The 71,037-nt window shown below is 39.7% G+C and overlaps 5 protein-coding genes across 17 annotated transcripts; 2 read left to right on the plus strand and 3 right to left on the minus strand.

Moving 5' to 3' along the window:
- Nucleotides 1-275: 275 nt before the first annotated feature.
- nfyal (nuclear transcription factor Y, alpha, like) lies at nt 276-13,463 on the minus strand. 10 transcript variants are annotated; one of them, XM_061736288.1, is made up of 10 exons: nt 13,336-13,463; nt 10,730-10,828; nt 8,592-8,675; nt 7,508-7,654; nt 6,784-6,915; nt 5,995-6,097; nt 5,746-5,897; nt 4,746-4,919; nt 1,338-1,448; nt 276-1,190 (listed from the first exon to the last, which is right to left on the minus strand). In XM_061736288.1, exons 2-10 carry the CDS (start codon nt 10,808-10,810, stop codon nt 1,125-1,127), a joined length of 1,050 nt encoding a protein of 349 aa, XP_061592272.1. In that variant the 5' UTR covers nt 10,811-10,828; nt 13,336-13,463; the 3' UTR covers nt 276-1,124. The 10 variants fall into 10 exon arrangements, with proteins under 10 accessions (XP_061592272.1, XP_061592267.1, XP_061592273.1 ...); XM_061736283.1 differs by having other exon boundaries at nt 5,728-5,897; XM_061736289.1 differs by having other exon boundaries at nt 276-1,153; nt 8,589-8,675.
- Nucleotides 13,464-16,793: 3,330 nt separating this feature from the next.
- ngrn (neugrin, neurite outgrowth associated) lies at nt 16,794-19,458 on the plus strand. Its single transcript, XM_061736294.1, has 3 exons — nt 16,794-17,166; nt 17,259-17,369; nt 18,504-19,458. The coding sequence occupies exons 1-3, from the start codon at nt 16,988-16,990 to the stop codon at nt 19,078-19,080; spliced, it is 867 nt and encodes a 288-aa protein (XP_061592278.1). The 5' UTR covers nt 16,794-16,987; the 3' UTR covers nt 19,081-19,458.
- A 145-nt stretch (nt 19,459-19,603) lies between these two features.
- sort1b (sortilin 1b) lies at nt 19,604-33,135 on the minus strand. The gene is made up of 20 exons (XM_061736293.1): nt 32,536-33,135; nt 30,229-30,288; nt 29,981-30,054; nt 29,771-29,873; nt 29,488-29,649; nt 28,173-28,246; nt 27,201-27,250; nt 26,847-26,974; nt 26,447-26,591; nt 25,720-25,875; nt 25,314-25,420; nt 25,124-25,226; nt 24,864-25,035; nt 24,261-24,451; nt 23,965-24,154; nt 23,501-23,617; nt 22,767-22,875; nt 22,551-22,666; nt 22,267-22,396; nt 19,604-21,801 (listed from the first exon to the last, which is right to left on the minus strand). Exons 1-20 carry the CDS (start codon nt 32,779-32,781, stop codon nt 21,787-21,789), a joined length of 2,448 nt encoding a protein of 815 aa, XP_061592277.1. The 5' UTR covers nt 32,782-33,135; the 3' UTR covers nt 19,604-21,786.
- A 3,537-nt stretch (nt 33,136-36,672) lies between these two features.
- Nucleotides 36,673-41,949, plus strand: sypl2b (synaptophysin-like 2b). Its single transcript, XM_061736295.1, has 6 exons — nt 36,673-36,831; nt 36,951-37,028; nt 37,604-37,722; nt 37,808-38,012; nt 40,217-40,408; nt 40,498-41,949. Exons 1-6 carry the CDS (start codon nt 36,814-36,816, stop codon nt 40,618-40,620), a joined length of 735 nt encoding a protein of 244 aa, XP_061592279.1. The 5' UTR covers nt 36,673-36,813; the 3' UTR covers nt 40,621-41,949.
- An 8,963-nt stretch (nt 41,950-50,912) lies between these two features.
- amigo1 (adhesion molecule with Ig-like domain 1) lies at nt 50,913-57,612 on the minus strand. 4 transcript variants are annotated; one of them, XM_061736297.1, is made up of 2 exons: nt 57,103-57,612; nt 50,913-56,298 (listed from the first exon to the last, which is right to left on the minus strand). In XM_061736297.1, exon 2 carries the CDS (start codon nt 56,189-56,191, stop codon nt 54,665-54,667), a length of 1,527 nt encoding a protein of 508 aa, XP_061592281.1. In that variant the 5' UTR covers nt 56,192-56,298; nt 57,103-57,612; the 3' UTR covers nt 50,913-54,664. The 4 variants fall into 4 exon arrangements, with proteins under 4 accessions (XP_061592281.1, XP_061592284.1, XP_061592283.1 ...); XM_061736300.1 differs by lacking the exon at nt 57,103-57,612 and adding an exon at nt 56,776-56,880; XM_061736299.1 differs by lacking the exon at nt 57,103-57,612 and adding an exon at nt 56,770-56,855.
- Nucleotides 57,613-71,037: the final 13,425 nt, after the last annotated feature.

Raw genomic sequence — 71,037 nt, forward strand, 5'->3', positions numbered from 1 at the left:
ACAACTGCACATATAGATGAAAAAATTGAGTGCTCATCTCCCTACAGGGCATGGTCAAATCAAGATCTTTAAATAAAAAATAGAAATGACATCTCATGGAAGCTAGGAAACTTTCCTCATTGTGCAGAATTTCTACCACCTTAATCACATATGCCACAAATATTTCTATTTGTGACTAACTTGTTTGTTAAATATCTGACAGCGAAGACTCACAGTAGACCTGTGATTCAAATAAACCTCAAGTAAACAGCCACAAATTCACAAGCAATGTTGAGTCACTTAATAAAATTTTAATTAACAGGCGGTTTCATGAACACCATGTCCAACCTTTGTTCATTATAAAAAACAAAATATAACATCGCAGGACTGTATCTGATGGGTGAAAAAGAATAGATTTATCTACAATGAAAAAAAAACCCAGATAGATAGACTTAAGAGATGAAAAATTACAGACATGGATAGATGGTATAATGTGATGTAACATTTAACAACTCTTATCTTGCAAAAACACTAAGTCTAACTACAAAGTGTATAAAATGCATCCACAGAACTGGTATGTTTTTTTCACACACAGTGAAGGAGGAAACCTTCTGTACAATATCTTTAAATTACTAACACATCTCAGGTTTTGCTCAGTAAATGGAGGTTGAACCTCAGATGAGTGCAGCTACACAGAAAATGTGTTGAAATAATTACAATATAACGAGCATCACATAAATGACACAGAACAGCAATCTAGCGTAAACAAAAAAGAAAACTGGTACCATTTACAAAAGGAGTTAAAACAAAAACTTTCAAATGAGTCAAAAACAAAATAAAACAAAAAATGGCTGGTCTATTAAGTGCTCAACCAGACAAGCTGAGCATGACAACATCATCATTTGACCGATGAAGACCAGACAAGTCCGCTGGCTCAGCAGCCTCATCGCCAGCTTCCTGGAAGACCAGTGAAGTTGTTGGGACACAACAGAAAACCTTCAGTGAAAGCACTGTTTGGTGTATCCGGGCAATAAAGACTACAGATGACATGAGAAGGCGTCTCAGATGTTAAGTGGGATGAAGAATCTCTGAGGTGTTGATGTCAGCGACGGTGCTACGAGACTCGGATCATCTGAGCCACTGTCTCATCTGATGCTGCCTGGGCCAGGTCCTGCTGTTTCAACAGCATCAGAGGCAAAAAAGATCAGTGACTGCAATAAGACATCATTATGGGTTTAAATTTGCAAGAAACAACCTATTTAAGTGAAAAAGATTTAAATATATATTTCAAAACACTTGAATCTGCTTACAAGCCAGACGCATCATATGTAGATTCTTTGTTCCACATGTTTTCTTACCTGCGACAAGGACAACCCTGCTTCCTCTTTGTCTTTAGGGGAGAAGAAACGGCCTCCATCTCCTCGCTTGCGCTGCATAGCGTGGCGGTGGCGAGACTCGTGTAGGTATTTCTGCCAGAGAAAAAAGTAGATGCATAAGTACACTACAAATGTAACATTAATTATAAATTCAGCCACCTTTATATTGCTCTTGGTTTGAGGTTTGCTTTAAATGCCAAAAGGATTTTTTTCTTGCTTCATTTTTTTAAACAATATAATTCTCCACCAAAACTTCATAATTACATTTTGAAAAAGGTTTGTGGTTTGGGACATACCAAACTTGTCACAGAAGAGGATATTAGTCTTGTAAATCATTGAAATCATTACATAAAAAAGAGAGACTGTCCATGAGGTGTTTCAGGCGGGTAGGGAGAACAAACTACTGCAGGAATCTTTCAAGTCTCGCATCATGAATCTTGACCTTTGTGACATCACATATCTACATGGACATAATTATAAACTACAGTGAATGAGAAGGACAAATAAATAGTATAAAGAATATATATTCTTTTATCAAGGTCACACCAAGATCATTTTTACCATTATAATAAATTACAGTTGGTAACTTTACACCATAGCCTACACATGCAGCTTCCAGCTCCAAACCTCCACATTAAAACGCTGCCCTCTGCCACACCAGGCAACATCCAGAGAAGCATAATAAATTGTGGATAAATAGAAGTTCTAAGAGAATCTAGAAGTTCTTTCATAATATTTTGCTCGATGTCTCACTACGGGATGCACGCCCCGCTGCAGACCTCAGAAGCATTAATCTCATTACACCAATCCTCCGTGCAGACTGCCTCCCAGACTTCGCTGTTTAAAATACCGAAACAGTCGAAACCCCGACTCGCCCCGGCCCGGATGGCCCAAAGAATCCTCGGTCCCGCACTGCAAAAACTCAAAGTCTTACCAGGAATATTTGTCTTATTTCTAGTTAAAATGTCTAATTTTTAGTCAAAAAAAATCTCATTACACTTAAAACAAGAGTCATTACCAGAAAAATAACTTGTTATTTGACCATTTTCACCTGTTTCAAGTAAATTTTCACTTGAAATGAGTAGAAAAATCTGCCAGCAGATTTTTCTACTTATTTTAAGTGAAAATCTACTTAAAACAGCTGAAAATTGTTGTTTTTTCCAGTGATGAGTCTTGTTTTAAGTGTAATGAGATTTTTTTGACTAAAAATGAGACATTTTAATTAGAAATAAGACAAATATTCTTGTTAAGATTTTGAGTTTTTGCAGTGCGGTTGCAGCTCCGCCAGCACAGCCTGCGCAGGCTGCCTACAACCAGGCCAGGAAAAAGAAGAAAGCGGCCTGACCAGCCCTCTCTTCACCGGTGTTGCAGCTGGTTCCCCGTTCACCAGCTCCACCTGCCTCCAGGGGCCCACCACGCCCCCATCTCCCGGTTGCCACGGACCATGCCAGGGCTAGCCAGGAGAGACATTTGACGGCAGAAGGTTCAGCAGTTGCCCCTCCCTCATGTCCACAAATGCACATAATGCCACATGTTTCCGCAGAAAATAAGAAAATAAAGTGTGTCCCGCTGCCACGTCCAGGCCGAGTGCCGAGAGCGCAGCTAATACAAAAGGCCAAAAATATCAAAATAAACAGCACGGTGGCAACAGCCGCTGCCCCCCCGGCGGGAAATCACGGCTTTCCCTCGGGAGGGGGCTGTGTGGGCTCCGCCGCTGCGCTGTCCCCCCGGGCAGTGCTCAGCGCCACCCGGGGACCAGCTTACTGTTCCACCAAGGGAGGGCGCCACCACCTCTCATGGTGGAGGGACCGCAGTGTCTCCACTCTGTCCCCCAGATGGGAGAGATGGGCTCGCAGCCTCACCCTGGGTGTTGAGGACGATTTCGAGGGGCTACAGACTGCAGTCCGCAGCTGTTCCCCCGCGATTCGCTGGTATAATACAGTCCCAGGCTCAGGGAGAGTCAGTTCGTGTTTTGCAGGAGGAAATTCTCTCGCTGTTAAACAAAGGAGCAATCTGTGTCGTATCTCCCGCACGATGTCAGACCGGCTTTTATTCCAGGTATTTTCTGGTCCCCGACCGAGGGAGCGGTATTCGCACTATCCAGGATCTTCAGGCTCTGAACAAATATCTCAGGAAATACAAGTTCAGGATGCTGACACACGCATTCCTGCTGAGCCTTCTGCTACAAAGCGATAGGTTCACTTCAGTCCATCTGAAATACGTATTTCCACATCCCGATTTATGCTCCCCACAGGGATCTGTTACGAGTACCGCATGCTCTTCGGTCTGTCTTTAAGCCCGAGGGTGTTTGTCCGGCGGAGGCGGCGATAGCCCCGCTGAGACAGCAGGGCATCCGCCTGGCCACATATCTAGACGATTGCCTGTTGCTGGCACAATCGGAGCAGGAGGCAACACCTACTCGATCTAGGTTTCGTGATAAACGCCGAAAAGAGCATGCTGTCCCCGGCACAGGGCATAATCTTTCTGGGATTATCCCTGGATGACTCGATGACTTTCAGCGGGTGAAAGCGGGTGTCTCGCGTTTTTTCATCCAGGCAAATCTGTTCAATTCAGATTGTGTCTTGGGTTACTAGGGCTGACGGCGTCTACCATTCTAGCAGTCCATCTCGGCCGCCTCCACATGAGGGCATTTCAGTACTGGGTGGCCTCATGCCGGCTGGATCCTGTGCGTCACGGCGCATGGAGAGTGCTGGTCACACCGGGATGCACCAGGGCGCTGCGTCACTGGCGAGTCCCGTCCTTTCTGACCCAAGGGGCCGATGGGGTCCGCCCTGTCCGGGAAGCTGGTCACTACGGACGCCAGCCTGACAGGTTGGGGTGTAATTTACGAGGGCCGATATGTGAGGGGCCACTGGAATGTGGACCTCCAACGGTCACACATACATTTTCTGGAATTATTTCTCCCCCTAAAACGTTTCATTCCGTCTCTCATGGGTCATCATGTCCTGGTGAGGACGGACAATATGACGAGGGTGGCGTCAGGGGGGATTACGCTCCCGTCGGTTGCACATGCTGGCACGCAAACTGATCCTGTGGAGCTGCGGTCGTCTTCTCTCCCTGAGAGCGACGCACGTAGCGGGAGCCCCTGAACCCTGTTGTCCAGGGGCGCGCCCGTAAACGGGAAGTGAATTCTGCATCCGGAGATTGTGGAACACATATGGGCCTGTTTCGGTCGGGCCACAGTGGATCTGTTTGCATTGAGAAACAACGTGCAGTGTGCGGTGTTTTACTCTCTGCGCAGCATAGATGCTCCCGTCGGGGTAGACGCACTAGCGCAAGCCTGGCCGCGCGAGCGTCTGTACGCTGTAATATTTGTTTACATTTGCAGTAAAGTGACACAAATGTCCCATTTTAACAAATGCCACATACCCTCCTTTCTTTGGGGATCTTGCCCTCAGCCTCCAGCTTGGCCCGCGCCTGTCTTCTCTTCAGGATACGATGATACTGTTTTGCATTGACATAAAGAGGCTCTTCTTCTAGCATTTCCGCCCCTGGCAGTGGGATACGCTGCATTGTGGGAACGCCGCTACTTCCGGGAACCATCTGACAGATGAAGAAATAAACACAGGCGCACAAAGCTTACAAAACCTGACATGTAATATAACAAAATGACACACTTACAATGGAAGTTTTTAAATCAGTGTTAATCAGTATACCGTAACAGAGCGCTGAAACTAGTATGATTATAAAAGGCCATGTGCAGTCACACAGGTGTTTATTAGTTTCTAGTTGTCCGTTACTTGTAAAAGTGAATTGATTCACAAAATTTCATGAACCACCAGACACCTAAAACGTGTAGAATTAGTCAGGTGTAAAAAGGTATCCTCCATGTCATCAGCAGAGATCATGAACAATAAAACAGTGAATTCGGTCACATTTCATGGTTCATCATCTGCAAATATAAAGTATTCATATTCCTGTTGTTAGTATTTCTAGCGCAAAACTAAAAATACTGTAATTTTCCAGAAATGTGGAAAGTCATTATCAGAGAGAATTACCAATCTTAAATTTTTTTAACTTGTGAATTGAATTAAGAGTCAATTATTGGGTGAATGCAAACAGGGAAGAAATGTTATCCATGGTAACAAGAAAACACCTGTGTTGATGGGGGACACAACTGTGTCATGGGGGTTTCAGGGGCTTGGAAAAACATGTTCATATTCTCATATTCTAGTGTATAAATTAATTTAAACAAGCTGGTGATTCGCCAAAAGGTACCAAGTAAATGAAAAAGTTAGCATTAAAAAGAAAAAAAAGATAACTTGACTCTCTAAAAACACTAGTGTTCTGATTGTGTCTAAATTTAGAGGGGAAAAAAAGGGAAAAAAGTAATAAGACGCTGAGTGAGTACCTCTCCACAGGGTCTTACCATGACCATTCCACCTGCATTGACCATGTTGCCGGAGACGGGCAGGGTGACGGTCACAGTGCCTTGGTTGCTGTTGGTGGTGTTTGTGTTGGCACCGCCGGCTTGTACGATCTGGGCACCTGCCAAGCTGGCAGCTGGAATTGTGATCATTCCTGCACGGAGATAATCATCAAATAGCTCATTTAAAATTAAGACTCGTTGATTCCCCAGTTTTTACAAAGCAGAATGCAACAAAAGTGCGTGTAGTACCCTGCTGCAGAACCGAACCATCTGTGTTGACGGGCTGGTAGACGATGGTCTGTCCGTCAGCTGTCTGTGCCACCTGCTGGCCTTGTACGCTGATCTGCTGACCCTGTTTAACAGATGAAAAATAAAATTAATATAAAAGCCAGGCTTCCCATGTACATTCCCTACAAATGCATTGATTAAAAAAAAAAAAAAAAAAAAAAAAAAAAAAGTCTAATAGCCATTTATTTGAATGCCAATGTTGGTCTGTTAACATAAAACACACATGCATATTTTTCTTTTGTGTATCCTAGTGTAGCGGAAAAGCAAGGGTTGTAATGCGTTTTGGATTTAAAGGCTTAAAACTTTGGAAAAAGAAGACAAAGTAATTTGTGACAACCTGATAAACCGTCACTGAAATACTGATAATAAATAAAATGTCAATTCAGTATTTCATTTATCTTTAAAACAACTCCACTCATGCACCATTTTAAACAATTATGGATTTCCGTGGTACTTAAAATACTTTCATTATGTAGCTGCGGGTTATGAGAGCTCCTGGCTTGGATGACTCCCTGTTACCATTTCCTCACCTGGATCCTCTGTGCTCAGCCATGTCTACACCGTCTGTCTGCATGTGTGTCTGTAACTTGGGTGAATTGTGGTGTGCTTGTGTATGTCTGTGTGTGTGCGGGGAGGGGGGCATGACATTAATACGTTTTATGTTTATTTGTTTTATGTAAAGCACTTTGTGTTGCATTTTATGTATGAAAGGTGCTTTATAAATAAAGTTTGATTTGATTTGATAAAAACCTGGTTCTGTCCAGCGGTGATGGCCGTCTGGGGCTGCTGGATGATGATCTGCTGGGGCTGACCCTGCTGGCCTTGGAGCTGGAGAGTCTGTCCACCTTGCAACTGTATCTGACCCGGCTGCACCAGCTGGATCTACACACGCACGGAAAAGTACACGTCAGTAGGTCTTTCCTTTTAAAATCTTCCTGTGACTTTCAAAGTCCAAGAAAAAAAGAAACATTCTTAAGTGACTATTTAATCAAAAAGATTAGTTTAAAAAAACAACACAATATAACCATTAAGTAATTACTGTATTGATATCCAATTAACATACATTGTGGGTCATCATGTGTGACTGAGAAAGAACTAAAGTGAGCCTGTCACTGTAAGGCCAAGTGGAAACACGGTAAGAGATTAAATCAGCAGATGATCTTGGTTTGAAAGAAATAAAAGCATTCTTCCCATGCTAAGTGGTTCCCAGTTTATAACAGAAATAAAATAATGTAATGTCCTGCTCTTTGTGTAACAAAAAACTCTGAAGAGTTAACATCCAGTGCTAAATGAGAAATACTTATGAGACACAACACCATTGTGTACGTCGCAACTATGCTTGAAAAGATGCAGAGGTCGGTCTGATAAAGAGACTGACATGAACATCAGATTCACAACACCCCAACAATTGATGAAGGAAGATCTGCTATTTGTCAACGGACCTTCATATAGTAACCAGGCCTGATCACTTTACCTGCTGTAGTCCTTGAGCTCCAGACACAGGAACCTGCATTATGGTTTGACCCTGGCCCCCTGACATGGCCTGCACCATGATCGGCTGCCCTGAAGACGTGATGAGCTGTCCTCCGCTCACCTGGACCATCAGGGGCTGCCCCTGCACCTACACACAGACACAAAGCTGTTGTAGCAGCACTTACATGTTTTACCTCAATACTGCACTATGTGTGACCTCCAAGGCTGCATGCAAGTCACTTCACAAAGATCTAACACACCACAGTGTACATAAAGATACAAATAAATGGATTACTGTCTTGTTTTTAATGAACAATCATTAAACTATCTGGTTACACTGAACCCAATCTGCATCCAGAAAGTTAAATTTCTTCTCAATGTTTTTTCATTAGTAAATTGGGCTACTGTAGAAAATTACAAAAATATTTGAACCAGTTTTCCTGGAATTCTGCTGGTGAACTAAAGTTAAAAGTTCATTAAATATTGATTTGCATAAAGCATGGGATTGGACATAATGTGTCACCATTTAAATCCTTTGCCTTAATATATGAATCTGAATATACTTCAAACTAAACAGAATATACAGCTGAAAGTCTGTGGATGTAGCTGATCATACAAGAAAAATACCAGGTAAGGAACACATTGCACTTTGCAAAAAGACAGTAGGAAATATATAGCTAGATGATGAGGCGTGACTGGCAGCAATATCAGTGGATACATGCTGTTCATTGCTGAACCTCAGCAGGTTCGTCGACAAAACACATCCACATGACTCATGCTTCCAACAGCAACAATCTTCAGAAACACGGATGTCAGACCTTCTACGCTTGCTTTTTAGAGCCAGAAACAAGCTAAAATGAATGCATCTCAGACAAACAGTGGCCTTTTTGAAGCCATGAGAGCACAAGCATAAACCAAGGGCTGGCACACAACACGCTGTGCTGAGAACATGCAGCTCAGATAAGTCGCAGGGAATGCGGAAGGGGGGATGATGAACCAAACAGCACAAATGGGTCATAAAAACAGCCCTGGTATAACATGCAAACTGGTAGGCTGTCCAACTGTTATGGCAGTGACACAACTACCTGGAGTGTCTGCACCTGCTGGCCTGAGGCCGTCACCACTGGAGCCTCTGTTTGCAGCTGCACAGCTGTCACTGTGCCCTGTGTCTGCAGGCAAGGCATGACAATAAACTCTCAGACAAATACATTTAAGCCCAAAATTGTTCATACCATCGCAATTATTAAAGTGATGAATAATGGGGTTTATTCTGGAAGGAAATTACAAATTATCACCAAAGAGAGAAAGACACTGTGTTGGAGATGTAAATTATAGTGACAGAAAAATGCAGCATCTAAAATGAACTGTACCTTTTCATGGCAATTAAAGGTTCTGACATATGTTGCATTTAACTGCAATTACATCCGTTTGCGTTAACGAACCTTTTGCATGTTGAAACAGGAATGTTGCACTTCTGCAATGATCTCCAAATCTTTGATATTGGAAGGCCTTCTCAAATTCTCAGTTGGAAATCTGGTTTGAACAGTGATAATTCTGCCTGGACTCTCATGGTCCTGTTGGTTCTTTGTTAACCCCTTTGGACCTGTGTTATTGTATATTTGTAGCCTGGCCAGCCATACCCATTAATCTTGTAAAAATTCTTATCAAATATGTCCGTCACCCCTACCATTCACAGTCATTTCCACCAGTGCAGAATAAACCATACCAAACCAATTGCAACAGGGAAGACTTGGTGCAATGACTCATACAGAAGCTTCCAAGATCCACTATTTAAAGCAACCATGATGGTTGAAGTCACACGCTTTGCTTCTCTGACTGGTGTTATAACTAATCAATATCATCTGGTTTCAACTCAAATCCAAAAGAACCAGAATACTTGTTAAGAGAGCCATCCTAATCCTTTTTCACTGTGATCTAAATAAGTATATTTGAGATCGCTATCTTGGGAGAAGTTCTAATTGATGAAGCTTCATCAAGGCCATCTTGATGAATGTGAGAGATCCTGGAAACTATTGAGACCGTTAAGGGTTGTCCTATATACGCGCCAAAAACAGACTTCCATTTGATCAAGACTAGAAGTGAGCATCAAAGACCGGTTCCAAATTTCATTAAGTATCGGAACCATTTACCTCAACTTAATGACTTTACTTACATGTATGAGTTTTGTTACTGGTGTCAGCAAGTGCTGAAACAGTCATTTGCAATTCAACAATGTGACATAACACAGTAGATAAAACATTTATTTAGCGATGTAACAGTGCAGTGACGGACTCAAAAGTTGTGATTAGCTGAATTGTAGTTGTAGCTGCTGAAGTGGATATACAGCTGTAACCTGCAAAGATGTTACAGTACGTTACTGAACTGCTGGCAGGGCTCTTTTTGAGGTTTTAGACGGTGAAGCAGTAGTTTTAAGCCCAGTTTTAAACTGGTGTATGTATATTTGCTGCCTTAGTTGTGAACTGATAAGCAGAATCGATAATGGTATTGATAAAGTCTTAATGAATTTCCATCTTTAACCAAGACAAGAACACACAAACAAACTTAAAATGTTCCAAAGATTCAGCAACATCTATTGGAAAAATAATTGTCATTAATACTGATGTTCATGTGGTAAATGGAAAAAAAGAGGACTTCAAAATAAACAAAAAAAACCCTGTCCTCCTAGTTAAGGATAGTTAATACACGCTAAGTACTAGGGTCCAAGTAAATCATGAGAAAATACAGGTACATTTAGAGTCTGAAATTTAAATACTGATTATTCCACAGAAATTCCTTACATTTGGCCAAGCTGTCAACAACGGAGTGATTGAAAACATATAGCACACAAAAGGATAACCAATATCAGAATTGGATAACAAATAACTATATTAACATTGTGGCGGCCAAAATCCAGACTTGAATGATAAGAACAGAGGCAACCAAAGAGCAAAATAACAGGGGGGGAACCTTAAATCACTAAAAGATTGTTGTTTCATTGTTAAAATGAAACTCATTCATCACTTCTCTCTCTGTACAGATACAGATTTGCAGTAAACAATTGATTAATTTGGGGCTTTTTTTCTAAGTATCATGAAAAGTAAATTGGAACTGATATCCCTTAAATCGACTGCATCCTGTGCAGTCGTTCATATAATCCCGATGCATAATGTTTGATGGTAAATTCTTGATTAAAACCCAATTAATCAGATATTTATGAGCTCACCTGCTGCTGGATCTGTCCATTGGCAGTCTGCACAACAATCTGCTCCCCTGTCGTGGTGGTGGCAGTAGTGTACTGCTCCATGGTTCGCTACTGGATCCTCTTCAAACAAAAGAAACACAGTGTTTAGCCGAAAATGGATGTTCATTATTAAAGCTTTATGTTATACATGCTTTAATGGCCAAATTTAGGCACACATTGTTGCCTTTTTGACCGTGATATGGGTGTGGAATGATTGATATCGTTATTTTAATAGCGCCCTTATAGGTGCCCTAATCATAACTAGGGTTGCCAGCCGTCCCTTGAAAAACAGAATCGTCCTGTATTTTTAAACTAATTTATTTATAAACTAAAGTACGCGTCCCGGGAGCTGAAAAGGGACGCACTTTGTCCCGCATTACTGTGAGAGTCAAAAAAATAGTCATATAGATGGCAAAAATGGAAAATGGCATTGAGCTGTTGAGTTCATAAGTTATTTTTTTCTGTATATATATGTGTGTGTGTGTGTGTGTGTGTGTGTGTGTGTGTGTGTGTGTGTGTGTGTGTGTGTGTGTGTGTGTGTGTGTGTGTGATTATGTGTGTAAGTAGATATATACATAGATATAGAGCAGATGCAGTTAATAGAGACAGTATAGTGTAAATAAGTATATTTATATAAATATCTATATGTGCATGTGTGTACAAATATATAGAAATATTCAACTATGTGTATGTATGTATGTATGTATGTATGTATGTATGTATGTATGTATGTATGTATGTATGTATGTATGTATGTATGTATGTATGTGAGTATAATTACAGTATATAATAATAATAATAATAATAATAATAATAATAATAATAATAATAATAATGTTATTTAGCAGTGTGAGTACAGTGTGTGAGTATTTATAAATACGAGTTAAATGATTAGTGAATGAGGGTAGGATTAAATAAGTTTACACTTCTTCCTACTACTTTTTTGCACATGTAAATTAAGTTATCAAGTGCTAAAGGATGAAATTCTTTGTTTTGTTGTTTTGTTTTCTTAAACTTCTCTTGAAGTGTTGTTTTTTTACATGTACAAAAATAAAATAAATCAAATCAAATCTGTAGCCTACAGTCATGGCCTTTGAGGCACAAATATGTTTACAAGTTTTCTACAGACTTTCTGTTTGCACTTTTGTTATTGCACTAAAAATGTGCACTATTACAGAATGGATGTTCATGTTCTGCTTTCTTTCTATTGTTTTATATTAATTTATACAATTTTAAGTTAAGCAGGACAGGTTTCTGTTTAAGAAAGACACTTATTTTATTCAGTTAATTTTGTTATTTTGTATTCAAGTGAATTGCTGGATAATAATTTGCTTTCCATGTGTTCATAGTATTCAAAAATATGCACCTAATTCAATTCAGGTTCGAGTCAAATAGTTAAAAAAAACGTTTCACTCACAAAAAAAGGGGCTAAAGGCTGATTTATGGTTCCAACGCAGAAGCTTCGCCGTAGGGTACGCAGCGACGCGCACCAATACGGCGTAACTCTGCGTCGATTTAACGCGGAACCATAAATCACGCTTAAAGAGGAAGGCGGTGGAAGGCTGCCGATGAGGTGTCCCTTATTTATTTTACAGGGAATTGGCAACCCTAATCATAACGCTGTATAATGTAATTTTACATGTAAAATGTTAAGTAGCGAACTTTGACGGCTTTCGTTGTATATGTATGTATTCATTTATAAATGTGTGTGTATATAAAGGCTATCTCAAAGCTAGCTATGGTATAAATCCTGGTAAATATTACAGACACAAAATGGATGCTCGTTATTTTAACGAACATGACGAAACTGTTATTGATCGGCTGTTCTTTTTTGGGGGGGTTGAACGGGGTTTTGCCCCTTTTGCCTGTTTTTCTGCCCATTTGAGTTTGGCCTCTTTTACTGTTTTGGACGAGCGATGTTCTGCCAATCTTTGCTACCTGCCAGAAAATGCTCCTTTGTGGTTCTGCGCATGCGCACAGTCGATTTTCAAAGTTTGCATCATTTCTTGCACAATGTAAAATTGATAATATGGGATTTTGAGTATTTGATCCTTCAAGATACACTACCCATGACATGAATTGCATTACACTTTGTGGACATTATACGATAAAGAGAAAAAAAACACAATCCTATTGCTTTATTTGATATCCATTCAGTCATTTGGCCTTTATTTAACCATTAACACATTCTTATTTACAATGACGGCCTGGCAAGAGACAAGGACCACTTGGGGGGAAGGAAGTGGGCTATAAGGAGTAAAACTGTAGCTCTACAAAAGGTAGAAAACCATTAGGTAGCATTTTCTGGCAAAGCAGCATAAATGGTCAGCCCGGCGTGTCTTTTGTCTGCAGCCGCTCCTGGAGCTGTAAAGAGCGGCAGCTCGGGCTCGACCAGCGGGGCTCATGTTTCCCGACCAGCGCCGGCGGGACGAGGCCATTTACACCCGAGCTCCGGACAGTAGCGGCGGCCAAAATCAAACTGCAATTTGATTTTTTTTTTGCATTTAGCAGGGTTAGTAATTTGGTTGGTCCGTGACAAACCAATCCGTGCTGACAACTACCAATGCCTTCAATCGTGGCTCCCTTACCGTATCTTCACTGTCCGGTTTCCCTCTGATTGGCTCCAGTACAGCACGCTAAAGCCCAATCAACAAAGTGAGCGGACAAAATGGCGCAAATGAAACAACGGCGGCTGGGAGGAGGCGCAGCCGCGGGACACGACACGACAGGACGGGGGGAGGGCCGGGTACACGCGGCCCTGCAGCGCTGCTGCCCGCCGGGGGAGGGAGACATTCACCCCCGACAAAGATACATGTGTTTGCACACATGATGATGATGGAGGTGGCCAACATAGACATATATACAGTACTCGAGTTGTAAAAAAAAATCAGGGGAGATGGTGGATTTTATCATATGGGGACAGATAATTTGTGCTGATTACAAATAATATAATATATTACAAATAATAGCACTGACCAAAACACCTGCAGAAATACTGCAGGAATGACATAGCAGCAGTTAAATGCAGCCTTCTGTAAGCTTTAAATATCCACTGGGCTTACATCAAATACATCAAAACACAACAATAAAAAACAGTTTTCTGAACTTATCAATATGATTCTCTCCTTCACAGGATAAGTAACATGGATCACTGCAAAAACTCAAAATAAGAATATTTGTCCTATTTCTAGTTTAAATGTATCATTTTAGTAAAAAAAAATCTTATTACACTTAAAACAAGACTCATCACTGGAAAAAACAACAATTTTCACCTGTTTCAAGTAGATTTTCACTTAAAATAAGTAGAAAAATCTGCCAGTGGAACAAGATTTTTTTGCTTGTAATGAGAAGATAAATCTTGTCCCATTGGCAGATTTTTCTACTTATTTCAAGTGAAAATTTACTTGAAACAGGTGAAAATTGTCAAATAAGTTATTTTTCTGGTGTTATTTTTCTGGTGATGACTCTAAATGTTGAAACAGCAGTAATACCACATTCATTGATGAAATGACATAAGGGATGGAAAGGGGGGATGATTTTGAACGTTTTTATTTCAGGGGGGGATGCCATCCCCCGCAGTCTCGAACGGGCGGGGACTCCCACTATAACAGAATCCCATAACAATTCCTGCAGTATTTCTGCAGGTGTTTTGGTCAGTGCTATTATTTGTATTGTACTATATTATTTGTAATCAGCACAAATGATCTGTCCCCATATGATAAAATCCACCATCCCCCCTGATTTTTTTTTTACAACTCGAGTACTGCATTATACATAGATGCCTCCTTTTGTCACAACAAAACAGAAACATCTCTGCATTTATTTTATCACTGTGACATATCCAAAACATTTTGGAGTGATCTTGAGTTCCATTTTTTTCATTTACTTAACATTAAAGATATTATTTGTTACTTTGATTATCCTAAAGATCGTGCTCTTGAACACCTATTGAATTGTATCATTATTCACGCTAAATTATTTATTCACAAACAAAAATGTGCTGGTGCTACTCCTAAATTTGCCCCTTTTCCACTAGAATTACATTCTCTCATTAAATCTCTTTATTTGATAAACAACAAAAAAAGCAATATATTTTTTAATCAACTATGACATTTTTTTCCCTGTATTCTCTGACTAACCTTTTATTTATAACTGTCTTGACCTTTCCTTATTGTTTTCTATGCATCTGATTCTATTCATCATACCTGTTTTATTCTCCTGTTTTATTTATTTATGTATTTATTTTATTCTCTATTTAATTACTTACTCATCTTTATTATTATTATTATTATTATTATTATTATTATTATTATTATTATTATTATTATTATTATTATTATTATTATTATTACTGTTACCTTCATTATCTATATTATGACTTCTTATTCATACTAGATATTTTTATAATTGACTCCATCATTGTATGTGCTGTTCCACACTATTGTTGGTGTTTGTATAGCAAGATTTGCTAATAAAGTTTAAAAAAAAATACATAGACGCCTCTTCGAGAGGATACAAAACGGATTTTCACAGGGTCTGCAAACGTCGTACATCTAGGCATGATACCATGATACTGGACACATGATTCGGCGTATTTTAATATTCATAGTAGGCTTAACAGTAATAGAATATTCTGGCATGTGCGTATGATAGGTAGGTTGTTTTGCAAGACACACAAATAAATATATACTCTCTCTCTCTCTCTCTCTCTCTCTCTCTCTCTCTCTCTCTCTCTCTCTCTCTCTCTCTCTCTCTCTCTCTCTCTCTCTCTCTCTCTCTCTCTCTCTCTCTCTATATATATATATATATATATATATATATATATATATGTATATATAATCTCACAAATCCATATTTACACATATGCTAAATGCCCTGAAAGAGGACTGCTTTGCAGAACTTATTTCTCATGCTCCCTTTCTGCAGGTCAAGAGAGGTGAGTTTGGCAATGTTATTCATTTAATTAAAAGTGCTCTAATGTATGGAGATATTGAGACAGCACTTCCTGTGTTAGTTATTGAGGATTATAGGTTGTTGGCTAAGAAATGTAAAAACAAGTATAAGCGCTGTCTTTAAATTGAGATCATTTAATGACTATCACAGAGGGTTATATTCTGACACTTCACAGTCTTAAAGTTTGTCTACACTAGAAAAAGCCCACTCAAATTATATCAAATGGCCCATTCCCCCCAAAGTCAAGGAAACTCATTTTAAAATGATGAATAAAATGTATCCAATCGCTGAATTTTTGAGACAAAGATTTCAATTTGAAGTTGACCCCTTTGCTTTCTGTAATGAATCTAAAGAATCACTTGATCATATGTTTCTATTGTGTCCTGTCTCACAAACTTTTTGGGTGTGAAATTAGAAATTGGTTATCTTTAAAAATGAACGACATCCCAAAATGAAAAATCTCAAATATTATTTTTTACATAGATACAATTGACAAATCAGTGTCTGTCTTGGTTAATGTCCTTCTACTTCTATCATATACACTGTTGTTAGTGGAGAAAAATGAAGCCCTCTTTCCAATGGTTTTTAAATGATTTCAAATGTTTTTTTTGCCTCTGTAAAAAAAATTAAGTAAAAAACCTCTGCAAAAAAATTATTAGCTGATATATCAAAGTATCTTTTATTCTAATCTCTTTCTGAAATATCGATGTTATTTGCCTTCAAATGCCTTACTGTTTTTGTAGGTAATTTTATTTATGTTGTTGGTGTGTATGTCTCTTGTTCATGATACCTCCCAAAATATGTTACATTTTTTGATATTGTATTGTATTTCCTCCACAAAGCAGTTTGTATAAATGTGTTTTTGTTTATAAATTGTGTTCAATAAAAAAAAAACGTGGAAAAAAAACATGATGATGGATAGTTTATTTATTATATCAGGGACACTTAAATTAATCGTGGTTGAAACGTACGCACCACAAGAGCATAAACAACCAGTTTTAGTATTTGGTGGTAATTTCACCGCCGCGCCGCTGGGGGGCAGCACCACACCTGGAACCGACTTAGGCTGATTTATGGTTCCGCCTACCAACACTGTTTGCGGAACTACATGTGCGTCGTGAAAGTAGCGTTTAGTAATCGTGAAAGTTTTACCCATTTTATCAATTGAGGACAGGATCTTTATGAGTGGGAACGTTTTCAATCAGTAAAAGGTCAGCCGGTGGACGTGTCGGCTCCTGGGCGCGCATCATCTTAGTGTTTAAAGCTAATAACAGACTGGAGAGGAGCATGGCACGACCTCTCCAGGTACTCTCGTTTCTTTCTAGACTCCGTAATTCCTTAGTGACCCCTTCAGTATCTCATAGTTGTGGATTCTCAAGCAGAGGACCCAGCCAGGGCTGGCTGGGACGGAGAGATGGAGAGGGCGACCTGGACGAGGTGGAGGACAAGCTCCAGGAGCTGATGGAGTAGGATGCAATAGGGCTTAATCACACGTTACTCCAAATATAATACATATGACCCTAATAAAGATTTTTCAACACTATTTGCATGTTTTCAGTGAAGGGAAAAAAAGGCAGAAGACAGTGAAGTATCACATGGTGAGGAAGAAGATGACCCCATCGGGAGCTCCAGAGAGAAGGTTAAGCTGGGATGCAATTGAGCAGATCAGGTGAGTCAGCTCAGCCACTGGTTTATGGAGGTATGTTTGTGTCGTATTCAATCAAAAAAAAGATTGCTTCAATCAAAGAAAAAAAGTGTTTGAATGCAAAAAAATATTTGAGACTCAAAAAATGCATTTGAACTGTTTTTCTTTGGAAATGTTTTCTTTGATAGAAGTGACGTTTTTTTTTTTTGTTTGAAGCAACCTTCAACCTTTTGTGTTTGGGCCATATTATTGGTAGGACATTTGTGCCTTTATCATTTAATCAAAAAAGAAGTTGCTTCAAAAATAAATAAAAAAAATAATTCAATAAATCAATCAAAGAAAAAAATGCAAACAAATATTTGAGACCCAAAAAATTGCATTTGAACACTTTTTTTGGATTTGAAGTGAGGGGAGTGCGGGGAGTGGCAGTCTAGTGGTTACAGAGGAGGGCTGGAGTCTGGAGGACCCAGGTTCAAGCCCCTGGCACTCCGGGCCCCTGAGCAAGGCTCCCCGGGCGCCGTGCCATTGCATGGCTGCTACTACTGACACTTTGACACATTGACACTGCTACTAGTTCGACTAGAAAATGGGTTAAATGCAGAGAAAGAATTTCCCCATTGTGGGAGTACTAAGGGAAGCTTTGCTTTCTTTCTTTCTTTCTTTCTTTCTTTCTTTCTTTCTTTTTCTTCTTTTTTTTTTGATCGAAGTCTTTTTGATGATATCATTTTGACACAAACATCCCGCAGTGGGCGGATGCTTCCCCATTGGTCAGCCCAGAGTCAGACATCTTTGAGTGATTAAATGATAAAGACACAAATGTCCAACCCAAACACAAAAAAACGCTACTTCAATCAAAAAAGTCGCTTCAAACAAAAAAAACTTTACTTCTATGAAAGAAAACATTTCCAATCAAAGAAAAACAGTGTTCAAATGCATTTTTGTGAGTCTCAAATGTTTTGCATTCAAACACTTTTTTTCTTTGATTGAAATCATTTTTTTTTGATTGAAGTGAAATTTATTTTAATTGAAAATATATTTTTTGATTGAAGCAATCTTTTTTTTGATTGAATAATTGAGACGTATGTAGACTTGTACTTGTTCAAGTCCTGCAATCCATGTAAAGTAAACCTTAAAAACTAATCCAAGCATAATTTTCAGATATCTCAAGAAAGAGCAGCCTGAGGAGTGGACGGTGGAGCGTCTGGCCGAGGGCTTCTGTGTCACACCTGATGCCATTCTGAGGGTCTTGAGGAGTAAATTCACCCCTTCTCTGGAGAAAAAAGCCAAGCAGGATGCTAAAGTAATGGCAAGACTTGGTCAGCAGGTGCTCCCCTCAGGTGCAGGTACACAACAGGACCAGCTGAAACTGGCAGGAAACAGCACAACTAACATGCTCCTTTTGGGGAGCATGGACAGCGCTTTGGTCCCCGTGTCTGGCCAGACTCAGGTGATTCAAGGCAGAGACTCGGGATCTCCAGTTAGAAGTCTGGCACCTGTTACTGTTCCGTCCTCCCAGTTGACAGCTGGTATTAATGAAGATGCCATGGTGACAACGTCAACAGTAGAGAGCATTACTGGGGAAAGCCCCGAAGAGGAGGACGAGGACGGCTGGGACGGAGTTGTGTTGACAGAGGAAGAACTTGAAGAGTTTATGGAAATGGAAAAGCCCTCTCCTGTGGTGCAGCTAGGAAATGAATTCTTTGACGCAGAAGGAAACCTCTTGTACAGAATTTGAGGTTATCCTTTACTGAGGTGTTGAATGTATGTTAAGGTTGGCCTTTTTTTTTCTCATCATTTCACTCCTTCGGTAGTCACCAGCTCAGTGACACTGCTTACAATATGTTGCCTAGAAATAAAACAAATCTTTGCATTCTTTTGTAATCTATTTATTGAGCAATTTCCTTTTATATGATGGCTTACTTCACATATTAAACTATTGTTCTTGGTTTTATATTTGAAGATATCTGTAAATTAACTATAAAATTATAAGGGTTAATTATTAAAGGAAATTACAGAAAATGTATATGGAAATGTCCAAGTACAACCTGAAAAATTGAGTTTTGTGAAATAAAATGCAACACTGAATTTAAATATGTGGTGACTTGAATATGTGAGGAATTTTTGATCCATCTGCCTCCAAACTAATGATTTGGGAGTGGGCTGCATCTTAGTAAAAGGCTCTTCTTTTTTTTGTCCCGGATTCATTTTTTGAACTTTTATTTCCAGGCTGTTTGAGAAATAAGAATATGGCAACAAAATTAGAGGAACATGTGAGTTTAATGTTAAACTCGAAGAAAATAGCTTTAAATATACAGAAAAGAAACAGCAGTTATAAATGTGCAACCTTGTATATTTACAGAACCATCAAATTTAATTTATACAGTAGTTTCAGACTAAGAAAAAAAATGTGTTACCCTCACATAATACATTGAAATATTTCATTAAATAAACCTAATCAGGTGCTTTCCAGTGTAAAGCAGCTACATGGTAACCCTGTATTAACTTAGTTTTATATTTCAGCAAACTTTTTAAACTGTCTCAGTATTAAGTCAAAAACAGCAAACAAAAGGGAAACTAAACAGACCATTTCTTTAAAAAAAAACTTTAAGCATTGTTAAGAGTCGACATGCACTTCAATGGGGAACATTTGCAGCTGAAGAAGTTATCTTAAGTAAAATGTGCAATTTGAGGGCATCAATGACATAATTTAACAGGTTACATATCAGCTAATACTAATAATGATCATAGATGGATGACAGCTGCATGTCAGATCCTCAACCAGGCACTTTTTGACCACATCCAATCTAATGCACATCGAATCAGCTTGTCATAAAGAAACCTGCATGAAAGCAAAGCATTTAACACGAGACAGACAGCTTTGCAGCAAATGTGAAAAAAAACAGTAAGATTTCACAATTGGAGAGATTTGTTAAATAAACCGATTGAAAAACCTTCAGTAGCTCAGAAAATTTGTTCCAACTATTATTTAAAAAAGAAGCAAACTCAGTCAAGCTTGTATTGTATCTTATCCACCATGTTTTGACAGGCATCAGCAGGAATTAGACTACAGAATTTTCAACACTTATTTGCTTCTTTTTTTTTTTTGCACTGTTTTTCAGTTTCCATTACCAAATTATATTGCCATGCTACGTCATCTGACTATTTTGCAAAGAGTGAAAAGTAAATTTCAATACAATGTGTCCATATCAACTATGAAATTAAGATTTTTGATATATCTGACTCAGACTTCCTCAGATATTACATGAACTGATAAGTTGGACAAATTAATACAAATACAGTGTGTGTGTATGTATGTATATATATATATATATATATATATATATATATATATATTTGATGATTACAATGATGTCCTAATACAATACGTCACTTTTAAAGGAAAGACTCAACTACAAACTGTTACCTTACAAAAGGACGTTGTGCTTTCAGCAGTCAGAACTGCAGTCAAAGTTTAAACAAATTCTGTCTTGAAACAGACACACTTCAACATCCTGGAAGTCGACGCATTACACATTTTGCGGAATGACATTTCCACTAGATGACTAACAGCATTAAGATATGTTGTACCTAAAAAGTTTATTTACCTTGGATGAACAATATACTAAATGTACAAAATGTTATGTTATTGCTATTAATCTTTATAGAAATTGACTTTTTTTTTCTTTGAGTCGTATTACTTCAATCATAAACCCCCAAATGACAAATTATCTAAAAGTATGCAGGCTTGTATTTCAAATACAGACTCGAAAAAATATAATTTCACAATTCAATGAAGCCCAAATCTCAAATTTATAAAAGTCTGGTGATTTGGGGAATATTTCTGACATATGCACGATTAAAGAATGAATTAAGACTGAGGTGGTCTGGAATCATTATTAACCAGAAACCATCTGCAACCATTTCAACACTCAAACTAATATCACAAGAGAAAAAAAACTGCAAAGAAAAACAGGAATATATACAAGTGCATGATAAAAATGACAAATCTTTAACAGAAATGAGAAGTACCACCAGGAGTATATCCAGCTGATGGGAGAAGTAAAACGCATAGAGCAGGGGAGGATTTGTACATCTGGCTTTTCTTTAAAACCATGACCCTGGCTCTGGTCAGCAGTTCAGCTGTTACTGCAGCAGTTCTTCATTCTCTACAATAAATAGCTGAGATTCAAACCCACTAAACAACTCACAACACAAGACCTCTTTCACAGTTCTCGACTGTGGCATGAGCTTCTGGAAAACCTTCATACATTCATTAAAACTTCATTGTTGACAGCAGAGCGAGGCAGACTCTCCGTCAGTAGCTGAGGCCAAAGTTATTACCAGAGGGTGGAAGGAAGAAGTAACTGGAGACGAGAGTGACGGGAACAGCGGCCGGGCCACGGGCTGGACTGGAAACCTGCTGAATAACAGGTGGAGCCTGCTATTCAAGCAGATCCTGTTGAAAGAGAAGAGAGCATACCTCTGAAGCCAGGACCAACCCAGGTGCGCAAACAAACCAAGACGGTTATGTTGACACACACAGACACCCAGCTCAGTCACTCAAGTGACCTGCAAGTGCATTAAGTTCTAACTCTTAAAATCACTTTTCCTTGAGAAAATAATGTTTCCTGTGTGTGTGGTAGATTTTCCAGGTCAGTTTTGGAGGAATGGTGTCAGATTACGATGCTCTGAGGCTGAAAGGTTGTGTTTTTTTTAATTTTTTTACTGTTACACTGTTTCCCTGTGATTTAAAACAGACACTAACGACATCCCTGACCCGTACCAGTGACCTCAGCCCTGAAGGCGTGGTCAGAATAATCAACAGCTACAATAAGTTGTATTGATCATGCCTTGTGAGTGTGTGTTTTCTTGGTAAAAGTGGTCCTGCAGAGTTTTTTGAAGGATGACATATCAATCGTACCTCATCAGAGTCATCGTGAAACTCTATTTTGCCGTTTTGTGTGTGGTTGCTCTCCAGCGCGTCGTCCATCTCGTCAGTGGCGTTGTCCTCAACATGCTGCTGCAGCACCGAGTATCTGTGAACCAAAAACCTGCAGGGCACGTTCAAAACACCGTCAGGTCGCCCAGAACCAACAATCAAACAACAGTATAAACAACATCTGTAATCTGAGATGAAGTTTACTGAGGGGTGTATCGTCCTGTAACCAGGTTTACGTGTTGAGCTGGAGGTTAATATTTACTAACCTGCCACCACAGACATATTTCCTAACAAAGACGACTCCTGCTGCGCTACTCAGCAGCATGACGAAGATGACGACCGTCACTACGACGGGCACAGACTTTGAGGACTGCTGACCTACCTGTAGAGCATAAAAATTGACCAAAAACCATGTCAGCAGTGGAACAGATAACTTACATGAATAAATATTATATAAAGTCTTAGTGTGCAGAGATACTGACCAGAAGGTCTGGGCCCACCAGGTCACTGACACACCTCTTACTGAGGTCGATCTCTTTACGCTCGGGCATCTTCCCTCCTTCACATTTATCTCCAGGGATTTTTCTATATCTGCGAGGAACACAAGTGATTTTAAAACCCCACCATCAAAATCTTTGATAGTTTGCACAACAGCTTCTTGAGACCGATGAGCACATTAGTAAAAGGTTGATTAATTTTATGGTGAAGTTAAATTTTAATTGGGAACATCAATAAAATTGCGTTTTTAAGAATTCAAGCCAAGTGGTATGTCTGCTTTGACAATCCACCAGTCCTTAAAGTGCAGACCTAAAACAGTTTATAGTTCATTTTGTTTAAATTCATTGTCACAATTAAAAATACACAACTCTTACAAGACGCATAACACCCTCATCTGCTTCCTCTTACTGCTCTCTGCATCAACTTCCTCATTGTCATTACTTGTCCCCGTCTTTCCTGAGACAGAGTACAGATCTAACACACTGTTACATAACTTCAGTAAAATTAACACTAATACAGTTAATACTCTGACAAGAATCGGATCAAGACAGAACGGTGAGTTCAATCATGTTGCATCAGTGATTAAAGACGAGGGCCAGCACATGCAGTTATTTCAAAAGGTGCTGCTTCTGTAGAATAATATATTTGTCAATAATCAATACTAAACTCTATATACCCATGGATCTGGCACATTAAGAAGGTGAATCTGGCGCCCTACCCGCTGGTCTGCAGCTGCTCCTCTTTTCCGTTCAGACAGAACTCCAGCACTTTGCCCTTCAGGTCCGGCTGCTCCACACATTCAGAGCTGTTCTCTTTGCGGTAGAATCCAAAGTCACTGAAAAGATTCACGCAGCGTTATAGTACAATAAGCAGGGGCTGAAAATACAGCCTGCATTTTCTCACATCACTGTTATAACTCAGCTGTTCACTCAGTTCATTAATAAAGCACAGTTGTGTACATTTAAAATGTTAAAGATCTTGTGTTCATCTTTTTTTTAAGTTTTTAAATCAAGCTTGAGTTATCCACATTAGTCCCACTGACATTAACAGCATAGTTACCGGTAGTACTGATACTTTGGTATCACCTGCAAATCAAGCTTAAGCATGAATGCATAGGAGTTACTGTCAGTGCACAAGAGGAAGTTTATTATCTGATGGCATCTCATCAGTGACTCGTCTTACCACAAAAAGTCGTCCAGGGTGCACGGGCACAGGGTCGGCTGTTTGGTGATTTCGTAATCCCGTCCATTCCAGCAAACGGAGTCCTTTCTGAGCCGCAGGAATTTCTCTTTGTAACCCAGCATGCAGCCGTCGTTTGGGTCGCTGATGTCATCAGAGTGGGCCAACCACTGCACATAGTCCTCGTCATCGCCTAAAGCACCAGTAAATGTACTCTGATCAAATGTGATCAAACTATTGAGAAAACATTCCTAAATTCAAATAAAAACGTTTTTTTTCGTTTTTGTCTTGTCACTCACAATCTCTGGTGAGAAGCTCCCTGAAGTCAATGGTGAAAGAGATCCAGTACTCGCTGAGGAAGGATTCTCTGTAGCCCCAGATGCTCACGTTCATAGATCGAGCTCCCGGCTCCGATGCCAGTCCAGTGAAGAAGATGGGATCTTCAGTGAAGGTGTACACACCCCAGCACTGTCCTTCATCAGTGGAAAATCTGGCAGGATATCACACATGTTTGAACACCAGCATAACCTCACGAAGCTAAAAGAAACCTAAACTCTAATGTATTATTTTCAAGGTAATTAATGCCAGTGCATGTGTCTGTCGTCGCCCGTATCTATCTGAACATCATCTGTGACGTCACAAATACTGTAGATCATGTAGAGCGGAGACAGGGAATCTGACTACAAGCAGCTAAATGCTGCCCTGGAATGCTGCTGTGAAACCACCATGGAGAAACATTAACACTTTATGTTGTCATCAACACCTGTTATGTCTGTGTTACTTTTTTAATGTTTTAATCTATATAGCATTTGCATTTTAAAATACATTTAATTATTAGAGTAAATCAGCATATATACTGTAGGTTGAATCCAGTTCCAGCATTGCCTCTGGCTGCAACTCACTTGATCTTGCTGATGGGCTGGGTCGGGCTGTGCTCCACGGCCACCAGGAGCCCCCCTGAGTCCAGAATGGCATAGTGATGGGGTCCATCAAGTGCCTTTATCCAGGTGTAACCCCCATCATCAGACACGTACACATCAGGTCGCATCACGGAGATGGCGTCCCCAACACTGCCTGATTAAATTTGTATTTTTAATGTTCAGAGGGCTAAAGACATCATCTTATAGCGCATTGATAATGACGTGAAAGCTCAGAGTGTTACCATGAGCCAGGATGAGACCCACGGCATTTGGCTCCGTCAGAGGCGGCATGGGGACGGTCAGCTTCATAGCGATGCTGTAAGCGGCGTGGATGTGCAGATTGCACTGTGGGAAAGAACAGAAGCAGTTTTCTCTTTAAACAGTACCGACTGAAGGAGGACACTGCAACACTCATAACGACATTGCACTTACCTTGTCCGGGTCCTTGGCTGTAGCATCGCACTTGGTGTTGGCAGGTTTCCTCAAGGGGACCCACTCCCCTCCCTGATCAAAGGACACCACCGACTGCACGGACTTATCTGCAACCACAGGGCCAGAACGTGGCATTTTTACTCAGTTGTCCACCAAACCAGAAATAATGTTTGGAAATAAGAATATTATTGTGGCAGTAATGAAAAGTATTTCTCCCTCAGTAAGGTCACTTGCCTTTTTACAGCCAGCACATCTAACACTGAACAACTAATCAAATATTTACTTCACACCCTTCTGCTGGGATATAACAGAGGAGGCATGCGTGTGGGAGTGCTGCTACAGAGAATTTGAGTACAGGCATGTCTCGTCATTCTTTATCCAGGCACTGACACATGAGCAGGGGTACCTTCGGCCAGAATGCTGGTGACGAAAACCCCTCGTAGGGAGGTGATGTTGGTGAAGTCTGTGTCACCCCCCGTGGTGGTGTAAAGGTGACGCTCCAGTGACTTGGAGTAGACCGTGCCCCGGTCATCCGAAACATAAATGGTACCAAATCCAGTATCTGTGGAAGAAACAACAGGAGGGTTTTAGGGCCGTGTGGTAGTTAGTAATTAGGCACTTAAATATTTTGCACGAGTTCAAAAGTCTGTAGGCAGGCAAACACTGGAGGCATCAACCCAAACAGCATTACTTAGGTTGGCTGCAGAGGTAACAGATGCACAAATTTAACTTTAAGTGGCAAATGATCGTCTGTTGCAGTTTTCAGATTGTTGTGCTCATTCTCTTGTCTTCTCCCAAACTCGAGCATGGTGAGTAAATCAAATAAAAGTAACACCAAAATGCCTCAGAAAGATCTACTGGTCTGAGCAGCTTGATTGATGTACATATCACGACACTGGCTTGTAGTGAGTTAGCCTGCATCACTACGTTTTGCATATGTAAAACCTACAACTCTAGACACCAATTTGAATTTTCCTTCTCTAAATTTTTTCAAACCTTAAAACACACAACATGTTATGTAATATTTTGCCATCCAGTTTCTACAGGACAGCACACGGCCTCTGCTCCTGCACATCCTTACCGATTCCTCTTTTATAAATGACCAAACATATGAGTCTAGGGTACGGACTGACCTCCAGGCTCATCAACATGCATGAAGACCATCTCATCGTTCGCTGCCAAAATGGAGTAGAACTGCTCGTGGCCAACAGGCGGCAGCTGGGCCATGTTCCAAGTCTCACCATGGTCCACCGACACGTGAATCATCCTCAGTGTGCCCTGCGGGAAGGGGGAAGCAAACAATTTGGAGAACCATAAATATTCTTATCATGTTGCCCATCGTCTCTTTGTCCATCTGCTGCTTGTGAGTAACTCCTCACAGCTTCCACTGGGACCTGAACTTAGGTACTTCCCTTTACCTCTTTTGTAGATTAACAAAACTTTAATTTCGTAGAAACTCAGAAGTTTAAATCCATAAGTTATTTAGCTCATGCTGCCATCACATTGTCTTGAACGGACCCTCCTGTGACTGACCTGTCCCGTCATTACAGAGGCAAAGAGGAAACGTCCACCCAGACCAAAAGAGAAGATTTTATTGGCGACAGTCTTGGAGGTTTTGCCGTAGTCCGTTGTCCTTTTCAGCTCCAACATTCCTCGATCACCTGAAACATTCAGTCAGCTTAGAAATGAAGGTGCATCAATTGTGTGTATGAATAACTCTTAAATATAGCATTGGAGGCTAAATGAGAAGAACAAATATGTCGGCGCATTTGATATGTATTATATTCATCTCAGTACTATCTGTCATTACCATCTTTGTGTTGTTTTTAATTTTATGCACCCCCACAACCTCCCTTTTCACTTTTTGCATGACGAGCGGTTACTTACTGCAGGATCCATTCCTGCTGGTTGTAAAGAAGATGGTATTTCTCCTACCCCTGAAAGCAAAACAGAGTAAGCAAAACATAAAAAGAGTTGTCAAAAAAAAATTAAGCAAATAGATGTAAACTGGTTTGCTTGTAAACTTGTGACAGAATTTAAATTTACAATAAAGCCACGGTGTGACGATATTGCTGTATCAGACGACAGCAGGATTCATTGTGGATTAAGGATCTATTCCCACACTTCTGTCATGACATCCGAGATGAAGTAAAGCGTACAGATTACCGAACACAACAAGCTCTGTATTTTTCTCTGACATCAGAAAACTCCTGTCCCAGTTCTGAATGACCCACTTTCCTACATCTTCAGTTCAGCATCGCCAGGGTTAGTGACAACAGCTTCTGTATCAAGGGGACGTTTTTGCACATGTAGTTTTGTCAGACGCCCTAACTTTCACCACCCAGCCTAACGACTTACACAGAAAAGATGTTTCATGACCCCGGGTTACTCGGTGACACATACTAGGAAGTCTCTGAAACTTCCCTAAAAAGTACAGCGTGGCCTTTGAGGACGTGACCGCAGGACAACTTATCACACAGTCATCAAAAGCAACCGTTTTACTACTGAAACTTTGAAGATATTGGTCATATTACATTTGTATTTTATGTTTCCTTATTAACCATCAGCAAAGGCAAACACAATAGAACAACCTGAGCAAATTAGACCATACCTTTACAGGTATGTTTTAAACATATTGTGCTTTGTTCATCCGACTCTGCTGGTGAGCAAAATTTAATTTTTTTTTAAATAAAACTCAAGGAAAAAACAGTAACATGGTTGAAGAAATGCTCTGCATGCCAGAGCAGTACAACTATTTCTTCCTTATCTCACTTGGGGGCACCGAATGAGAGATGAGTGTTTGTTGGCAAAGAGCAGATATATAAGGGGCAGATACCATCAGTTGGTGCTATATCTTACCATTTCACCAAACACACCATGTTCTCGACCTTTCTCCAGTTACTGCCAAAATCCTCAGAGAGCCACAGTTCATTCTGGAAAGGGGAAGAAAAAAAAAAAAAAGAATTATTAACCGAGAGTTTGTCTAAAGGAAGTTTACAGAACTAGGAGGAGGTACTCATAAACACTGCAGTCATGTTAATGAATGCAGGCTGTGCAAACAAAGATTAAAAGGTTCTATGCCCTAAAAAGGAAATGCATCATTCTTCACTAATTGGTTTTAAATTTCCCTCGCCCTAATATTTTTAATCAATTTGCTCTTTATTTACTAGGCCCCGATAGATCTAAACGGAAGAGAAATTCTGTAACTTTTTATTAAATGTATAGGTTGCTTACATGCTATCAGATTATCCGCCAAACATGACTGTCAGGATTAGTGATATAGATATAGATAATCATTGTTACACATGTTAAGTTTTCCCCATTCATTATTTTTAGAGACAAAGCCACCGTTTTTCTCTGGCTTTATAACTAAATATAGTTTGTATCTGAACAGTTTTAAGAGCACATAAATCTTAACTAACAGAAATTTGACCCTTTTAAAATTCTTAAAGTAATTTCAGGGAACATGGGAACGTTTGAATTTCCCTCAGGATTAATAAAGTATCTATAGGTAGTTAGTGGATGACTGCATGAAATGGTGAATGTTTAAAGTGTTGTCACTATGAAACCAAAATAGTTGGTTGCCAAAAGATCAATATACAAGTGAGGTATCAGATTAAACATTTCCCGTTTTTCAAGAAGTGTAATCAAATAAAAACAAAGAGCCTATTGTGAGTTTTTACCTCTTTCCGTCAGTAAGAGGGAACTATATTAGATTATGAGCTAGGACGGCATATTTTAAAATCAAAAGGTGACTATTGAAATGCATCTGGACATTGTCCAGCTTTTAATAGAATTTGAGTTATTTGAGCTCCCAAAAACATGTTGTAGATAATTATTCCTTTGTTTGTTTATTTCTCTTTTCTAATTTAGGTACATATTAGAAGTTTCAGCTTTATTCTGGAACTTTGGTCTCAAATTTCCAAAATAGCATCACATCTGGCAGAAGCTTGAACACGAAATCCATTACAACATTTCTGTGCTGCTTTATGAAACCCCCGAATTTACTCAACAGGAGAACTTAACATGACACAACCTGACTTCTGTTTTTGTGATTTTCAATAACTAACATTCATAAGGTTCTAATGTTTAATATTTATCTGAAAAAGAACCACAAAATGTCTGGTTCTTTTTTTTTTTTTTAAAGTTACATACACCTTTATTTACTACTTACACTGCTGCTGAGGGCAACAAGCACATTTGAACTGTCAGGATCATATGTGATCTGCATCATGGGGATGAAAGGCAAGTCCCGGTGGGTGAAACTCTTTCCAAAGTCTCCAGAGACAAAAATCCGAGACTCCTGACCTCCAGATACTTCCCCTGTTAGGATAACCTGAAAGCCAGAGTCCAAATGTTTCTTAACAGGAAATATTACATTGCTGCTACGTCTGTTATACCACAAAATGACAACATTGGTGCACATCCGGGGAGGACTTGAAGAGGACATGGCTTACTTTCCCCGAGTTCTCTGGGCCGATTGCGATACCAAACTCTGATCTGATGAAGGTGTTGTTGATTAAGCTGGTCACATCCTGGAAGGACTTCCCGTAGTTCTCACTGCAAGAGAAATGGTGGCAGCGCAACTCAATGCAAATGTTAAACAAATCTTTTATATCTTCTTGTTATACAAAACTTATCCGAATGGGCCAGGCCAAAAGACTTACCTACGATAGAGTTTGGACTGTCCCAGTCTCAGCATGAAGAAGGGCACCTGAAAAGTCGTCAAAGCCAGAATAACCTGCAACCAACAAAGGTTCAGCTTGAGGAAAGTAGGGCATGTATCAATTATTACTGTACAGTACATGAGACTCTGATGTGAGCTAGTTGTGTAATCTCTGCAGGCAGACCACCCTGCACCGTATTAAGCCAACGATGTTTGACCTACTCATGTCATGACGAGTGCACCACTCACCCCTCTGCCATCTCCAACCCAGGCAAGCGACACCGACCCGCTCAGGTCATTAAAGGCATACTAAGGAAAAGATTTAAGACGCAATAAAGTTGAAACATTATTGAATAATCCAGGATTTACAGAAACAAATTCATTTACAGCACACCAGACCAAAAAAGGGACAAATTAAACAATTATAAACTGCAGCAACAGCCTCTTGGTGAATTTGAACTCCAGGGAATGTATTTTTCTCTTTGTCCAGCAGTGTGTTTCTCCTCATTTTGTGTTAGAGCAAGCAGGACAAAGGATTTTAAAGTGAAGCATGGCTTATCAACCAAATAAAGCTTCAAATAAGCCCCACTTCTGGGTGAAACTACTGAACTGTGGAGGATGAAAAGTTTCATTTCAAAAGTTTTGTATTGTGTAAATTAAACTGACTCAGTAACACAGCTCTGACAAAAGGATCGGCATTGTTCACGCACGCCATTCAAAGCCGCTCACCCTGTAAACACTTCTACTACCGGTGGGACCGGTTGAAACAACCTCAGGGAAAGACAAGGCTCAGTCTCCAGGAATTTTTTCGACCTCAGATTACAGGAGCCAAGCATACAAAGCAATGAACTGTTGATCACATGGCAGTGAGGAGCTAAGCAAATGAGAAGCACAGGATTTAGATGAAGTCGGTCTTGTTTGTTTTGTGGAGAGTTTAGCTGCAGAGAGGTTTTATAAGCCCCACAAATGAAGTCATCTTCTCTTCCTAGTTATAGTTACTGTTCAGTGTCCAAAAAAAAAACCATACACAAGCACAAAAACAATGTGCTGACTTTATCTTAATACTTGCTGTGTGTTAATTGTTCTCACTACATATAAATCCAGCATTTAATTACAAAATAACTACCACACTGCCAGTCACATGTATTTCCTTTAGCCAATTTTCCTGTCAACATTGAGGTGGATTCATGAGGGGAAAAGTGGGCTGGTTCAATACAGAAAACTTGCAGGCTTCAAAAAACCAATAAGCTGGGTCATAGCTTTGGGGAAATAAACTAGTCTGGTTGCCCTTATGTGCAGGACCGAAAGTGTAGTTACATTTTCTGCGTCACTATATCAATCTTTCACAGGGGCAAAGGAAGTGGTAACAATGAAAGACAAAACCATGCATAAAAGTGAAATGTTAGGTGTGCTGTGGAGCAGGGGCGAAAATCCCGGGGGGGACAGGGGGGACAAGTCCCCCCATTAGTAAAGCTGTCCCCCCCTAGAATAATTTGAGACAGAATTAATAATTTTGGAACAATGCAGTAGTATTTAGTAGTGATGCACCAAAATGAAAATTTGTGGCCGAAACCGAAAATAATAATAAACAGTAAAATCTTATTACACTTAAAACAAGAGTCATCACCAGAAAAATAACTTGTTATTTGACCATTTTCACCTGTTTCAAGTAAATTTTCACTTGAAATAAGTAGAAAAATCTGCCAGTGGGACAAGATTTATCTTATCTGCAAAACAATCTTGTTCCACTGGCAGATTTTTCTACTTATTTTAAGTGAAAATCTACTTGAAACAGGTGAAAATTGTTGTTTTTTTCCAGTGATGAGTCTTGTTTTAAGTGTAATGAGATTTTTTTTAACTAAAAATGAGACATTTTAACTAGAAATAAGACAAATATTCTTGTTAAGATTTTGGGTTTTTGCAGTGTATTATGTCAGATGTGCTGTATTATTGCCACCTTCCACCTAATACCATTGTTTTGTATTACTCTAAGAAAGGTCTTCTGCCTGTTTGCGAGATAGAGTTGAAAATGTCAAAATGCTGTATTAAAGGAAGGCTAAAACTTTTATTCCTTGTCCCCCCCTGGATTTATTCTCTAAAATGTTACTGTTTATTGTCCCCCCCAACTATGAAACGGGATTTTTGCCCCTGACTATACCAATCTTTCACAGGGGCAAAGGAAGTGGTAACAATGAAAGACAAAACCATGCATGAAAGTGAAATAAATGTTAGGTGTGCTGTGGAGGATTTATTTTTTTATTTTTGGGGGCTTTGTTCCAATTTAGCAGTTAAACGGGGCTTTAAGGCTTTACAAGCGGATGGAAAAACAGGCCATGAGCAGTTGTGTTTCTAATTAGAGCTGATTAGGCCCATGTCCCTGAACCTGGCTGAGCACCTGCACCTAAAGGCTGATTCATGGTTCTGCGTTACACTAACGCAGAGCCTACGGCGTAGGGTACGCGGCGACGCACACAGTACGGTGTGCGTCGCCGCGTACTCTACGCCGTGGGGCTCTGCGTCGATTACACGGGGAACCATAAACCAGGCTTAACTTACCGGGTGGGTGTTGTCTGCTAACTTGGTTTGGGATCCCTGAAGCCCTTTGCACGACTCATCCCCATCCTGCTCGGTGGCTCTCCGTTTTCTCCCCCCGAGCCTGGTGGCCGGTCTCTCCGCAGGGCTCCGGCGTCTCACAAAAACCGGCTGGTTTCCGAGCGCTTCAGATCCCAGATGAAAATCTACGCTGGCGGTGAAAGTGCAGGCGGAGAGCAGCAGGACGCCGCGCAGCAAAAGTCCCATCATCCTCGCCTTTACTAGCGAAAGTGTCACACACAAACCCTAACAAAAGAGCAGGAGGCAAAAGAACCTCCGGACGAGTCTTTGTTTTTCCCTAATCTTGCAGGAATTGAAGGTCGCTACAGCTCTGCCGTGATGACATCAACACAACACCAGTCCTCCTGACAGACAGCGACTATTTCGGTCTTAGAAAACACGGAGAGACCTCAAAGCTCACTCCTTCCTCGCGCAGCAGCTAAAAAATATATCCATGTAAAAAATAAAATTAAAAAAAAATTAAAACACGAGTATGTTGCAAATCCTATGTGTGATGAACACCAATTACTCGCCTTGTAAGTCCACAGCCAACATCACATATCGTAATGATAATATAGAAATCGGTCTGCCCAGAGAGGGCTGCGCTGATTGGCTGGTCTGCTACTCTAAGCCACCTCTTCTGCTTTCTCATTGGTCAGTTCGTGAAGGGGCGGGGCCGAAAGAGAAAGCTGCATAATTAGCTGTCAAAGACTGTCAGGATAGGTTGAGCGACACTGTCAAGCAGTACCATCCAATTTTAAACTTAATTTGTTTCTTATTTTGTGTCTGGAGAGTTTATGAACTCCTCTCCTTTTGCAGCTATTGGCAGTATTTTGCACAATATTGTTTGCTGACTTTGGCAGACTTAAGACAACATAGTGGTGAATGGAAGGCAGTGGTGGACAGTAACAGAGTAAATTTACTTGAGTACTGTACTTAAGTACATATCCAGAGGATTTGTACTTATTAGAGTATTAGATTTCTTCGGTACTTATTACTCTTACTTGAATACATTTCCAAGATAAATATTTTTACTTTTACTCGAGTAAATTTCTAGGAAGGCTGAAAAGTACTCGTTACTTTCAGGTCTGCTCTTTTTTCTTCTTCCCTAAAATCCTATTGGACACAAGCTGTTTTTGTCAAAGGAGGAGACCTATCACAGTGCACGCTCTCCACTGGGATGTACGTAAAGCGGAAATACGTCAAGCCTCCTCAAAACGATACCGCCAAAGTAGCCTGCGTTTGTCAAGACAGAGCTGCAACAATGAATTTAGAAAAAATATAGTAATTTACTGATGTGGAAAATAAGAAATGTACTCTTACTCTTACTCTTACTTTTACTTAAAGTACATTTAAAAGCATTTACTTTTGGATACTTAAGTACCTTTAAAAGCAAGTACTTTTCTACTCTTACTCGAGTAATATTTTGACTGAGCTACTTTTACTTGTAACGGAGTAAATTTTGTAGTATTTGTACTCTTACTCAAGTACTGGGGTCGAGAACTCTGTCCACCTCTGATGGAAGGACACTCCTGCACAAACAGTATCTTTATTAAAACAGAAAAAAGGTTAGACTGAGCCCCTCAAAGAGTGTATTAGAGGGTTCTCAAAGAATACAATAAAGACTTTGAGGTGTGCATTTTGTTTCCAAAGTGCCAAGGTACCAATCTGGATGGACCAGGTCGCTGGCATCTGTGTGAAGCAATTCCAATCCACAGAGACGCCAGGCCACAATTCAGAGGCCCCCCAAGGATCTTTTGCTAACATTATACCACTATCACGCACTTTAGGACACATCCTCTGATGTTCTTTGTCCAGTTATGAATTGCACAGCCAAAAATAATCTCAAATTATATCTGTCATTTTATTTTATACAACATGTCCACTCCACATGTGAACCCTTGCCATTTTCTCAAAAAGAGTGAGGTTAGGCCCCAGCAGATCCCTATGACCCTAAACTTGAATAAATGGATGGGTGTATGGATGGGTTTTTATCTTTTACAGTGACTCATATTCTATTGATTGAATTTGTGCATGTGATAATATAGTGTGCCAAAAAACCCATGACAACTGATCATGTGCTCCACGAAAAAAAGAGAATGTAGCTGCCAATAGCCGCCACTGGCCTGGTTAGACATATTTGGCTTTTCATTATTATCATGTGGACTAACCTAAACCACACAATGTCAGGACCAGATACTAGTGCTGAATGTTTGTTTTTCGTCATGTTTAGTTCTTGGGGTGGAACAACCAGTCCAGCAACTATCTGAATTTGCAATAGCAACTAAAAAAAAAACAAGGTGTCATGTTGTTGCAGACTAAAATGAAAGAAGGGCTCATTCCAAAAGTGAACTTAATTGTTTAAAACCCCTTACATTACTTTGCCTTGGACTGTCACATTTATCAGATGGATGTTATGTTGATGTATCACACGATTCCGTTTTATTCTTAAAACCAAATAATGTGATCTGTAGGGCTGCATACCTCCATAAAGGACTGCCTAGTGAGCTGCAGGCCCTCCCCCTGAGCAGCCCTCTATAATAACAAGGAGAACAACGCCACTCGTCCTTTTAGATCAGCTCTCTTATAATAAGCAATGTCAGGACAAGAATCCATCCTAAATTTACTTGATGACTACTGTGAAAAACTTGTATTTCCTAATACCTAAACGGAGGGTATTAGATATACAACTTGCATGTGAATGATCCCTCACTAATAGGAGTCATGTGAGGCACGTGGCCCCTTTTGCATAAAGAGTCTGCCTATTAATGATCAAAAAGTGTCTTTGAAACTGGGAACCTTTGGTGAAACTTAATGAAGTTAGTTATGCCCATCTAAGGAATGCTACGAGAACATTTTTACACACTCCCAACTCAATAATGGCACTTTAACTTGTAATAGTGTGTGTTTGTTACAAAATTAGTTACCATTTTGTAGAATCTTCTTACAGTTTTGAGAGCCAAAATTATAGAGTGCCTGAATAATGTCTAATTATTAACTTGTCTGGTCAAAATTTTGGGCTTGGAGAAAAACAATTACAAGTACAAAAACAACTACGCGTATATGGGATTAGATTCATGCTATGAACTCAAAACTGACAAAAAAAGGTTTGTTGGCCCCCACTGCCACACATTTTTTTTAACATTTCAAAATAACATTAAAAAGGGTCAAGAATTATTTCCAGACTTTTAAAGTTTTTTTCTTCTTCAGATTTTAAACTTTGAAAGATTGACTTTGACATTTCAGACTTTTTTTTGTCAGTTTTGAATTATGACATGAATTTAATACCATGACCCAGCTTTGCAAATAAATGTGCTAGTTTATAGTATTTTAAGTTATGCACTTTGCAAAAACCGCACTGGGGAAAATACTTTTGGTTTCTGTTATTATCAGTTATAATATGAAAAGTGGAATTATATCGAGGATGGAGAGCTTTAGACTGTTAGAGTGAAAATAATACCCCTGCATAGTAAGTAGATTCAGATTCAGATTTAGATTCAGAAAACTTTATTCATCCCCGAGGGGCAATTGCAGGACAACTGAGCAGCAAGATGTTGAAAATCTCAAATAGAACAAGAATAAAGTAGAATAAAAATGAACAGGGCATGTCTCCTTATGTACAAAAAAATATATAAATATACAAATGTCAGAAAAAATATACAAATGTCAGAAAAATCTACAGCAGAGTGACTGTAGTGGTATAAGTACAAATATGAGTATAAAGTGTCAATGCAAAGTGACGACAGTGGATGTAAAGGCCTTAGGCCTATTGCATCATATGTTTTAAGTGTAAAACATGTTTGTTTTTATGTTTAATGAAGATGGTAAATCAAGGAAGATAAATACATTATGTAACTCACTTAAATACACCTTTTAAAATTGTTTCACGTTCCTCAAAGCACTTTTGTGTTAAGGCTGATTTATGGTCCGCGTAACACCAACGCAGAGCCTACGCCGTAGGGTACGCGGCGACGCACACCGTACGGTGCGCGTGTCCGCGTACCCTACGCCGTCAATTTAACGCGGAACCATAATTCAGTCCTCTACACACAAAGTCTGTGTGTGCGTCCCCGCAGCGCCCCCCTCTGTGTCAAAGTGGTCTAAACGCCCGTGGTCACATGGTAGCAGCTGCGATTCGCTGAAGTTGTAGACAAGTTTGACAACGACCCCTCGAGAGCAGCCCAAGTGAAAGGATAGTTCGCAGAAACGGTAGAAAGTTCAGGGCGTCGCTCCGCAGGAACCATGGACGCCGTCGCCCAGGTAAGAGACAGAAGTGACGGCCGCGTCTGAGCGTCTGTCGCTGCCAGACCTACTCAGCCCTGCAACGACTTCATTTTCTTTTCTTTTTTTTTAATGCCAATGTCTTCATTTCCCTTTAGAAAGTGCTGAGTTCGGGATTCAACTTTGATTTGGGACCCTTGAAGGAGCCTTTGGCATTTATCCGTTTGCTAGAATGGGTGAGTTTACAGTATTTTTAGTAGTTTTTTTTGTTTTTTTTTACCATATGGCCTACTATAGCGGGGCGTGTTTGGACTCTCCAACTCTTTTGGCAACAAACCTTACAAATTGATTAAGCTGTTTGTCTTGTGACCATCTCCACCCGTAGAAAAGCTGAGAAACCTTTCGCTTGAACTGCAAAACCGTCTCAAATGTGGAATTTAAGTGTGCAGCGCTTCCCTTTATATCTGCTATCACGGTGGAGCTCAAGTTGTGTGACTCACTTAAGAGCCAGCGTGCTCCCGCATACCACTCTCACTGACTCGATTTGTTGAATTATGCTTGTGTCCACCCTTTACTTGGAATTTACTTTTTGTCTTAGCCCTCGTGTGGGGTTTTTAAAATTGTATTTTATTGTGAACTGTAACAGCATTCACAGTGATGGCAGCCATTCTATGAAAAATACTTCCTGTCAAATGTGTTGCGCAAAATGTTTAAGGAAATGCGTCTAGTCTAGTGTGTCATATTTCATTAGCACTCTTGAGCATCATCCTTTTCCAAAGTATCTCCTCTTATCTTCCCTTTGTCTCTGCAGCTGTTTTCCATATTTGCATTTGCTACTACTGGAGGTTTCAGCAGCACAACCAGCATCAATGTCCAGTGTCAAGGAAGTCAGAGTGAAGAAATACACGCAAACTTCAACTATCCTTTCAGGTGTGTGTAAGAAACAAATACAAAAATAGCTTGTGATGAATTTACTGGATTACTGGAAAGTGTTGTGCCTCCTCCTTGCACACAGGTTGGTGGACCATCCCTATGAAGTACCTAAGTGTATAATCAACCAAACTGGCACAGAAACCTACTACCTGACTGGAGACATGACATCTTCTGCACAGTTCTACTTGTGTGTCGGAGTGCTGTCGTTCCTCTACTGTATAGCCACACTGGTCCTCTATTTGGGCTACCAGCACGTGTACAGAGAATCGAGCCGTGGCCCCACTGTGGTAAGTTAGTTTGAATATTCCTCGTTTGTTCTGGTAAAATGTGGTCATATATTCAAGAACTCATCAAACTAAATACAATCAAAACTAATTTCAATCAAAGATATGTTGCATGTATTCTTGGAGTGACTGAATCAAATTTGATTTACTGTAGATAGGATGTTACAGGAAATGCAAAAGTGCAAGACTTGCATGCACTTCAACTTTTATTTAAATGTAGACGGTCAACTTCATTTAATTTGCACAATATTTATATATTTCTGCCTTTTTAGGTTTGCAACACATTCCAAAACTATTTAACAAGCGACTAGTAATGGGTTTGAATATAATAAATAATTCAAATGGTCATATGATGTTCAGTTTGTGCACACATGCATGTGAAAATTGTTGAATTGTTTACCAACAGTGTTCCTGATAGAAAGGGATATGCATGCACATTCCTTTCTTCATAGTGCATCATTTCACTAAATGATTCCTGGAAGGTAGAGGAATTTTCAGAGGAAAGGGGAAATAGAACCAAATGTTAGTTGATCTGATAGTGATACAGAAAGCACCAACTCAAGAAATGTCAGCCATTAACACATGAAACAACCACATGACCAAGAGATTATTTTAGGAAGCCTTGGTGAAGCACTTTAAAGCCTCCTGAAACGTACCAGTGCAATGGAAAGGAAAGCAAAAGTTTTACATTAACCTCAACAAAAGGTGGCATTTATATCTCTGGGCTCAGATGCACATGGGATGGACCCTTATATTGTGATAGCAGAATATTCCAGCTAGAAGCAGATGCTGTGTTCTCTGGTCTGCTGTAAGCAGCAAGCTCAAAAGTCATTTGTTATTGCAAAAAAAGTAAATTTAGATTTTAGAGTAAAATATTCTGCTTTGTTTATTTCAATGACATGCATGCATTTTCAAGGAGACACTGCAAAACCATATTCTGTACACCTTACAAAGGCATGGCTGAAGGAGAAGAGGGTTTGGTGTACCTGCAGTCTTTGCTCCCAATAAAGAATGTGTGAACAAATCTAAGACAAAAAGTGCAACAGTGACCCTCCATCTTGATGCTTTTGCACAAACAGAGGGACGAAGTAACACCTGACACATTTTTCACTTGTTATCCTTAATACCACAACCTCGCTTCAGTCTTGTGAGAAGAATGAAAATATGAAGATCTTTAAAGTCGCTACCATTTTTTTCTTTTTTTTTATTGGAATGTGTTGCATTTCTGAAGCGCAGGAACACATGCCTGTTAATCACTGAAATAGCTTGTGTTCATACCATAAAGAAGTTTAGGCCATGCTGAAATCCAACTAGAGGTCAGAGAGTCCATGTAACAGAGTTGTGTGAATGCAGCAGTGGGAAGGGTGTGATTGCAAGCAGTTGACGGATATGTTGTTTCAGAGAGTCTATTTATTTTAAGTTATGCAAATATGCTTTGTCTCTTTGTTCTTGAGCTTGGAGGGTGACGATGGCAATTAAACAAACAAAAAATGAAAACTTAATTATAATCAAAATATGTTTTTCCTATGTGTGTGTGTGTGTGTGTGTATATATGTATATGTATATGTATATATATATATATATATATATATATATATATATATATATATATATATATATATATAAAAACTGCAGCAACTACAGCATCACGATGAATTGTGGTCTCACCATATGACATCTGTTGCATACTGGCAGCACCAGCACACACAAGCCTTTTAGGGCTATCTTATGCAAAAAAATATGGACAAATATGCTTCCGTTGTATTGTGAAATGATTATATTCACACCTTTTTAAAAGTTTAACATATAAGCACATATCACATTTAGCTTAAAATAAATGTGTTGAGACATGAATAAAATGCAAACACTAGAAGTATCATTGCAAGCTGAAAAGACCTGAAAGCATGCACAGCTACATTCATGTTCAGTAAACAGTCTGTGTTAGTTGCCACATAATCTATTTATAGTTTTTTTTCAACCTGCCCAGGAATATATTTGTAGGTAGTGTGCCACATAGCAACAACAAAATTATCTCACTCAGTGAGAGTTATAGTCTTGAATTGGTAACCTCTTTTTTCCCACACATGGTTACGAGTTAATGACTTTCCGGCTAGGTATTATAATACAGATGTGCCATGCAGACATACTGATTTGCATTAATACTAGTAAGGTTCTGAAGTTTGTTTGTTTCTGTGCTTCTCTGTAAGGACCTCTTAGTGACTGCAGCCTTCGCTTTCCTCTGGCTGACATCATCTTCCGCCTGGGCCAAAGGCTTGACTGATGTGAAACGGTCTACCAGCCCTGCAGTCATTATTACTTTACTTGAAGTTTGCAAAAATGGAAACAACAAGTGCACTCCAGGAGCTATGCCTCTACTGGGGCGGTTACACGCCTCCGTGGTAAGTTTAATGGCAATTTTTCATGTTAAAAAACTAGACATGTACAACCGAAACCTGAGACATTCAATATATGTCTTATTATTTGGCAGATATTTGGTTTCCTAAATCTCATCCTGTGGGGAGGCAACTGCTGGTTCATTTACAAGGAAACACCTTTCCACAAATCAACCAGCCAACCTGCATATGTGGAGGAGGGAGTTCCACCATCATAACTGCAAAGTCCCCTTCTTTCAAAATGATCTAACACAGGGGTGTCCAGTTCCAGTTCTCGAGGGCCGCTGCCTGCATGTTCTAGATGTTTCCCTGCTTCAGAACACCCTGATACAAATGGCCATGTCATTAACAGACTGGCAAACCTTGACGACCAGCCGATGGTGATCCAGTAATTTGAATCAAGTATGTTGAAGCAAGAAAACATCTAAAACATGCAGGACAGCAGATCTCGGGGACTGGGATTGGACACCCCTGATATTAAGCAAGTTGTTTTGTTGATAACTATTTTTATCTGCACTATGTTGTGTCAAAATAATTTCAGATGGTACTAAAACGTTGTGGTGAGACTGAGATTAATATTTTCTTCATTAATAATAGTTCAGCCAAAAAAATAATCTTCAATAATAATAATAATGATAATAATAGTTTGCAAACAGACATTGATTTAGGAATTAGGAGCTGTGAAAAATCTTACATTTAATTTTACATTATTGATACATTTAATTTTTTTGAAGGGTCTTGAAGTCAAAAAACAAAACATGCTTTAACAGTTCTATGTCCAGGTGTCCATAATGATGTGACATCTATTTTCTTTTTCAGTTTCTACTGTGGATGTACAGTATTTCTGCTATGTATGTTGTTTCTGCCATGAGCAATATCTTTAAAAACTCAGGGCTATTAAGTGTATGAATTGCAAAGTTCTTATGTCGTGCACACATGGATGCATTTGTTGTTCACACAGCAGTTGGTATAATCAAAATTTCAGCTCGGTCCTACAAAATCTAGGTGTCAATGTGAGATTATTTCTCAATGTTGAGGGTGAATTTATTTAATCTATTTTGTACATTGCCTCCTCATTCCCTTAAAATGAAGGCACTATAACAAGTTTAAACTAACATCTAAATATGTAATTTTTATGTGAAATTTGGTCTGTTATTTCTCAAGCACGTTTGCTCTTTCTGAGTTTTACATTTATTTCTAAGGAAGAATTTACAGATGTTTTACCTTAACTAGTCAGTTGTTGCTCATTTTGGAACAACTGGTCGATCTCCGAGTTTACATGGACAGCAATATTCCTATGTTACCTTTTTATCTCATTGCTTTGAATAAGAAACTGACATGTAACAATTTTCCGATGACTTTAATCCAACTAAGGTCATATCGCGGCTAGCAGTGGTTGATTTAAACTTTGTATGACAAGTCTTGTTGCATGATGCAGACTTAAATATACATTTTTTGCACTTATACATTTTTACCACAGTTTTTATGGGAAAACTGCAGGTGGTGGAGAACATGTAAGGTGTGGATAAAAAGATAACACAAAATAATCCCAAGTGTTGCTTGATTTTTTTATTTTATTTTATTTTTATTTGAGGCATTGTGAGGTAATGATGCTTGGACCATGGAAATGATGGTGGAAACCCTGCTTGTGAACGTTACTTTTTTTTTTAGTTTTTTTTTTTATGCGTCTTTAAATGTGCTTTGGTCTGGGTTCTCCCTGCTCTTTGTTACAAGGGAAGTAGTTTAACCAGGAAAAGTGCCATTGAGATCCAAACTTTATTTCCCAAGAGCAACCCACAATGCAAGTTCTTTATTTCTTGACTGCTATGATTTCTATTGGTATATAACCTTGCCTGGTGCACAGTTTCCAGCTGGAGCCACCACTGTGCTGGTAAAAATCTCACACATGAGACTGGAGTCCCTGTTACAGTTTTAAAAGATGTGTGGATATTAAATACTGTGTCATTAAAGTGAACATAAAAAAAACAAACAAATGTTGGTATTTATGTCTGATTTTATGGTTGATAGTAGTTCACACACAGGAGAACGATCATGTCTGTCAAATAATCCAGAAATATAAACTTTTTCCTACATTGGATGTATAGTATGATTTTTTTCAGAGTGGTTTGTAATTAGTCATGACACAGAGTATAAAAATAATCCTCATTCACAATAACTTCTTCACCTTCATCAGCAGATGTATGACCATTTTTAATGTACTCATTCATAGCTAAAACTTTAATAAAACAATATTTCATCATAAACTAGAAACAAGTTGTCTGTTATGGAAATTTTACATAAATGTGTATTTGTTTTTTAAATGTACAATGAATATGCACAGTATGTATTCTGCTGCAGTGGAGGTCAGTGTGTAGTTAAATCAGAGACGTTCAATAAACTGTATAGAGTATCTTTGGTTAAATATATAAAAGTGTAAAAGCAGTTAGAGGTTTCCATGGTGATGAGTTCTGTGTTTCGGTTAAACGCTATGAATGGAGGTTAATGGTTTCCATGGTGACCTAAAGAGCAACCTTCCATCAGACTGAAAATGCACGAAAGTCTAAAAATCGCTGCTATTTAAAGAGAACCAATTTCTACATATGAAATAGCTTTACCACTGTGACGGCACAAAGGAATTTAGACACTGATGTGGCGTCATTTATGCTTTCACTGTAACGACCAAATGGGTCCTAATGCGATACAGGTTTATTGACGGACACATATACTTTACTGAAAACGTAATTTCCTTGATCTTAAAGTGGACCTATTATGAAAAACACGTTTTTTCTTGCTTTAACATATATAAAGTGGTCTCCCCTCAGCCTGCCAACTCAGAGAAGGAGGAAAGCAACCAAATTCTGCAGTGTCTGTACAGCCGCCCGGATGATCCATCCAGTGTGACGTGGCTTCTACGAACCGTTCAGATTCTGCTGATTTTCGTTACGTAACCAAAATGCAAACCACAGCCACAACTAAACACCGTGTCATAACTGCATGCTAGCGTCCGACTATCGCGTCGCACTGCGTGAAATCGGACGCTCTCTGTCCATCTCCCTCCAGCCAGCTGCCACTTTATTATTTTAAAGGTTTTTGTAGTGAAATGAGGAGGTATCATAGAGATAACTTCTCATTTCAACTAACTGGATCAGCCGTTCCTCATCCATGACTGTTTACTACAGCGCTTTCAACCAGGTTTCAATGCAAGCGACAGGAAGAAAGTAGAAGCAGGGCGTTCAACAAATGCTCAGCTCAAAACGGCGCGTCGCTGCGGCCAGTTAGGACAGTCCAATAGAAAATAAAGCAAATGAGTGGATGGAATTGATTTTGTCGCTGACGCTCGCTCGCATTGCATGCAATGAGGACACGGTAACTCCGCCGGCCGGAGCTTCCGCCATTTTCTCGTAACGGTGTATCGCGTCATTCAGGCAGCCAATCAACACAGAGCCTCATTATCATAGCCCCGCCCACTCAGAATCCCTCATAGAGAAGGAGGTTAGACACTGGGATGATAAAGACATGGTTCAGAGGCTGAGTTTCTATGCCATAATAGGTCCCCTTTAAAGTTGGACAATAGTCGTATAAATGACACTGAAACTTACATCCTCAGTTAGCCCGTCACTTATACAATAAAAAGAGATTAATTCACATTTGTATATCCTGCCAAGCCAGAAGCAAAACTGGTGAGCCACCTATCCACCTCCTTCTGAGACACCTTTGCACAAATCAGCCAGCCGACCTGCACATATGGAGCAAATAGCAGTTAGAGCATTTTAAGTTTATAATCATTATGCCGTTTTTTTTTATTTGATTATTAAATACATTTTCATAACATGGGTAACCCCTAAACCCAACTATGAACTGATGTGAAATGTTTGAGTTTTACTAGCCAAATTATCCAATAACTAAGCTAATAACAGGCCTCTCTCTTGTTGGAGGCTACAGGAAATTCCCATAACAGACGTTTAAAACCATTTTTGCCTTGTCTCCAGCTGAGTCAACTGCTGGGCTTCCTATGTGACCACATGTCTCTCAGAAAAGAAGGTGAAGACTCTTAAAACTCTTACATTTCGGACTACATTCAAAGTCACCTCAAACTGATTACACTCTTGTATTTCACTCCACAGATATGCACGTATATGTGCATCTTTCCAGGATTTGATCACCTAGAAAATGGGTCAAATGCAGAGAAATAGAATTTCCCCATTGTGGGACTCTAAGGGAAAAATTATTATTATTATTATTATTATTTTTATCTAGTACAGGGATCGGCAACCCAAAATGTTGAAAGAGCCATATTGGACCAAAAACACAAAAAACAAATATGTCTGGAGCCACAAAAAATGAAAAGTCTTGTCTAAGCCTTAGAATGAAGGCAACACATGCTGCATGTATCTATGTTAGTTATAACTGGGTCCTCGGCTGCAAATGTAGCATGCTAATGTCTTTCCACATGACTCTTTTTGTTACGCAAATCTATGGAAGAGTATTAGGGCCAAGAAGGAGAAAAATAAAAATAATATTTTAGAGAAGGAAGATTTTTTTTTTCATTATGCACTTCGAGAAAAAAGTCAAAATGTCGAGGAAAAAGTCGAAATGTCGAGAAAAAAGTCGAAATGTCAAGATTAAAGGAAAGGAAAAAGGAAAAAAAGAGAAAAAAAGTAAAAAAAGAAGAAAAAAGAAAAAAAGGAAAAAAGAAGAAAGAAAAGAAAAAGGTCAAACATTTTTGAAAAAGCTCCAGGGAGCCACTAGGGCGGCGCTAAAGAGCCGCATGCGGCTCTAGAGCCGCGGGTTGCCGACCCCTGATCTAGTAGTTTACGACCCCTGCTAACAGGTGGTGAAACCTCAGGCCTTTGAGAAGTACTGTGAAAGGTGCAGCTATCTTGGGGTTATGTAGTCAGTCATCTACCCTGGCTCTTTGACTGCCTTCCTTTGAGTGTTCCCACTTGTGTGAAGGAGCAGGGGGGCAACTGAAGGCTTGAGGGCAGTGGTGTTATCTGCCCACAATCACCAGCCAAATAAAACTTACTGTTGTGACATTCATAACTGATTAAAATGGACAGTATGGAATCACAAAGTACAGGAAGCTGTTGGTAGGAGCAGAATCCTTTTAATTAGGAGAAACCAGCCAGATCTATTCAAGTTAATACTAAGTGCACTCTTTATTAAAGGCCCATTATGTCTTAACACAGCTGGTTGAGCACTAAAAACAATGGATATCACATGCAAATGTGTCATCCTTGCCATTTAGAAGATCCAATTTAGAAGAAATACATTTAGTTTTGATGTCATTTGGAAGTTACATAAGCATGTGTTTTGTGATATCCATCTTTACAGAGGTCATTAACTGGGGGAATCTCCTGAATTAAATTGTCCTCATACAGGAATGAATACCTACAGGCAGATTTACAAAGATGTCAGTAATAAGCCTGCTACTACCTAAACCCCTGCCTGATAGTATCCCCTCTAGTTCTGACACACATTTTCTACTCTGTTGTATTTATGTAGGATTCATTCGTCCAGAACAATGAACAATTTAGTTTAGGTTTCTGGGTTCATGAGGTCATTCATATTTTAAAAGTTAGCACATTTTCTCGCAATTTTGTGGACACAAACTGGTTGCTTTTTCCAAAGAAAATATTGAAGGTTTATCTGACTTACACAATGTAAGGGATTTGGTCTATTTGTTAAAGACCAAGTCTTCTATAATAACAACGCAATTCTTATTTTTATTTCACCAGTAAAACAACTGATAATGGTCTATGTCACATTTCAATGTAAAATACCAAACTTTCAGTTCAACTTTTTGAAACGTGTGGGTTTAAAATGAATATTCCTTTAATGTAAGAGTTTGCCGAACCTGGACTGTCTACTTAAACTGCAAAGGAACATTGAGATAAAGGACAAATCAATCAAATTTGTGAGTAATGAAGTAGAAACATTGTGGAGCAGATATTGGAGGGCTATATACCAGCTCAGAGACTAAAATGTATGCTTAGTAGATGGGAAGTTAACAATCTTGCACTTGCAATTATTAGGGAACTGTATGTATATGCATTCAGTGAGTTACCCACTGTGGATTCATTTTGTGAAAAGTTAAGGTAGGAGGTCAGAGGACTGCCCACCTGAGAACTGAAGCCACAGGAATGACTAGAGTTAGCGGCTGCTTAGTGGGTTTATCTTGTGCAGAGCCTTGATGAAAGAGTGTTGAGGATCACTATCAACATGCACCTCATTTCCACCTGGCACCTTTACAAATTTTCATACCAACAGATCAAGTACATCGATCTTTAAGTTGGTCATACTCGGATGTAAATTCTCCCTCCGTTTTATTTGCTGACATGACTGTGAAAGTTGACAATTTTAACTCTTTAAATGCTAGACCTATTTTATTTAATACATCAGTTTCTGACACCTTTGTACCACCCACAATGTAAAAAAAGGGGGTGGGGGGATGGTAGTTTTATACAAACCAAACAATTATAAAAAAAATTAAACAACTATATAAAGTAATACACTAACTTACCTGATGTTTTCATAATGATAAGAAAAATAATTACTTAGAAATTGTTTAATACAAAATTGGAAGCGTTTTTCTGATTTAATTATAAAATTAACAATTACATTTTTTTGTGTATGTGTTATTTCATATGTCAGCCATTAAAAGGTTAACAATGTAGGTAACATGTTTGATCTTTAACATTTCAGAGCTGGAATTTAACAGAAAAATGTAATAGTTGCAGTGCCAGACTTATGATTTCACATCCTAGCAATTTATTGTGCTTAAAACGAATTAAAAACCTAATCATGGATTTCATTACGGGAAAACAAGTACTGTGCCCTGTCAACATAAATAAGATTTATGTGAATCTTTTTTCAGTGGACGATAAACACCAGAAAGCACATCAGTGCCTCTACTTCCCGGGGACTTTTAGAAAGAGCCAGCTGTTTGAGAAACTGCTGTCATGCCTCTACAGCTGCTCTGCTGAAGGTTTGCTGAGCATTTACATTTTTATGTGGTTCATCAGCAGTTTCTTGAATAACTGGCTGTGTCCTGTTGGTGCTGACTTATTACAGTTTTTTTTTCTCTCTCTTTTTTCCCCACCCAGGAAAAGAGCATGAGCTGAACAAACAACAGTTCTCGGTCCAGAGGGGAAGAGGCTGTGCAGCTGGGAGCTTTTATGCAACGTAAAGGGCAATGTTAGAAATGTTGCACAATATTTTAGCCCTTATTTATTTATTTTTTTATTTTTTAGAGCTTAGATCTCCTATGATTTCTGACAGAAACATGCCAGATTTTTGACTTCATTTTGCTTAATTGTACAATTTCTCTTTTTTTCTTTTGTGAATCCATCCACCAGCTGCAGAAAGCATCAGAAAGGCCGGGAATCATTAATCTATTACTAGTGAAGCAGACAGCAGTCTCAGCAGATCAAGATATGGATCAACATTCAGTGACTTTGAATGCAAATATAACAACCCAGGGGAGTAAATTCAGCATCAACAGACTCATCCTGACGTATGTAGTGTAATTCTTAAATTAACAGGTTGTTTTGAAATTAACATCAACATAATGAAAACACGTGTTAAACAGTAACTTTAAACAATATTGTTCAGATAATACCTTCCGGTTTTTTTCCAATTTGAGAATTTGTTTTCATACAGAACCTGCTGGTCTTGGAATCCATTAGAAAGTTTAGCAGAAGAGGATTGTAATGGTGCTGCGGATGTGGTGGTAGCCTTTTAACCAGAGCTAGATGCCAAGTGAAGATAGTAAGGGAACTGAAAAGGAGGAAGCCACAGACCTTCCTGCTGCACAGTAAAAATATCTTAATGTCTGCTCTTGGTAGTTTTGTACTTTTGGGGTGTGAGCTGGGAGTCAGACACTGGGTTGCAGTGTCTTCACATTTGATTGACATTTGCACCACCTGTGGTTACCCCTCAGTGATGGAGTGTCATGTCAGGGTTCATTTGTGAAAGTAGGTGTTCTTGCTCCTCAGACCTGGAACTGAGGTCATCTATTTGACATACAGGCTACATGAAAGCTGCTCAGTGAGTTGGAAAACATCCAGCTGTGACTTATGTTGTGTTGCTCCTTGAAGTAGACAAACAGACAAATCTGGCATGTCAGTTATTCTTAAGAAAATTGATCAAATCAGGATGTTATATGTTCACACTTACTGTTTTTCCCTTTGTTTGGTCATCAGAACATCAGACTTTTCTCTCTTTAGGTAAAGTTTCCTCAATTTTATGGTAAAAGCTGTAGCTCAGGTGGCAAAGTGGGCTGGGGGTCACACGACCGTTCAAGCGGCTTTGGTGAATACGCTGACCATCCACATCGTCCCTTACGTGCTCACCAAAGTGTGATTTTGGGGGAAAAAAAAACCCCAAATAAAACAGCATATCGATAAAAATGAAAGCGCTGTATGTTTGCATAAACAGATGAATGATAAACAGTTTGTAAAACTGTAGCACCTAGTTAGGCATTACATTTATTTACTGCCTTACTAGACTCAAAATAAAACCTCCAGTGTATTTACCTACTTCCTACCATACAATTAAGGGGTGTAACTTTAAAACCTAAGCAGGCATTTGTTTGGTCTCAGCCATGAGATGCTGGCTAACATATGGAGGACTCAGCTATGTGCTCATCAGCGTCAATAAAGTCCTGGCTGCATCATCAGAACAGAGGAAGAGAACAACTGCATGTTGGAGAATTTCTTGTTACATAAATTGTGGGAAATGCAAGAACATTATGAGCTTCATGTTTTTCCTTTTATTTTTCCAGGACATTGCCTCAAGTATCATCAAGTCTCAGGTCACGTGAAGCCTCATCTCCAGCCAAAACTAAAGTTGCATGAGTGGAGCTAAGGCAAGATGGTAGCACAGCACAGAACTTTGAGAAGGTCACACAGCGGTGAGGACAGATGCCCCAGGTCGCATTGAGGTTCATCCCGTTCATGAGAAGGGCATCCACAAGTTCTTTCCTCAACTCAACGCTCTCCTCACAGCTGAGAGAGGCCCCCAGAAAATGGTGGACGGTGATCATGGGGGTTTTGCTCAGAAGGTTTTGGCATGTCACCCTCTCACTTCCTCTCTTCACAGAACTGAAGTATTTTTCTTTTTCACCTTCCTGCACAAGTATATCATAGACGGGAGAATTTTGAGAGTCTTCTTGGTTGACATATGGAATAAAAATGTGGACCACTAAACAATCCCACTCTTTGCAGACAAAAGAGATGGTTAGAAGTGTCCTGGTTTCTTCTTGATTTTTTCCTTCATTTTCATCAGCAGCTTCCTCCCAGTCAGGGTTTTGGGGATTCTGCTGGAGCCGGCCATCACTGGGTGAAATGTAGGTTAACAGTCCATCACAGCTATTATTTTCAAAGTAATTTTTAATAATGACAATAATAGACATTTTTAAGTTATTTGCATCTCATCTCACAACTTATAGAGACTTAAGCTAAATAAATAAATAAACTTCAGAGAAGAGGTGTCCAACAGGTCACCGTTCCAGCCAGTATCAAGTGTGTAAAACTTTTCACTTTTACTGTATGTGTGTGAGTTTTGTGATTATCTTTATAATGACACATGTATGTATACACGTATATATATATATATATATATATATATACACGTGTATATATATATATATATATATATATATATATATATATATATATATATATATTACAACCCCCTGCTTACTGTTGTTTCTCAGTGGTTCTCTAGGAATAAAACAGTTCTTGCTTTAATCACTTTCAGTTTTCTAACACTAGATGGTGCCAAGTAATTGGTGAGACATTCTTCCCAGCTTTTAAAAGCTTACATCTGTAAAGGCACTGGGTAAATCATCCAATAATAATAATAATAATAATAATACAACCATTTTAAATGTACTATGTCACCAGTCAGTAATTTGAAAGAACTGATCGGGAAAATCCTCCAGCACATCCCACTTTAAAAAGTAGAATGTAAACTTAGCGTTTATCATGACTGCTGAGCATCTTTTAGTTTTTAATCATTCACATAGTTGTATAAGCCAAAAAAGTCATTTGTTTAAAGAAGCAAGGTTCTCTATTTATCTTAATGCCATAATGGTTCATGCAAGAAGATGCCAGTAACATTTCCCACCAGTAGTGCACTACAAAGGTTTACCAGAAGATGGTGTTAAGTCATTAATGATGCAGCATCCTTTGCTGCACCTGACAAAGTATCAAAACCTCCAAAACGTGTTCAGCTAAAAATAAATAAAAATGAAGTGTGAAATGGTAAATATGGCCAACATTTAAATTACACGAGACTCTCTATCCACATAGCTCTCACATTTCTGTTCTGTGAAAGATTCAGTCATCAGACAATCACATTATATAAAACACCTGCACATTCTATGTTTCCATGTCAGTGATTTTAGTAAAGTCAACAAGACTTAATAGTATTCCAGTTGGCTACACAAGCAGGTTAAAGCTTATTTCTGGTACATGCAAATGAAAATGGAGACGGCACATCGTGTATATATCTTTTATTAAGTTCAGTCATTTTCTTTAATGCCTACTGGTTTTCATCTACAGTATCCTGCAGTCAAAGGAGCTTTTAAACATACCATGCAAAGCCATTACACTTTTGATGCAAGGCCTTTCAGATTTAAAAAGTTATTTTTTTCATAGCAGTGACCAACCATCTCAACTTTGTACCTACGGTCAATATATGTAGTGCTTTTCACCGCTCTTGTCCTGTGGACGCTTGTAACAGCACTCTGTTTGAGCAGCCAGCTTTTAGCGCCACCACCTCATGGTTGTTCCCCTAATTGCTACTTCATGGCCAGATGAATGGAGATGTGTGCTGAGGGTGGTGGGAGAGTGCCCTCTTCCCTTACCTCAGAGGACCGGGTGAAAGTACCAGTACTGCGAAGAGCAAAGGTCTTAAAACCAAAGATTACGCTCTTCTTGATGCTGCAATTATCAAAACCCTAAAATGACGTACTTGGGTTTCACGTCAAATTATTTTAGAAATGACAGTCCTGAGTAATCTCTTTACTTCATGTCACTCAAACCTAGTCAGGTGTCAGGACTTAATTTGGGAGAATTATTTTATTTTCCCAAATCCCTGGTTCTCCCTACGTCATCTGACATAACATCAATCTGCTAAAGCACTGTGTTTTTAATTGCTTATGGCTTTATGAGCAAAGTCAAATACTGACTTAAAATAACATGTGGCTACATACAAAACTCCCTCCTAATTAGGATGTATCGTTCTGTTCATGTTGTTTTCCCATGGCTATTCGTGTAAATGGCATGTTTAACCATTTTCGTCACTGGTCAAGCATGGGATACACCCCTTTCAAAAAAAGAAAAAAAATCCATCACCCTGCTTAAAAAATAAACATTTATAATAAGACTTGGATGTTGTAACAACTAACAGTAGCACAACAGCAGACAAAATGCAAAATGAACCACACTGGAATTTACAAGAATATAGTCAATACACTGGTAAAACATAATACACACTAATCAATACTGAACACAGAAACTGAGTCTCAATACATACATACATATATATATATATATTTATATATATTTAGTATACAGTATATAGTTATAGAGGAAGGCAGATTTGCTTTTAGGGAGAACAAAGCCACTCTTCTCTATGCTAGCATTTAACTCTTCTCTATACAAAATCGCAACATATATTTTGAGTGACGACATGGAAAACTAGACCACCACCCACCACAGCAAATGTAATTAGACCGAGACCTCTCCACCATTTACTGTGTCTGAGTTCCCTCTCATCTTGTCCCGGGGCCCGCCCTGAAATCTGATGACACATTCACTTGGTATAAAAGGTAAAACAAAAAATGTGACAGATTCTCAGCCGAATGCAGTCAGTCTGCAGTAGTCCTAAATTTGGCGTTACTTGAGCACGTCTGTATTTCTTTGCTGCCGTCTATTCCTCCAACCTGGTATCTGAATGTGTGACTGACTGAAATGATTCACACACCACCTCTCTGTCAAGTGTGACTTCCTTTTCTCACCCACACAGGAGATGCTGGGGTGCACACAGCAACTGTGAATATTGCACCGATTTTGCGTAAAGAAAATCCAACATTGCACCCAGAAATGTGTAAATTGATTTTGAGTTGCAAGGTTTGATAAAAAAAATGATATCTATAATTAACAATCCTGTTGAGTCGTGGAACTTTTAGTACAAGAACTGAAAAGTATGACAGATGCTTAGATTATACAGTCCAATACGCTCCTAATACATGACTCAGTTGGAGAGCAAATGCTCAATGAAAGCTCCAGGCATTTCCCTCATAAACAAACTGCAGACTAGTTAAAGGGCATCACAATCATTGCCTGGTTGAATGATTGCTTTTGAGATTAAGAAAGGGCAACTTCATAATGACAGAACTACACAAAGACAGCCAACACATCTGGGCTGAATGGAGGCTGTCAGAATAGATGGAGAGAATGCCTTTGTGTCACTGTGACTCACGATAACACATCGACACCCTCCAGCTCAGAGAGACACGGAAAGTAGAGGGAGACTAGCTCCCATCAAAGGATGCAATTAGCATTAAGGGAAGGCTAGCCTTGTTAAACTGGGACATGAGCGCCACACAATTCAATGAAATCTGCTTATGCCAAAGTCAGCCCTCACTTTAAGACTGTTAATAGAATATGCACAGCATATCTTGCAAGGATAGTTAATTGAACAGCCCGCTGCTTTACTGGTGAGTACCCGTCAGCAGCTACAAATACTAAAAGAAGCTTTTTCTTTTGCCAGAAATGTACAACTTCATGAGTATTGTTCAAGCATCATTTCAGGTCAGAACCACTGATGTTTGAATGTCATTCAGACTCCACTTATTCCCAGTCTATTAAATGCATGTTGTATTTAAGCCAGCAAAAGAAAAAAAAACAACTACATTTAAATGTGACACCGGGAACTATCGCGCCAACAAGATTACACACTTAAACCTGCAACATACTGATGATGTCCGGATACAGTTTGGACTTTTCAACCAGGACAAAGGGTATTACAGTTATCTGTGTAAGCTGTGCACATGTTCCAGACAGAAGGAATACGATAAATGTAACGTTTGAGGCTTAAGCATCCTTTTGGTATTTTACACCCCTGTGTTGTCACTGGCTGAAAGTTTTGCTTTTAACCGGGCCAAGTGACAAAGTTAAAAAGAAGTGGCACCTCAGTAGGTAAAAACTAGGAGCTCCCTTTGTCCTTGTAGGGACTGGGGGTGTTTCTGTGTACAGAACTGAGACAATAGGTTGATAATCAGTCAAAACAAAATACTTCTCTGCACATAATGTGCGTCTGTGGGAGGCTTTCCGTGTGTTTCCTTGTGCAAGGCTGCAAATGTCTCTTTGGGGGAGTTATTACTGTATATAATAACTAAAAGGGTACTATTTTGATACACAGTTAATTTATACTGTAGGCTGATGAATAATTGTGTACCATACATTTGGGTTAACTGACTGTATAACGTTATAAGGAAATATATATGATACATAAATATCAACCAAGTATCAGTGACGAAGCAGGATGAAAATGACCCGTGTTGGGCTTTTTTCTATGTTTAGCATATGAGGAATCCATATTTCCTGCACCGCAAAAACATTTATCGGGCCGGGATCTCATTTAATGTGTTTTTATAGCATACTGTTTGACTAGATGAGTCAAGTTTGAATTACGCCTGTGTTTATAGCTTGGTGACATCAGACACTGTCTCTGTGTTGAGGAGAGGGGGGGTAAAAGTATCTGTGCTCTAATATTACCCAAAGATGCAATCTATTCTAATCCTTCATAGTAAATATAATTATTTATCAGCCAAGGTGTCAATATAAATGAGATATGAGCAATTATCTTTCACATAAATCAGTTTTCAATCTGTGTATTTTATCACACGTTTTTGTAATTTAAACAGATCCCTTCCTGAGTGCTGATATCAACAACATCTAAGACTCGCAGTTTCCACTGTCCATTTTTGCTGCTATCCCTTCACAGTATGAATAGTAATTGCTACAAATTAAAATGCTGGAAAAGTCTTGCTCAATGTCCTTTTTGACGACAAGACAGTTTGTTTTTAAAACTCCCTTTGTGATCCTTTTCTCCGCTTGCTTGCAACAACCTCCCTCTATTATTTTCTAACGGAAAGTTACAGTCACTGTTTATATTAGCTAAATCATGGCTCATGTTGTATATTGTAGATTCCGTCATGTGGCATCAATTTCGTCTTCCAACGTCATCTTAGACCACCATAGGAGTGTCTGAGAAGACAGAGCTAATGGACTCTGCTACTGATTTCTTCCTCTTCCCTTTCATTAGAGAACCAGCCTCTGCGTCCAGATCGTCGTCGTCATCGTCCTCATCTCCATTGGGATTCAGCTTGCCATTCTGGCCCTGCGAGTCCTTGGAGTCTATGAACCCCACGCGCCTGTTGATATCAGCCTTAAGCGCTGGGTCCTCGTGGGTGGGCGTGACACTGAGCATCGAGGAGTGAATGCTGTCGTCGCCCCGATCCTTATTCTTGTTAGGACAGCAGAAACAGCGGCATGGCGTCAGGTAAAGGTACATAAACACCAGCACCACACTGGCCAGACAGCCTATTAAGGTGGTGTAAGCAGTGTTAAAAGCCTCCCCGCTCCCATGCATGGTGAAGTTGTAAACCTTAAGCACCACGTAGACAGTCTCATTGAAGGACTCACTCATACCAAAGCATGTGTAGGTCCCAGAATCCTCAGACTTCACTGAACTGATCTGCAAGCTCCCATCTGGTAAGACCTTTGCTGTCTGGTTGCTTCCAGGTGTCACCAACACATTACTGGGCGTTGTCCAGGTTTTTGACATGTCCCTGTGTTTGGTGTCACAGCCCAGGATCATTGTTTGCTCCAGAAAAGCCTCTTCATCCACCTCCTTGAATGTGCTGCAGTTCATACTTTCACCACTGAGTTCAAAAACACCTACTCGGATCTTCTGAGGGCCCGGCAGTATACACGTGTAGTCGTCTTTGAAGTCGATGGCGGAGTTGAGTTTTCGAATGTACCAGTGGGACAGGAGCGTGTAGAGATCACAGTGACAGAGCAGTGGGTTATTGTGAAAGTAGAGGCCGTTTTTAAGCCAGGCGGGCAGGATTTGAAGTTCATCGATGGACAACACTTTGATCTTGTTCGATGACACATCCAGGAGGCTGAGCTTTTCCAGACGTGACTTTTCCTTGACCAGCTCCACAGGGAAGCGGGAGATTTGGTTTTGGCTGAGGTACAGCTTCTGAAGGTTGATCATGGTAGTGAATGCTGAACGGTCGATTTGTGAAATTTGGTTATTGTAGAGTAAGAGGACCTCCAGGTTGACCAAAGGCTCAAAGACAAACTCATCCAACATCTTCAAATTGTTGGAGGACAGGTCCAAGTAGCGCAGGTGTTTCACATTTGTGAATGCCTCTGAAGAGAGGAAATGTAGACCGTTGTGGCTGAGCAAGAGATTGTGGAGATTCGGGAGCTTGACTGGGGTCCATTCGGCTCGCAGCCGCACTATCTCATTGTAGCTGAGATCCAACACGGATGTGTAGTGCGGCAAACCGATGGGGATAGTGGTCAGATTCATCTTGGAGCAGCTCACTATGTTTGAAGCGCAGATGCACATCTTATGACAGTTTAACGTCGATCCCGCTGCCTCTGGAGGACGGAGGAGAGCCACGGAGAGGAAGAGGAGCAGGGCCCAGCGAGGTAACGTTTCCATCAGGCTCTCACCTTTTCTGCTGGAACGCTGCAACATCCTTACAGTTCTTCTGAAACCAGGAAGACGTTTACTACGATCCCATTCTCAGAAAAAAGGTGTGGAAGAGCAGCTGAAGGACTCCCAGGCACATTGCTGATTGAAGACTGAAAAAAGCAGAAAAATGCTTTTAGACATGGATAAAAAAAGAAAAAATGAATGAATGCAGATTTGGAAAATATCAAGACGCCTGCATTTAAATTCATTTGAAGTTCAAGCTGTTATACATTAGACATGAAAACCCCCCAAAAATTATTTGAACTTGACATCCCTCCCTAATTGAGTAATTGCTCTTTTAACACTGAGACTAACAGGGAAATTGATGCTGAATGCATCTGCTGTTTGCAACAGAAACATTCAGAAATACAGTCACACATTTTTTGAACAGATAAGTAATAATCATGGACTATATGGCTAATTTAAGTCAAAGTCCTTATCTTAATGTGCATAACACTTCCTGCTGTTCAATTTCTTCCTAAACTGTCTTCCAAGCGCGCATTCAGCAAAAACTTTCCCCTGCTGCTTTGCCTGCCGTCCTTTAAAACAAATACATAGGCACAAACCCGGTACGTACTCACACTAACCCATGTGCATTCAACTCCTGGAAGACATGGCATTGATTTTTCTCCTTTGCCCATGTTCCTGTCTCCCTCGCCATCTCTTTATGTCCCTGACACACAGAGGAGTCCAGCTGCACACTGTCACCAAATACAACAAATACAAAGCCTAAAGGGCAAACACACGCACAAGTAAACCATGCAAATATCTACGTCCTGTCATGTTCTTAAATGTAAATGCCCTTGCCCATTTGTGGGAGAGCTGTGGAAGAGCGTTGCATTGCACCATTTCTACTGGAGAACAGCACAACACAGAAACATGATGAGCCCAGTGATGGAGGGAAAAACACTTGCCTTCAACCGGGATGCAGCAGAGACGCCGATTCCATCAAAACAGCTCCTGGTTTGTTTACAGTGCTGCAGCATACAAATATCCTCCGTCTGACTGAGCTTCCGTGTCTGCTGTTGAGGACAACTGATGCAGGGAGGGGGAGAGAGCTGGGGAGATGCGCTGGCCAAAATAATCCCGGACCACGAGGCATCCAGTAACCGGTGCAAAATTACCAAAAAAAAAAAAAAAAAAAAAAAAAGGGGAGAAAATTATGTAAAGGACAAAAAACACGCGTTCATTTGACAAACAAGAGTATATAAGGCATCTCTGTTGTAATCAGACGCCTTTGGTTTTAATTGTTCCGCGCCAACATCCGCCTCCTGCACACAATCAGCGCATCTTTTGCGGCTCCGGCTAAAGTCGGGTGTCATCAGTGGCCATGGGGAGGATTGGGAAGCAGATGTCTGTGCACGACCCTCGTCCCCGCGGCTCCGCAGGCCTGCAGCCTCTCCGCTCCGTCAGCCGCCGCTGCTGCAGTGGCGGACGTTTCTCGGCACTGCGCTCAAACCAGGAGACGCCGTTTACCGACAGTGACCGCGCCAAAGACGCACTCAGAACCATAAGAGCAGGAGATGCATCTGTAGTAGACTAATAGCATTATAAGTGTGTTTTTTATCTCTAAAGGCAGTATAGGCGTCTAACAGTCTGATATACACTTTAAGAAAGACTTCTGTTGCAACTCAAGTAAATGTTCCATACAAACTTATTTATCCTGATTCAGGTATGTTTTCTCTGCACATTGATTTTTTATTTTTATTTTATTTTTTGTACATGTAAAAAACAATACTTCAAGAGAAGTTTAAGAAAACAAAACAACAAAACAAAGAATTTCATCCTTTAACACTTGATATCTTAATTTACATGTGCAAAAAAGGAGTAGGAAGAAGTGTAAACTTATTTAATCCTACCCCCATTCACTATCATTTAACCCGTATTTATAAATACTCACACACTGTACTCACACTGCTAAATAACAGTATTATAATTATTATTATTATTGCTATTATTATTATTATTATTATTATTATTATTATTATATACTGTAATTATACTCACACACATACCTATACATACATACACATAGTTGAATATTTCTATATATTTGTACACACATGCCCATATAAATATTTATATAAATATACTTATTTACACTATACTGTCTCTGTTAACTGCATCTGCTCTTCTGCTCTATATCTATGTATATATCTACACACACACACACACACACACACACACACACACACACACACATATATATATATATATATATATATATATATATATATATATATATATATATATATATATATATATATATATATATATATATATACATACATACACATGCATACATACACATATAATTAGCTGCCCATTTCTACCCATTCACCCAATAGTGTTATCTGCAGGCCCCTAAAAGCCGCTAAACCCCTTCCTCTTTGTACCTCGTGAAAATCATGTTATTAATGATTCAAAGAAGAAGAAAAACACTTTCATTTATCCTTTACCTGTCTCTTGAGCTCTATCGTCCCCACAAGCCAAACTTGAAATCTTTATATCCTGACTCTGACCTGAATGATGCAGGCAGTGTTTGTGTGTAATTGCATTTGGCAAATGCAGGTCATAGCAATTTCAGTAGTCTAATTAAAGTGATAACCTCCCTGAATTTCTGTGATTAAGGCCTATTTTACTGGTAAGGCAATGCAGCGTGAACACATAGCTGGATGAATACAGGTTTCACAACATGTGGCTGATCTGATACAAAACTGTCACATTTCCCCCCGCTTCTTTTCAGTCCATCATTGTGTACCATCTGACAGCTGGGTGTGTATCAACAGTGACTACTATTTTGTCTGAGTAGTGCTCCTATTTTTATTTCATTGTCATATATATGCGTCACCTCATTAGATGCATTAGATGGATCCATTAGATGAAAGGAAGAGCAGGAGATTGCAGTGCAGCGCACTGGAGTTCTTTCTGGTGAGAAACAGGAGGAGCCAGGCCTGGATACACCCCACGGAGCCCAGAATCGCCAAGCTTTTAACTCTATGGTTCGAGTAGCAGATCAAGCAGCCAACTAGCAGTCGGCTAGCATAGACTCTGGCATCAAGGTGATGAAGATGTAACTTGAATCATCACAGTCGAAAGGTGGCTTGAGACACTGAGCACCATATGTAGGGGGCCGGTGCAAACCTGTATCTGACCTGTTTCCCTTGGTGCCAGACTTGGTGCTTCAGGTTGATCTGGGGATACAGCTCAGGTTCCCAGACTCCCAGGTTCCCAGCTCGCTGTTCCCCAGGAACCAGGAGCTGGTGGAGCAGCAGAAGAGAGCAGCTTGGAAGACAAACTGTGAGCCTGCTGAGGTGTAGAGGCTTTGGTGGCAAGTCATGTAGAAGGTCTATACATTGCTTGGGATCATTGGGGGTGGCAAGATGATAGCCGTCAAGTCCAACATGGAAGGAGGAGCGAGGGCCTCCAGACGGCTGTGCGAGGTGAGGCGTGGGCCAATGCTGATGGGAAACAAGTCAATCTGATCATCCCTGCCTGGGTCAGCTAAGTGAGGGTGTATGATGTTGACAGATCAGAAACACCCAGTGGTTTCCAAGCATATCTGAGGATACACAGATATGCTTGGACGCAGACATACAGTAGGTTTTCAGATATCACAGTGGACCATTTTTTGTAATTATTTTGTTCAGTAGTGAGTGATTTATGTTGAACATGGTTTTGTCAGTTTATCTGCGATTGATAAACTGATGCTTTAGACTTGGATTTTCTCACCGTTAGTAGTTGTAATTGTATCCAGTTTTGAAGTGAGAGATCTAAAACGTAAAGGGTAGATATAGCGGCGAAAAAAAGAAACTTAGCTTGAGAGCATGTATTGTATTACCTGATGTGACAACATCATCATTAACACAATGGTGTCACTGTGTTTGGGGGTGCCTTAGTCTGAAAAGATATATTTCAATGAGCCATTCAAATTAGCAGGGTAGTGTGACACCACAAACCCATATCAGAGCAAAACGATGCAGCCTCCCCACGCTTGTGTCTATCCAACTCCACATCATGCTGCATTTGCCTTTCCTCAGAAGTGGGAAGTTGTAAACCTTCGCTCACACATCCTCTGTGGATGAATCAACAGCATTGTTTGACATGATTTTGAATGGGTTGACATCAAGCACTGCAGAATTGAATTGTGGTTAGCGTTTGGAAATGTTGCTCTTGTTGTAAGCTGAGAACAGTCCAGCTTAGCATTCATTGACATGAACATCAGCCATGTCAAACGTGGATATTAAAAGGGAACTTTTATTGTGTGTGGTATTTTGACCTGAGCGTGTCACAGACATTTCAGACAAAAGTGTGAAAACCCAACCCAATTTGAAAAAAAAATTAAATAACAGAAATAAGTCTCATTTAAATATTTCTGGAAAGATTCATAAAATTCTTTGTTAGTTTTAATTTCAGTATCTCAGCATTCCACTTTATCAGTCAACCATCCTATGGATGTCTCCCTCAGGGGGGCGGATGGCACCAACGGTTTCAGCTTTACATTCTGAGACACTGTTCCTTATGTAGTTGATGTGTGTTGACGGAGCAGGGAAAATCTTTTTTTATAATCCTACCAAGGGAGCCCACCCACAAGACACTTTTTGAGATGTTTTTGGGAGGTTTTCCTCTATTCACAGATCTGCTGCAGAAGTCCTTGGCCTGTTTGTTGCTGATCAGCTGCCAGCCTCCCACTCAGTGTGCCACCAGAAAAACAAAACAAAACAAAATACAGGAAAAGAAAGCTATAGCAACACGGTGTATAATCAAGTCTTCTCAGCACTTTTGTAGAGATTTACTGTATAAGGTTAACGTACCAGTGGTCAACTCTGCCATTGATGTGAATTTATAGGAACGACCCAAGACTTAATTTGTTTCAGAGTCTTTATTGTCTGTTTATGTTACACATGAACTGTAAAAAGAAAATACATTTAAAAAGCAGTGGAAGAACAAAAACATGTAAGGGTAACTTTTTCTGACTGTCCGCTCTTTGAATGTCCCCCAAATTTCACCCAATTAGAGGAAATTAGGTTCAACCGCTTTTCTCTATTAGTGCGATGCTGAGTCCCATCTGTGCTTGACACTCAAACCTGGCACGCTCCAGAAACTCCATGGAGTTGGAGCTGACTTGAAAAGATGTGATTTGGCAGGTGAAACATTCTGATTTGAAATAAAAATAACAGCAGGCAGACGTCTCTCATGATTTCCTTTAATAATATTTAGAGCCTAACAAATTCTCGAGTTGAAAAATCCTCTGAAGCAGGTTTGACTTGTTTCCAAATAAAAGCAAACACTGTTTAGACTGTACACTCAGCCTTAGTGTGTTGCTCTCTAACAGATGAGACAGCACCAATTTACTACATTACATACACTCTTAAAACATGTTGTTGTCGCTATACTTTGAGTAAAATGATTAGACATAAAGGCAGAAACTGACACGAGTGAAGACACAGTGAAACCTCTGTCTGGCCAGAGCTTTGCAGACACACTTTGACTCTGGTGAGATGGAGCCGAACGTGATTAATGTTCCGTTCGACTCCACTTCCTGCAGTGATAGGGATAGCGTTGCCTGGCAACTGCCTGCGGCCTTTCGTTGACTGGTGTGGCTCCATGGCAAATCTAGGGTGGCATTGTTTTCTCTTGTTCTTACATGTACTTGCTCAGATAGGATTTCAGGGGAAGATCGATGTCCATGTATCCACTGAAAACACCCCTAGATAGTTGGTGGTTTTTTGACTGGGCCGGGGAATGATAGAGAAACGTCACTTACCACAGGTACTTTCTCACACCACAATTTATCCATATTAAAATATGGATGAATTGGGTAAAAATGTGAAAGAACATCTGTCTTACTCTGCAAAGCTGGCAGGACCTGCAGAGATGAGCCGTTCATAAATCCTTGACTGGGAGGCAGCATTATTAAGTGACTCTTGCAGCCAGCACTTTCAAGGCCTTTCTTTCCCATGTGAGATGAGCAATATTGTTCATAAATGCAGGTATGATACTAGAGTTACAATGGACTTCAGTTATACAACAGACAGCAGTTTGAAAGCCTGAAACTTCAGTTTACCCTTGAGAGGTTTATCCGTGTACATTTTTTAAGCCTAATTACACCAAGGTAAACAAAGTTTGCACACAACAGCCTTAGTGAACTCCACCTGGGTAATCTGGTGACACGGCAAACACGCCCTTCTGTTCCTGGGGTAAACACAACACTGGATGCAACTTGACTCCATGTATGCTCCACACATTACACCTGCAGCTAACTCTGCAGCCTGCCAGATAATGCAAAAGTGTTTTTTTAGTCTGTGTTTGTGGCTGTTTCCATCATCTGAATGTGAAGGGAGGAGTTTTTAAAACTGCAGAAACATTTTTTTCCGTATGTTTCAAAGGAACATTTACTTTGATGTTTATATATACAGTCAGCAAGAACCCACATTATTTCATGTTTTGTCTCTTTATTTGTTAATAAACATCCTTTTTATTTAATTTACTTATACATTTTGGACCTACAATCTCAAAATAAATCTTTTACCAGTTTTGTAATGTTTCCACACATATTCACAACACTTATAAAGGTTTATGATGGCTAAACCTTTTTCACTTTGATTAAAAGGAATACATTTGGTTCTGCTGGATTCGACTTTGATTTCCAGGAGCCATTGAACAAGCATACAATCAATCAGAAACAAAGCATACGACCTAGTCAGTGCGATAACAAGACTAGCATAAACAAACGACAGAGGAGTAGGAAGCTGGTGAATGACTCTTGATGGTAGAACTTATTGATGCCAGGTGTTATTATTAGCAGTTCTGCAGTGATGTTGGTTGTTTTGACTGGTATGTCCTGCATGAGTCAGCTAGAGCTAGAAATTAATTTAGAAATACATTTATTGCTTTATATAAATTCTCCTGGTGTGGTGCAAAAAAAAAAGAAAAAAATTCACCCCCTAAATATTTGTCATGGATGTGAACAAAAAAAAAGGAGATGTAAATATGTTTGTTTCTGGTGTAAAGATGGACATTTTAACATGGTTCTGTAATGCCCTAACAATGCGAACCCTTATATTCTCTGTTTGGATTTTATCTGGATTTTTGGTGGGGCCCAAGTGGCTAACTTTCCAATGTGGGTCATTATAAAGTTAGCCAGTGTTGGTGACATTGAAACTATGTGTCACCACCCCAATATCCCTTTTTCTTGGCCCATTTAATCCACTTGTGTACACTTGTGCCGTTTATTTGGCCCTCTAAAGATTCCCATCTGAGTGACCTAATATTGAAACTATAAGTGACCCTTGTCATTTTTCCCATTTCAGGTGCAAGACCACCCCGTACCCAAGTAGCAGACTTTTGATCCATCCCTCATTAGGTACGGTTGCAGTAAAAAGTCAATGAGTAAGTGAATCAAGTAACTACAATCACTGAAGAGTTTTGCAGCTGTCGGCAGGAGGAATCTCCTGGACCAGTCTGTATTGCAGCGAGCCAAAGAGGTCTATGAAGACACTTCATTGTTTAATAACTGTATGACGTACATGATGCACATTGTTGCCTAATATGTTTTGCAACTTGTGAAACTTTCTTCGTATCGGGTCCAGTAGCTCCAAAGCAGTCTCCAGGTTGTTAAATATGTTTGAGTTACTAGCTATGACGATGCTGCCCACATTGATGACTGCAGATAAATCTGCTCTCTCCAACACAGACTTATAGGAGACCTACAGCATCTTGCTGCAACCACTCAGTAAAGTACAGTTTACTCTCTACTATCTTGGACTCTGAGATTTTTCCGGTAAAACCCAGACTGCAATAATCAGATCCAGAAATCATCTTGGAAGAAAGACGAAAACAAAACAAAAAAAAGGTGTAATATTTGTTTAGCTGTCTGGACTGCTCTTGGTTTCCATGACAACATTTTCAGCTTTGTGTTTGATTAGAAGTGAAGAGATGACACAAGGGCACTTGAACAATATATTACAGGTGGAGCTCACATGGCCAGTACACGCTTCCATGAAAGCAAAGCCGTCTGTAAACGTTCTTGCTCTCCCATTGCTTAACAGCAGATCGTGTTCTAGCCTGGTGTACTCTGACTGCAGAGACCAGCACTCTAAGTCATGGAAAGGGGTTGCATGTGTCAGCCTACACCGAGGCCTTGTGATCTGGGATAATAGATATAATCAGGAAGCAGCACTTTCATTGTTTCCACTCAAATCAAAGCCATCACTACTGCAGCTGCAGGCTTTACCGCGGTAACTGCCCATCATTATTCCTCATTCGTTCTCCTTTTAAGATGCATGTGGCAAATATTACATCTGAAAAGACAGAAAAAAATACTTGTGTTTTGTTGATATTTAGAAAGAATTATCAGATACAGTGTACATATTGGAGGACGAAGCATTTCCCCTGCTGTATTTTTAATTCCTGTTAACCTCTCCCTGAGAGAAAAGATAGAGGAGTTGTTGCATGTCAGCTGTGCCCCATGGAGAGAGACGGCTGTCAGCTAATGAAGTATATGGGAAAACAAAGATAATCCTCCGCCGTTGCAATAATAGTCCTGCTCCTGCACTCAGCCAATAAGATCCTGAACCCAGGGGAAGGCAGGATACAGCTCTAAATAGACAGCGACTTGCTAGTTTGTAAATGTCTGGCTTCTTGTCTCATGAGTAAGAATCCAAACAGAATATCTTCCAATTACAAATTATAGAAGCAGTGTTATATCAGCCACGAGCTCCTCTACTCCTCGTGTTCAGCTCTTTTGACTTCCTGTAACTCTGGTGCTATGTTGGGAGCCTGTCAGGGAAGTTCAGCAGCGAAATCAGCAGCTGTCAAAACATTCGATTTACTTGGCGGAGAAAACCTCCCATCCCTCGCAAATGACTGAAACCCAGAGTCCCTCGTGTTATCTTTGCTAAGAGACTATCAAACCAGAGTGCACCAGTTACAGCTGTGACCTGTGGGGCTTGTTTGCTAAGCACTTGGCTTTTTTTACCCCTCTTTCAGTCACTTTTCACTCTGCAGCCAATATAGTGGCATGGAGCCTGGATGAAGAGGTCTCCTCTATAGCTCTTCAGTCAAATGGCAATTATTGAGCTCCAGGGCAAGACTGGAAATTGCATCTGTTTTGGAGTGCAGCACTGTAATGACATATTTCTTTTTACTAAAAAAACCTCATGGAGAGATGTTGAGAATTTTCTCCCATTTCCAAAAGCTGAAGCGGAGATGATTAAAATGGAGATCACAACCACAGTGTGAGCTAATGGTGCATTATCTAAATGGAGGACAACTGGAACGTTTAGCAGGAATGAAACTGGAATTCTTAAGTAAATATGGAAACATTACTTGGTAATAGGCTCGGCGCTATATGATACAGGAAGGGAGTGTTACTGATACACCGAGTGACCATACTTCTGGAGTCATAACAAAGAGGAGCTTAACCATGTTGCATGTATTATTCAATTATACATGCAGGAGCCTAAATGCAAGGAAGGGCAATGCAGTACCTTCATGTCATTTTTCAAATGTACTGTAAATGATCAGGATGGATCACAGGTTGGACGGAGGGCAGCGTCTGAAATTTCACAAAGGAACGGGGAAGGAGAGCTGAGCGAAGCTGGGGTGAAAACTGAGACACTTAAAGAGAGAAGAGGGAAGAGAGGCAGAATAAGAGGGAGATGGAAGGAATGTCCTTTGGCTTTGAGGACAAGTGTCCCATTGCATCATTAGTGGTGTTCACTGTGTAACTTTATTTATTCAGCTTTGGGCTGTGAATAATAGAGAACACAGGAGCTTCCTTGTCAGCAGAGGTGAAGACACTTCCAGCTGAGAGGAAGGTTTTGTTTACCTGCATATGTTTTTTTCAATACTTATGTCAGTGAATCGAGTGAACACTACTTTTTCTTGCTTCTAAATTTAAGCATCACGCTTAAAGTAGTCAGACAGCCCTGTCCTGAGTCCTCTCACTTGCCGTTTGGCTATTATAAGGTGGTGATGAGGTTCACCGATGTCCTCCTCAAGCATCACTCTCTCTCCTTTCCTCTGAACTCTGACGTTCACAGTGCCAGCCCAAACAAAACCTGCGTGCCCTGATTGCATAAGACAAAGGGCTCATGCAGGACAGGACAGCACTGCAGCGACTCCAGCATCAGTAAGAGGATTTTATGAACAGGTTTTAGTTTTTCCACTCTTTAATCAATCCTCACTCCTGCTTCTATCCTGCCAGCATGCAGTTTGTGCAATCCCATGATGCACAAGAGGGATGCCGCTCAGGCAAGCAGCCCCAGCCCCACGTTACCTTGAAACGGGTCTTTGCAGATATTATGTAATGGCTGCCGAAGCCCATAGCTGTGCATGATGAGGGGGTGAATGAGTCAGTAACTTTGGTGCTGCAGGAATGATCTATTATTCAGGTACTTTCCCTCATACCAATCTTTTAGTCGAGACACATACTCCACCTGCAAACGAGCATCAGAGGAGGAGGAGGTCACTTTGGTGGCGCAGGAGAGCCTCAGCTGTGTCGGTGATAAATAGTTATAAAGTTTATTGAGAGAGGAACTCATAAAACTTACATTTATTCAATCAGATGTACTTCAAAAGTAATCAGTTTGTAAACTTTTTTTTTTACATTAATTAAAAACAATAAAGTAAAAGGTTTGTTGTTCCTTTAGCTGCTGACAGTTTCACTGCTTGAAAAGGCAGTTAAAACTTCTTCAGGGTGGCATTTGGTGCTATCGATTTTTAGATGCACTGGAACAACGGTGGTAGAGGTCATACATACTGATTCATTAGTGGAAGCGGAGAGATGTACTCAGATATGATCTGAGTGCAGTCTTAGTTTCACCTTGGCCTGTGATGTGTGCTCCACTCCACTTTTCCAGTAATTAAATTCAATAAAATTCACTGCCTGGTGTTTGTGTTACGTTAATGGGTCTGGGGAAGACTTGCACACTACAACAACCCTCACAACAAGGACAACTGCAGTATAAATTAAACAGATTTGTCAGTCGGCAGTAATCTTCTAGTCTGGGGACAACACTGCGGTGAGTTTTAAGGGATTTATCGGGCTCCGGTTCTCTCACTGTTGTTTTTATTAATCTCCACCGTCTGTTAGCAGAGTGCAGACCGTTTGTGGGGAAACTGGGTTTAATGCAGGGTCATTTCATGGAAATACTGCTGTCACGAGGCAGTAAAACAACTAAAACTACAACTGTTCTGGGTCTCTGGAAAGCGCCTAGAGACAATTTCTGTTGTAATAGACGCTATATAAATAAAATTGAATTGAAATTGAACTCTTGTTCTTACACAACCGTACAGTATATGGCCCTCTGTATCATACGGGCAGAAACAAGCACCTTCTAGTTTGTCTACGTTAGTACAAACAGAAACACTGTTGTTTAAAACAAAAAGTCTCTTTGTAATCTGCTTTGTTGCCCCTTGTGAACCTTGAAACTTACAAACACATGCACACATGCAATAGTTATGTTGTGTCCCCTCATTCTGTATTACTGTGGTATTGTTTTGTAATCTGCTCCCAGGCTGGAATCTCATTTGAAAGGCTTTGGGATAATCTCCTCATTTTATTCTCTTAATGTAAGTATTGACATGGTATCCTAGAGGCATATACATTAAAAACAGATTACAACACTTAAACTGTACAACTTTTCACCCCAAGTGTCAGGCACGTTGAGTTAATGGGTTTACTGTGGACTCTGTGGGTTTAACTACTTTGATTTGCAATAATCCTGTGAAAGAGCTACATCTATGTGCAATATTCTATATTCAACTGTTGGGTTATTTATCACACTTAAGCAAAATGTATATTTATATTTTAGATTTCAGCTATCTTTTACTTTACCCCCTTGACCCTGCAAAGGATAAAGCGGGTATAGATAATGGATGGATGGATGTTTAAATGTATTGATATATTTTATACTTTCCTTCTTCTTTAAGACTTTTGAATGGGAACATCTGTAACTAAAGGCAGAATCAATAAAGTATATCTGATTCTGATTCAGTGATTAAAAAAGTTTAAAAGTCTTGGCAATACTTATCTACACTTAAATATCTACGCCTTAGTGCCATCGTTCCTCAATAAAGGTTGTTAAAGTCAGAAGGAAGCAGACATACTAACACAGGTGTTACTTCTCACTTGCTCTGCATCCTTCTCTTCAGGAGACGCATATTATGTCCCTTTATTCGTGAGCGTAAACAACCTTTTTAAGTCTTTAACTTCGTCTTGGTCAAAGCAGGAATGCAGTGCAACAGTTCACTTTTGCTATTGCTTTTATGAAGTACTTTTCATTGATGATTACAAGTTTATTTTTTCAACCAAGGAGCTACTGTTGCAGCAAACGGTGTATACACATGAATCTGAACGCCTGAATGCCTATATGAGAAAAAAGAAAAAGAAATAAGAAGTTGGATTTTCCAGTCTTGGTATAAAATGTTGAGCAAAGAACTTCTTAAGTGTTAAAGATGTATTTATATCCAAAATCAAATTAATCATTAAACCGCTCATGAGATTTTCCGTTAATAGCAGAAATGTCAAGCGCTGAAGAGTTTCAGCTTCGCACTTTGGAGGTCAGTGCATGCAGGATGATTTGAATTTGAAGTTGGGTGGAGATAATTGGTGGAGTTAAAAAAAGATGTGGCTGGATCATTCTGCTCTGAGCTGGCTGTATGACGTACCCACTTCCTCTAAATACGGACACCTCACTGAAGGACATAACCAGACTCATAAGCAGCTCCCAACGAGTGCCAGGGTTTCGTTATTCTCTGAATATTTGAGTTGACAATTACTTCAGATACACAATGATATGCCTTGTTTGTTTTTTTTGCTGTTTTACAATATGCACTATTGCAGTCATTTCCAGTATGGGGGATATTGTTGTAAACTGGGAGGTAAACATGAAAGATCCTTCAGCAAATGTTCATGAGAGAGCGAGAGAGAGAGAGAGAGCGAGAGAGAGAGAGAGAGAGAGAGAGAGAGAGAGAGAGAGAGAGCACACACACAACTACACATATTTGGGACTCAAAATGAGCTCCACAGGAAATTTGACTCTGGCCATTAATGACCTCAGAGACAAAGGAAGAAGGGCTTTTTACGCCATAAAAAAATCTACATGCATAAACATACCTGTAAGAATCTGGCTAAAAATATTCCACTCTGTAATTGAACCTGTTATATTGTATGGTAGTGAGGTGTGGGGCCCTCTTACTAATCAAGACATTGAAAAATGGGACAAACACCCAATTGAAATGCTGCACACTGAGATTTGTAAGAGCATTCTCAGAGTCAGAGAACACCCCCAACAATGGATGCCGAGCAGAACTGGGACAATTTCCCCTTTTAATTAGGATACAAAAAAGAGCCATCAAATTTTACCAACACCTAAAAGCAAGCGACCCCGACTCCTACCACTACAAAGCTCTCCACAGTCAAGAGGAGAAGCTAGAGAAGAGTCTCCTCAGCCAGCTGGTCCTGAGGCTTCACCTCCTCTACCAACAGCACCTCCTCTACCTCTACCTCATCACCTCCTCTACCTCCTCACCTCCTCTACCAACAGCAGGCCTCAGGACAGCCCTCACACAATCCGGCCCAACCAGATTATAGCTAAAGAAAAAGACAATTACATTAACTATTGGACATCTACCACAAAAACCCAAAGCAAACTGCAATTCTATTTGGCTCTAAAAAGACAATATACAATGGCTGACCAGCGTGACTGATCAGACACTCAGAAAGACTTTGACCATGTACAGACTCAGTGATCACAGCTTGGCCATAGAGACAGGTGGACACAGGCAGACCGGGCAGCCCAGAGAGGACCGGCTGTGTCGGCTCTGTCCACACAGACAGCTGGAGACAGAACAACACTTCCTGTTAGAGTGTGAACAATACAAAGACATTAGATGTAAGTTCTTTCCTAAAATTAAACAACAAGTCCAGGATTTTGATTCCCTCTCAGATCAGGACAAAATCCAACATTTAATTGGAGAAAAAAAGGAAAGTGCTTTAGAATTAGCTAAATACATCAGTGCATGTCATAGTTGGAGAGAAACACAACATGACAACACAGTCTCCTTATAGCCCTGCCTATTAATGTAAAATAGTTCTGTAAATATATATTGTATATATGTGTTAGTTATTTAATGTTAAATATTTATTGTAATTGTATTAATAGTATTGTAATTGTATATATACAGGACTGTCTCAGAAAATTAGAATATTGTGATTTTCTGTAATACAATAACAAAAACAAAAATGTCATATATTCTGGATTCATTACAAATCAACTGAAATATTGCAAGCCTTTTATTGTTTTAATATTGCTGATCATGGCTTACAGCCACAAACTCAAATATCCTATCTCAAAAAATTAGAATATTCTGGGAATCTTAATCTTAAACTGTAAACCATAATCAGCAATATTAAAATAATAAAAGGCTTGCAATATTTCAGTTGATTTGTAATGAATCCAGAATGTATGACATTTTTGTTTTTTTAATTGCATTACAGAAAATAAAAGAACTTTATCACAATATTCTAATTTTCTGAGACAGTATGTATGCTGTCGGCAACAATGGTTACCATTCATGCCAATAAAGCCAATTTGAATTTGAGAGAGAGAGAGAGAGAGCGAGAGCGAGAGAAAATAACAATGTTTGTTCATCTCCTGTGGATTTCTGTTACCTGTCTACTGTGTGTTTGTGTGTGGATATGTGTGTCCTCATAATTGGAAAAGGGACTTTGTAAATGAATACCTGGACATTTATGAAATTTCCTTTACAAGCAATCATCTCATCTTATCTCACAAACACTGTGAACACGAGGAAACATAGTCGAGCTCAATAAACCAGCA

The sequence above is a fragment of the Cololabis saira genome, chromosome 12 (genome assembly GCF_033807715.1).
Source record: "Cololabis saira isolate AMF1-May2022 chromosome 12, fColSai1.1, whole genome shotgun sequence".
Lineage (NCBI taxonomy): Eukaryota > Metazoa > Chordata > Actinopteri > Beloniformes > Belonidae > Cololabis > Cololabis saira.

Excerpts from the sequence above, each read along its gene's own strand:
- ngrn (XM_061736294.1), top strand. The coding sequence starts at position 16,988 with ATGGCACGACCTCTCCAGGTACTCTCGTTTCTTTCTAGACTCCGTAAT. Across the intron at positions 17,167-17,258 it reads AAGCTCCAGGAGCTGATGGA|TGAAGGGAAAAAAAGGCAGA; the intron begins GTAGGATGCAAT and ends GCATGTTTTCAG. Across the intron at positions 17,370-18,503 it reads GATGCAATTGAGCAGATCAG|ATATCTCAAGAAAGAGCAGC; the intron begins GTGAGTCAGCTC and ends CATAATTTTCAG.
- nfyal (XM_061736282.1), bottom strand. The coding sequence starts at position 10,810 with ATGGAGCAGTACACTACTGCCACCACCACGACAGGGGAGCAGATTGTT. Across the intron at positions 7,655-8,588 it reads AGGTGCAGACACTCCAGGTA|GTGCAGGGGCAGCCCCTGAT; the intron begins GTTGTGTCACTG and ends GTCTGTGTGTAG. Across the intron at positions 1,191-1,337 it reads CAGGGTTGTCCTTGTCGCAG|TCACTGATCTTTTTTGCCTC; the intron begins GTAAGAAAACAT and ends GTCTTATTGCAG.
- amigo1 (XM_061736297.1), bottom strand. The coding sequence starts at position 56,191 with ATGTTGCAGCGTTCCAGCAGAAAAGGTGAGAGCCTGATGGAAACGTTA.
- sypl2b (XM_061736295.1), top strand. Across the intron at positions 38,013-40,216 it reads CGAGCCGTGGCCCCACTGTG|GACCTCTTAGTGACTGCAGC; the intron begins GTAAGTTAGTTT and ends CTTCTCTGTAAG. Across the intron at positions 40,409-40,497 it reads GGCGGTTACACGCCTCCGTG|ATATTTGGTTTCCTAAATCT; the intron begins GTAAGTTTAATG and ends ATTATTTGGCAG.
- sort1b (XM_061736293.1), bottom strand. The coding sequence starts at position 32,781 with ATGATGGGACTTTTGCTGCGCGGCGTCCTGCTGCTCTCCGCCTGCACT. Across the intron at positions 25,227-25,313 it reads CAGCCAAGGACCCGGACAAG|TGCAATCTGCACATCCACGC; the intron begins GTAAGTGCAATG and ends TCTTTCCCACAG. Across the intron at positions 22,667-22,766 it reads TGGTGGGCCCAGACCTTCTG|GTAGGTCAGCAGTCCTCAAA; the intron begins GTCAGTATCTCT and ends TATGCTCTACAG.